The sequence below is a fragment of the Molossus molossus genome, unplaced genomic scaffold, assembly GCF_014108415.1.
Source record: "Molossus molossus isolate mMolMol1 unplaced genomic scaffold, mMolMol1.p scaffold_m16_p_21, whole genome shotgun sequence".
NCBI lineage: Eukaryota > Metazoa > Chordata > Mammalia > Chiroptera > Molossidae > Molossus > Molossus molossus.
This window is the reverse complement of record NW_023425357.1, coordinates 13,475,472-13,547,199: the sequence shown is the minus strand read 5'-3', so window position 1 is coordinate 13,547,199 and position 71,728 is coordinate 13,475,472. Positions and strand designations below refer to the sequence as shown.

The 71,728-nt window shown below is 43.9% G+C and overlaps 2 protein-coding genes and 2 pseudogenes across 2 annotated transcripts; 3 read left to right on the top strand and 1 right to left on the bottom strand.

The window, feature by feature from the left end:
* The first annotated feature begins 32,240 nt into the window (after nt 1-32,240).
* Nucleotides 32,241-33,095, top strand: LOC118638262 (vesicle transport protein USE1-like). Its single transcript, XM_036273948.1, has 2 exons — nt 32,241-32,726; nt 32,997-33,095. The coding sequence occupies exons 1-2, from the start codon at nt 32,241-32,243 to the stop codon at nt 33,093-33,095; spliced, it is 585 nt and encodes a 194-aa protein (XP_036129841.1).
* A 12,044-nt stretch (nt 33,096-45,139) lies between these two features.
* LOC118638923 (carcinoembryonic antigen-related cell adhesion molecule 21-like) lies at nt 45,140-50,631 on the top strand. The gene is made up of 3 exons (XM_036275067.1): nt 45,140-45,203; nt 46,077-46,430; nt 50,351-50,631. The coding sequence occupies exons 1-3, from the start codon at nt 45,140-45,142 to the stop codon at nt 50,629-50,631; spliced, it is 699 nt and encodes a 232-aa protein (XP_036130960.1).
* A 6,173-nt stretch (nt 50,632-56,804) lies between these two features.
* LOC118638922 lies at nt 56,805-58,736 on the bottom strand (annotated as a pseudogene).
* Nucleotides 58,737-62,003: 3,267 nt separating this feature from the next.
* LOC118638263 lies at nt 62,004-62,312 on the top strand (annotated as a pseudogene).
* The last annotated feature ends 9,416 nt before the right edge of the window (nt 62,313-71,728 follow it).

The following is a 71,728-nucleotide window of genomic DNA, read 5'->3' as shown; positions in this document are numbered from 1 at the left end:
GACTCTCTCCCTCTAAGCTCGGAGGGGAGGCAGCTCCAGGGGCACCAGAGACATACAGGGAAGAACTGAGCTGTTTGGCACTGGAGCGAGGGCTGGAGAGGGGGCTTCCTCGGGGACAAACGTGCTGTAAGAGGCCTTTGTTCCTTTGGTGAGCCCTTCCCTGGGGCAGCAGACAGTCGCCATATCTGGGACTCCAGCAACCTGGCTCACACTGGTAGCCCCACCCTGCTGACTCCCTGAGGCCCTGCCCTGCCCCACACAACTTTCAAGCCCACCCAAGCTGTTGCCACTTGCTTAACCATAGGATTGGCCGGTCTTGGATCCTGCTTCAGGTTTTTCCTAAATTCTTTCAAACGAGCAGCATCGGGTCTCAGCGAGCCCCATACCTCTCATTAAGTAATACACAGAAACAAACACAGGGAGGCAGCCAAAATGAGGAGACAAAGAAACAGGTCCCAAATGAAAGAACAGAACAAAACCCCAAGAAAAGAACTAAGCGAAATGGAGATAAGCAACCTAACAGATACTGAGTTCAAAATACTGCTTATAAGGATGCTCAATGAACTTAGTGAGAACCTCAGTGAACTTAGGGAGGGCCTCAAGAGCATAAAAAAGGACCAGTTAGAAATCATGGATACACAGTTAGAATTGAAGGAGGCATTAACTGAAATAAAGAATAATTTACACAGCTTCAATAATAGAGTATGTAAATCCAAGGAGCAAACCATCGATTTGGAATATAAGGAAGCAAAAAATGCCCAATCAGAACAGCAAAAAGAAAAAAGAATCCAAAAAAATGAGGATAGTGTAAGGAGCCTCTGGGACAACTTCAAGCGTGCCAACATTCGCATCTTGGGGGTGCCGGAAGGAGAAGAGAGAGAACAAGAAATCAAAAACCTGTTTGAAACAATAATGGCAGAAAACTTTCCTAACTTGGTGAAGGAAACAGACATACAAGTCCAGGAAGCACCGAGAGTCCCAAACAAGATGAACCCCAAGAGGCCCACACCAAGACACATCATCATCAAAATGCAAAAGGTTCAAGACAAAGAGAGAATCTTAAAAGCAGCAAGAGAAAGGCAGCTAGTTACCTACAAGGGAGTTCCCATTAGGCTGTCAGCTGATTTCTCAAAAGAAACTTTGCAGGCCAGAAGGGAGTGGCAAGAAATATTCAGAGTGATGAAAACCAAGAACCTACAACCAAAATTACTCTATCCTGCAAAGCTGTCATTTAGAATCGATGGACATATAAAAACTTTCCCAGACAAGAAAAAGTTAAAGGAGTTCATCACTACCAAACCGTTATTATATGAAATGATGAAGGGTCTTTTTGAAGAAAAAGATAAAATGTATGAACAAACAAAATGGCAATGACTACATATCTATCAACAATGGAATCTACAAACAAAATGAACAGAAAGAACCTCAAAGGGAAAGGGGTTGGGGGGTGGGAAGAAATAAACCAAAGAACTTATATGCATAACCAATGGACACAGACAATAGTGTGGGAAAAGGTGGGAGGGGGGTGGGGGGGAGGAGGAGGTCAATGGGGGAAAATGTGGAACATCTGTAATGCATTTTACATCCAACAATAAAGATTAAAAAAAAAGAAAGAAATTGAAAACCTATTTGAAAAATGACAGAAAACTTCCCTAACTTGTTTAAGGAAACAGATATACAGGTCCAGGAAGCATAGAGAGTCCCAAACAAGTTGAACCCAAAGAGGTCTACAGCAAGACACATCATCTTCAAAATGCAAAGGTTAACAACAAAGAGAGAATCTTAAAAGCAGCAAGAGAAAAGCAGTTACTTACCTACAACAGAGCTCCCATAAGACTGCCAGCTGATTTCTCAAAAGAAACTTTGCAGGCCAGAGGGAGTGGCAAGAATTATTCAAAGGGATGAAAAGCAAGGACCTACAACCAAGATTACTCAATCCTGCAAAGCAGTCATTTAGAATCGACGGCCATATAGTTTCCCAGACAAGAAAAAGCTAAAGGAGTTCATCATCACCAAACCATTATTATATGAAATGTTGAAGGGTCTTCTTGAAGAAAAAGGTAAAAAAATATAAACAATAAAATGGCAATAAATACATATCTACCAACAGTTGAATCTACAAACAAAATGAACAAGCAGAACAGAAACCAACTCATGGCTACAGAGAACTTTTTGTTGGATGCCAGGGAGGGAGGTTGGGAGGATGGGTGAAAAACGTGAAGGGACTAAGAAATACAAATTGGTTGTTAGACTGATGAACCTCAAAGGGAAGGGGGGAGGGGTGGCCAGAGGAGATAAACCAAAGAACTTATAGGCATATATACATAACCAATGGTCAATAGTGTGGGGAAGGCAGGAGGTGGGTGGGAGAGGGGAGGAGGGGGTCAATGGGGAAAAAAAAGGAGAGGACATCTGTAATACATTCAGCAATAAAGATACATTTTTTTTTAAGAAACACATAGCATAGTACTGGCATAAAAGCTGACATATAGATAAACGGAACAGAAGAGGGCCCAGAAATAAACCCATGCCTGTATACTCAACTAATATTTGAGAGAGAAAGCAAAAACATATAATATATGGTATATATGGTAAACATATAAAGATGGTATATTTAATAAATGGTATTGGGAATATTGTACAGATACATGCAAAAAATAAAACTGTACCACCTTCATATACTATATCCAAAAATAAACTGAACCTTAATTAAAGTCTTAAATGTTAGACTTGATACTATAAAAATCCTTGAAGAAAATGTAGGCAGTCCAATTTCAGACATTTCTTTCTTTTTTTTCTTCCAATTTTTATTAATTTATTTTTGTTATAAATGTTTCTCCTTACCCCCCAGAACCCCTTCTCCCCATCCTGCCCTTCCACCCCCCTAGCATTGTTGTCTATGTCTACTGGTTATGCATACATGCATTTAAATTCTTTGGTTCATCTCATCCATCTTCCCATACCCCCCTACTCTGAGGTTTATCATTCTGAACCATACTCCTTTCTATGTCTCTTGGTTTATTTTGTTCATCAGCCCACCTTGTTCATTATATTCTACAAATAAGTGAGATCATGTGGTATTTGTCTTTCTTTCATTGGCTTATTTCGCTTAGCATAATACTCTTGAGGTTCCCTCCATGTTGTCTCAAAGGATAAGAGATCTTCCTTTCTTACAGCTGCATAGTATTCTATGGTATATATGTACCACAAATATACCACTCATCTACTGATGGACACTGGAGCTGTTTCCAGATCTTGGCGATTGTAAATAGTGCTGCTATGAACATAGGGGTACATACATTCTTTCTGATTGGTGTTTCAGGCTTCCTAGGGTATATTCCTAGAAGTAGGATCACTGGGTCAAGTGGCAATTCAATTTTTAATTTTTTGAGGAAACACCATAGTGTTTTCCATAGTGGCTGCACTAGTCTGCATTCCCACCAGCAGTGTGTACTAGATCCCCGTTTCTCCACACCCTCGCCAGCACTTATTGTTTGATGATTTGTTGATGGCAGCCATTCTGGCTGGTGTGAGGTGATACGTCATAGTTGTTTTAATTTGCATCTCTCTGATGATTAGTGAAGTTGAGCATTTCTTCATATGTCTCTTGGCCGTTTGTATGTCCTGTTTGGAGAGGTGTCTATTCAGCTCCACTGCCCACTTTTTAATTGGGTTCTTTGTCTTCCTTTTGTTGAGTTGTATGAGTACTCTATATATTTTGGAAATTACTCCCTTATCTGATGTATCATTGGCAATGATGTTCTCCCATACAGTGGGTTGCCTTTCCATTTTGGTGGTTGTTTCTTTTGCTGTGCAGAAGCTTTTTAGTTTGATGTAGTCCCGTGTGTTCATTTTCTCCTTTGTTTCTGTTGCCTTAGGTGATGTATCAGTGAAAATTCTGCTGCGTATGATGTCTGAAATTTTGTTGCCTACATTTTCTTCAAGAATTTTTATGGATTCACGGGTCACATTTAAGTCTTTTATCCATTTTGAGTTTATTTTTGTGTATGATGTAAGTTGATGGTCTAGTTTCATTTTTTTGCACGTAGCTATCCAATTTTCCCAACACCATTTATTAAAGAGAATGTCTTTACTCCACTGTGCACTCTTGCCACCTTTGTCAAATATTAATTGAGCATATTGCCTTGGGTCCATTTCTGGATTCTCTATTCCGTTCCACTGGTCTATATGCCAGTTCTTGTGCCAGTACCAGGCTGTTTTGATTACAGTCACTTTGTAGTATAACCTGATATTGGTATGTGATCCCACCTACTTTGTCCTTCTTTTTCAAGATTGCGGTGGCTATTTGAGGTCTTTTTTGGCTCCATATGAACTTTTCAAGTATTTGTTCAAGTTCTGTGAAATATGTTTTTGGTATTTTTATGGGGATTGCATTGAATCTATAGATTGCTTTGGGTAATATGGACATTTTAATGATGTTAATTCTTCCAATTCATGACCAAGGTATGTGCTTCCACTTTTTTATATCTTCCTCTATTTCTTTTTTCCATGTCCTATAGTTTTCTGCAAATAAGTCCTTTACTTCTTTAGTTAAGTTTATTTCTAGGTATCTTAATTTTTTTTCCACGATGGTAAATGGGATTGTTTTTTCAGTTTCTCCTTCTGTGGGTTCATCATTGGTGTATAGAATGCCGTCAGTTTCTTGATGTTAATTTTGTATCCTGCTACTTTGCCAATTTCATTTATTAAGTTTAGTAGATTTTAAAAAATTTATTTATATTTTTTAATCCTCACCAGAGGACATTTTTCCATTTTCTGTTCAGGTAGAGTGGGAGGGGGAGAGAGGAACAGAGAGAGAGAGAGAAAAACATCGACGTGAAAGGGACATATTGAGTGGCTGCCACCTGCACGACCAACCGGGGCTGGGGACAAACTGCAATCAAGGTACGTGCCCTTAGTGGGAACTGAACCCTGGTCTCTCCAGACCACAGGCTGCTGCTGTAACTGCTGAGCCAAACCAGCCAGGGCAAGTCTAGTAGATTTTTGATGAATTCTTTAGGGTTTTCTATGTATAATATCATGTCATCTGCAAATAATGACAGTTTCACTTCCTCCTTTCCAATTTGGATCCCTTTTATTTTTTCTTTCTGTCTGATTGCTGTGGCTAAGACTTCCAGTACTATGTTAAATAAGAGTGGCGAAAGTGGGCATCTCTGTCTTGTTCCTGTTCTTAAGGGAAATGTTTTTAGTTTCTGCCCATTGAGTATTATGTTGGCTGTAGGTCTTTCATATATGGCCATTATTATGCTGAGATATGATCCCTCTATTCCCACATTGCTGAGGGTTTTTTTTGTTTTTTTGTTTTTTGTTTTTGTTTTTTTATCAGAAATGGGTGCTGGATTTTGTCAAATGCTTTTTCAGCATCTATTGATATGATCACGTGGTTTTTATTCTTCATTTTGTTTATGTGGTGTATCACATTTAGTGATTTGCAAATATTGTACCAGCCTTGCATCCCTGGGATGAATCCCACTTAGTCATGGTGAATAATTTTTTTTGATATATTGCTGAATCTGATTTGCTAGTATTTTGTTCAGGATTTTGGCATCTATGTTCATCAAGGATATTGGCCTGTAGTTTTCTTTCTTTGTACTGTCTTTTTCTGGTTTTGGAATTAGAATTATGCTGGCCTCATAAAACGAGTTTGGAAGCCTTCCTTCTTCTTGAATTTTTAAAAATAGTTTGAGGAGAATGGGTATTCTTTTTTGAATGTTCAGTAAAACTCCCCCGTGAAGCCATCTGGGCCTGGGCTTTTGTTTGCTGGGAGAGTCTTGATTACCTCTTCAATTTCCTTAGTTGTTATTGGTCTGTTCAAGTTTTCTGTCTCTTCCCAGTCCAGTTTTGGGAGACTGTGTGTTTCTAGAAATTTGTCTATTTCGCTTAGATAGTCGAATTTGTTGCCATATAATTGTTCATAGTAGCTGTTAACGATGTTTTGTATTTCTGTGGTGTCACTTATTACTTCTCCTCTTTCATTTCTGATTTTGTGTATTTGGGTTCTCTCTCTTTGTTTCTTGATGAGTCTAGCTAAGGGTTCATCAATCTTGTTTAGCTTTTTGAAAAACCAGCTCTTTGTTTCATTGATCTTTTGAATTGTTTTTTTGATCTCTATGTCATTTATTTCTGCTCTGATCTTTACTATTTCCTTCCTTCTACTTGCTCTGGGGTTTTCTTTTTGTTTGCTTTCTAATTCTTTAAGTTGTGAGGTTAAACAGTCAATTAGAAATTTTTCTTGTTTCTTGAGATAGGCCTGTAGTGCTATGAACTTTCCTCTCAGGACTGCTTTTGCTGCATCACATAGATTTTGTGTTGTTGTGTGTTCATTTTCATTGGTTTCCAGGAAGTTTTTAATTTTTTCCTTGATCTCCTCGGTAACCCATTCATTGTTTAATAACATGCTATTTAGCCTCCATGTGTTCAAATGTCTTTGCATGTTTTTGTTGAAATTGATTTCTAGTTTCATGCCATTGTGATCTGAGAAGATGCTTGATGTGATTTCAATCTTCTTGAACCTGTAGAGATTTAGTTTGTGTCCTATCATGTGGTCTATCTTTGAGAATGTCCCATGTGCACTTGAGAAGAATTTGAATTCTGTAGTTTTGGGGTGTGATTTTTGTAGATATCTCTTAAATCCATTTGGTCTAGTGCTTCATTTAGAGTCTCTGTTTCCTTGCTAATATTTTGTCTAGAGGATCTATTCAGTGGTGTCAACGGGGTGTTGAAGTCCCCTGCTATGATTGTATTGCTGTCGATTTCTCCTTGGAAGTCCTCCAGAAGATTTTTAATATAGTTTGGTGCTCCTATATTGGGTGCATATGTTTATCAAAGTTATATCTTCCTGTTGAATAGATCCTTTCAATATTATGTAGTGGCCTTCTTTGTCTCTAGTTATGGCCTTCATTTTGAAGTCTACTTTATGAGATATGAGTATTGCTACCCCAGTTTTTTTTTCTTTCTGTTTGCTTGAAAGATTTTTTCCATCCCTTCACTTTCAACCTATTATGAGTCTTTTGTTGTAAGGTGGGTCTCTTGTAAACAACACATAGATGAGTCATGCTTTCTTATCCAATCAGCTACTCTGTGTCTTTTTATCGGAGCATTCAGTTCACTTACATTTAAGGTGATTATTGATAGGTACTTATTTATTGCCATTTTGGTTTAGTTTGGTTCTATTTTTCTTCCTATTTCTTCTACCAATTATAGCAGTCCTTTTAACATTTCTTGCAGTGCTGGTTTGGTGCTAATGTATTCCCTTAGCCTTTTTTTTTTGTCTGGAAAGCTCTTTATTTGACCTTCTATTTTGAATGATAGCCTTGCTGGATAGAGTAGTCTTGGATTCAGATCCTTGATTTTCATGATCTTGATTACTTCATGCCATTCCCTTCTGGCCTGTAGTGTTTCTTGTGAGAAGTCAGCTGAGAGCCTTATGGGGTTTCCTTTGTAGGTAACCTGTTGCTTATCTCTTGCTGCCTTTAGGATTCTTTGTCTTTAATTTTTGGCATTTTAATTACTATGTGTCTTGATGTGGGCCTGTTTGGGTTCTTCTTACTTGGGTCTCTCTGTGCTTCTTGAACTTGAATGCCTTCTTCCTTTACCAAGTTAGGAAAGTTCTCTGTCACTATTTCTTCAAATATGTTCTTTAACCCTTGCCCATTTTTTCTCTCTTCGGGGACTCCTATGATGCGAATGTTACTACATTTCCAGTTGTCCCACAGTTCTCTTAAGCTGTCTTCCTGTTTTTTAATTTTTTTTTTTTTCTTTTGGTTTTCTGATTGGTTGACTTTTTTTCTACCCTGTCTTCTAATTCACTGATCCGGTCCTCAGCTTCCTCTACTCTGCTGGTTAGTCCTTCCAATATGTTCTTTATTTCTGCTATGTCATTCTTTATTTCTACTTGGTTGGTTTTTAGTGTTTCTATATCTTTACTCCTGGTGCTGATGTCCTAACTCATGCTGTTGAGCTTCCTCAAGATAATGGCTCTGAACTCTACCTCTGATAAATTGCTTAACTGCATTTTATTTATCTCATCTTTGGTAGAGGTCTCTTGTTGTTTCATTTGATTTGTTTCTTTGTTTCATCATTTTGGCTATCTCAGTGAGTTTTGGAGCCTGCCAAATTTTCCCTGTGGGTGTTGATATACTGCTGTTTGTGGATCCCTCTACTGAGTTTGGATGAGCATGGGAGGACCCATGTTAAACAGTCTGTCAAGTCTTACTTTCCTGGGTAGATTTGAAAGTCCAGGAAAGGTTCAGTTATCCTCTAGCTTTTGCCTGGAGTCTATTAGTCTTCGTTACTTTAAGAGCCTTGGGTTCTCAGTTGAATGAAAAACTCTCTCAGGTGTTCAGTGTAAGAGAATTTCTTAAGGGTGGGGCTGATGCTGGTTGTTATTGAGCCTCAATTTGCATTTTTTGGGCCCAGCTGGGTGGAGTTGAATTTTCAAGGGAGGGGCTGCTGTTTTTCCCCACAGCTCTGAGAAGGAGCAAGATGGCCACTGTCCTGTGTGGCCACAACTCAGCCAAAACTCTGAGTGCCCTTTAAATCCCAAGTCTCTCCACACAGTTCCAGTCCAGTCCACCCTCCCTTTGCTGGAGCCCAAGGTGAGTGGCTGTAGCTAATTTAGTGCTCTGTCCTTGCCCTCTGTGCTGTAGAGCCAGCTTGGGATTTTAACTCCTAGGGTGCTGCTCACAGCTAAGACCGCTGCTGTCCGTGGACTTCCAGCCTCATTCTCAAGCCTCTGCAGACCTACCAGGCTCAATTCAACGTCCCTGGCTATATGGTCCTCTTAAGCTGCTTTTCTGTTTCTTTTTCCTGATGATTTATCTTTGTTTTAGTTGTAATTCCAGTTTGGTCCTGGGAGCTTCCATTCACTCCACCACCATTTTGGAATTCTTTTTCTTATTTCTTGAAGTAGGCCTGTAATATTATGAACTTTCTTCTCAGGACTGGTTTCACCATGTACCATAACAACCTGGCTATTGTATGTTAATTTTCATTTGTTTCTAGGAAGTTTTTGATTTCTTCCTTGATCTCATTGGTATCCTAGATATTGTTTAATAACATGCTATTTAGCCTCCGTGTGTCCGATTTTTTTTTTTTTTTGAGTGTTTTTATTGTAGTTGATTTCTAGTTTCATGCCATTGTGACCTGAGAAGGTGCTTGATATGATTCCAACTCTTTCTTTCTTTCTTTCTTTCTTTCTTTCTTTCTTTCTTTCTTTCTTTCTTTCTTTCTTTCTTTCTTTCTTTTTTCTTTCTTTCTTTCTTTCTCTCTCTCTCTCTCTCTCTCTCTCTCACGTGCTCCTAGCGGGAACTAAACCCGGGACTCTCTGGTCCACAGGCCAATGCTCCAACCAGTGAGTCAAACCAGCCAGGGCTGATTCCAATTTTCTTTAACTTTATTTTTTAAATTTATTTTTATCCTCACCCGAGGACATTTTTTTTTCATTTTTTGTTCAGATAGAGTGGGAGGGGGAGAGAGAGAGAGAAACATCGACATGAAAGGGACACATCGAGTGGCTGCCACCCACATGACCCAACCAGGGCTGGGGACAAACTGCAACCAAGGTATGCGCCCTTAGCGGGAACCAAACCCAGGTATCTCTGGACCGCAGGCTGACGCTCTAACCACTGAGCAAAATCGGCCACAGCTGGCCTTTGTTTTAAAGTCTATTTTGTCAGATATAAGTTTTGCTATGCCAGCTTGATTTAATTTGCATGGAAAAAAATTTTCCATCCCTTCTTTTTCATCCCATGTAAGTTTTTTGTCCTTAGGTGGGTCTGTTTTAGGCAGTATATATCTGGGTTATGTTTTCTTATCCATTCAATTACTCTATGTCTTTAGATTGGAGCATTTAATTCATTTATACATAGGTTATTATTAATAGGTACTCATTTAATATGATTTTTATTATTTATTATTATGTCCCCCCACTGCCCCTCTTTCTCTTTCTTCTTCTTACAGGTGTCCCTTTAATATTTCTTGCAATGCTGGTTTGGTGGTAATAAACTTCTTTTCTTTTTTGGTCTGGTAAACTCTTTATCTCACCTTCAATTCTGAATGATAGCCTTGCTGGATAGAATAGTCTTGGTTTCAGATTCTTCTTTTCATTTCTTTGAATACTTCATGCCTTTGCTTCTTGACTGTAATGTGTCTTTTGACAAAACGGCTGACAGCTGTATAGAAGTTCCCTTGAAGAAAACTGGCTGTCTCTCTCTTACTGCTCTTAGGATACTCTCTTTGTTTTTAACGTTTTCCATCTTAATTATGATGTGCCTTGCTGTGGGCTCTTTGAGTTTCTCTTGATTGGGACTCTGTGCTTCCTGAACTTGTGTGACTTTTTTCTTCATTAGGTTAGGGAAGTTGTCTGTCATTATTTCTTCAAACTGGTTCTCTATCCCTTGCTTACTTCCTTCTCTCAGGCACCCCTATGATGTGGATGTTGTTACATTTTATATCCCAAAGTTACCTTAAACTATCGTCACTGTTTTTAATTGTTTTTTTTTTTCTTTTTGTTGCTCCGGCTGAGTAATTTTTTTCTACCTTGTCTTCTAACTTGCTTATTTAATTATCCACTTTCTCTAATGTACCCTTTATTTCTTCCAGTGTTTTCTTTATTTCAGCTATGTTATTCTTCATTTCTGACTGGTTGTTTTTCATGGGTTCTATGCCCTTTTTCATGCTGTTGAACATCCTTATAACCATTGTTTTGAACTCTGTATCTGGTCATTTGCTTGCCTCCATTTTATTCAGTTTCTTTTTTGGAGATTCCTACTGTTTTTTGATTTGGGGACTATGTCTTTGGTTCTTCATTTTTTCTGTTTGCAGATGTTTCTGTGTATTGGATGAGACTGCTATGACTCCTAGTCTTGGTAGGGTGGTCTTCTGTAGTGGGTGTCTCATGGGACCCTTGTGTGAATTATGTAGACTCTCCTCTTTATCTGCATCTTGATTGCTGTAGACCACTTCATGGGTATGCTCCGTTCTCCAGCTAGCTGACTGTGAGGCTCAAACCTGACCATGTCATGCCAACTATTATATGTGACAGAACAAAAATAGACAAAACAAGACTTAACTAAAAACAACATATAAAAACAACAAATCAACAACTACAAAAAACCAACAACTAAAAAAACAACAACCACAAAGAAGAATAAAAAAAGAATACCAAAAGGAAAGTAACCAAAATAATTAGAAAAAAAAAAAGAATATGAAAGAGAAAAAAGAATAATAAAAAAAAGGAAATAAAATAATATAGTAATTTTAAAATGTATTAATGATGAATAAAATAAAATATAGAATGGGAAAAGAAAAACTGAAAAAATACATTAAAAATAAAAGTAGCCCTGGCCAGTTTGGCTCAGCGGTTGGAGTGTCGGCCCACGGACCAGAGAATCCGGGTTTGGCTCCTGCTAAGGGCACGTACCTGGGTTGTGGTTTGTTCCTGGCCCTCGTTGGGGTCGTGTGAGTGGCAACCACTTGTTGTATCTCTCTCATATCAATGTTTCTCTCTCTCTTCCTCCTTCTCTCCCTCCCACTCTATCTGAAGATAAATGCAAAAATGTCCTCAAGTGAGGATAAAAAAGAAAAATTAAAAAGAGAAAGAGAAATATAGAATAAAAAGAAAGAGAGAAGAGATATGAAAGAAAATAGAGAAGAAATGAAAATAACTGAAAAATAAAATCTGTTTTCCAAGCTGAATGCTCTGCAGTTTAGCCCCAAGTCTATTCTGGTGTTGGGAGCAAGTGGACAGAGCCTCCAGCTATGCTGCTAGCATCTCGGAATGCTCTAAATCAAGGTATTTTGAGCTGAGGTCACTCACCCATACTCACACAGCATACAAATGGACTCAGATTTGCCGTGTATTGTCTATTGGCACTTGGCATTTATGCTCCCCTCCTTTCGATGTTCCCTTCTATACCAGAAGAACTGAAAGTTTAAATACAACATTTCCTCACTCCTAGTGATTGGGAATAAGATGTGAATACAATTCAGTTTTTGAGATGTACTTGTGTGTAGTTTGGAAGCTGGAAGGGAGATGGAGTCATTATTTCTGCTACTGTGTTGACTGATGAGTGGGCTCTGGCAGACACAGATTTATGTGCAGAAGCAGGTGTTTCTTTACCTCTGGGTCAGGGCTGTGGCAGTAACACCTTGAAACCAGACTTTCAGTGGCAACTCCCTAACTTCCATTTCTCTTGCCCTTCAATGGTTTTACAAACACCTAATTCTTTATGTCAAAAACTGTTCCGCACAAATGTTAATGGTAGATTTACTATTTTTTAATCCTCACCTGAGGACATTTAAAAAAATTATCTTCAGATAGAGTGAGAGGGAGAGAGGGGGGAAGAGAGAGAGAGAGAGAGAGAGAGAGAGAAACATCGATGTGAGAGAGGCACATCGACTGGTTGCCACTCACAGGACCCCAACCCGGGCAGGGTACAAACTGCAACCAAGGTACGTGCCCTTAGCGGGAACTGAACGCAGCTCTCTTTGATCTGTGGGCTGACATTCTAACTGCTGAGCCAAACTGACCAGGGCTAAGTTTACTTGTAATAGCCCCAAATTGGAAACAATACAAATGTACGTGAACATATGAATGAATAAATAAATTTGGTGCATTTCAACAATAGACTAGAGCTAAGGAATAAAAAAGAAAGAACTATTTCAGGATAATCTGTTGTTAAGAAGCCAAACTTTGCCACAAATTACATATTGTATGATTCTAATTGTGAAAATTGTAGAAAATACAAACTAATATATATTGACAGAAAGAAGATGAGAATTTTCTTACCACTTGGAGAGGGTGGTGACAGGCAGAATGAAGAGATACAAGAGGGCCTGGGGAGACTTTAAGAGTGAGTGACAGGTTCATTATCTTCCTCTCTGGTGCATGTATCTGGAAAAAATAAATTGTACACTTTCAATATGTTAAGTTTATTATATGTCAATTCTAACTCAATATATATGTTAAAATTTATATATACACATATGCCATATTGCTTAAAGTATAAGTTGAATAGAAAATACAAAACTCAAAAAAAAAGACCAAACTGTAATATGACTTATTCTTGCACATTTTATGATTGTCCACCAGAGGGCAGAAGAGCTACTCCGCAGCCTGAAGCCTCACCAGGTGGCAGCTGACCCCATCTCAGCAGCATCTACCGCCCTACCTCACCAGCAGCACTGAGTCCACAGTCCTCCTCACTGTCCACGCTGCCCACACTGGACTTTGCCAGCTCCTCCATCTAGCCAGGTGTCTGCCCATCAAAGGCCAGCCCTCTGCAGGCAGCTCCTCCCCGCACCCTCTGTCCCTCAAGGGGCAAATGGTCACTCACGCTTCAGGTCTCAGCCAAGAGGTCACTTACTCAGAAGTTTTTCCTGTGATTTCCAGACCAGCTGGGACTCAACTACATGCTCTGGTCGCACCAGAACTTTCCCTTCATATCCCTTGTCTGGATTATAATTAACTCCTTAGTGCTGTAATTTATCTGAGAGTCTATTTGTCTGTTACAGGGTAAACTCCATGAGGGCAGGACTGACATATGTCCTTTCTTTGTGGAATTCCCAGGGCTTGCTGTGTCACAGATGCTCAGTAAACATTCATTAAATGGATGAGGGTAACCACACAATGGAAGCCTGTCACCCTGTGTGACACTTCCATCAGAATCTATTCCTTGAAGGATTGGTGTCAGCATGGGCGGAGGCCACCAAGTGCCCGGAGATGTCCTCTCATGAAATCAGGAGGGAGGACAATGTGCTCCACAGGCCAGTAAGATCAGCCTCCTCTGAGAGTTCGTTAGAGGCAGAGTCTCACCACATGGTTCTCGAGTTAGAATCTGCATTTTAACAAAACCTGGAGACCTCCCTGTGCACAGGAGAGGGGGAGGGGTGTCTCACCCCCCACATCATGGGATCTCATTACCTTAGCTAAGCAGCTGCTGAAGCAGCATTTTTTTTTTTATCCTCACCTGAGGACATTTTTCCATTTTTTGTTCAGGTAGAGGGGGGGGGGAGAGGAACAGAGAGAGAGAAACATCGATGTGAAAGGGACACATCGAGTGGCTGCCACCCGCACAACCGACCAGGGCCGGGGACAAACTGCAACCGAGGTACATGCCCTTAGCCGGAACTGAACCCGGGTCTCTCAGGACCGCAGGCCCACGCTCTGAGCCAAACCGGCCAGGGCTGAAGCAGCATTTTTAAGGTGTCACCTGGGCATCGCAATCTTCACAGAGTTTCACAGGTGGTCCAATATACAGCGGGGGTGACATTCCTGTGACGTTTTCCTGAGGTACCCCAGGACTCCTGCTCTGAAGGAAAAAGTCAAATGGAAAGAGAGAGGGCTGTGGGGGAACCTACTGTACACTTGACAGGGAGCTGTGGGGTATGCCAGGACTTGAATGCCTCAGACTTGTGCTCTGCCAAACACACCATGTGAGTGTGTGCCTGTGTGTGTGTGTTTCAGATGCCTCAGCTGTTCCCAGGGAGCCAAAACATAGAGGGACAGTGAACTGGAAGGAGGCGACAGGGGTTGCAGGAATGAGGGTGGGACAGGGAGGGTCCCGGGCACAAACCCCGCCCCAGACAATGTGGCCAGGAAGGAGATCTTGCCCCAGGGGGAGGCTCAGAGCACAGGCAAAAGGGACAGCAGATCCCACCTGTTTACACAGAGGTGCCTTTGAGTCGTACTGGACCTCAAGCTCTCTCGCAGAGGGAGGGACAGAGCAGGCAGCAGACACCATGGAGGTCCCCTCAGCTCCTACCCACAGAAGATGTGTCCCCTGGCAGGGGCTCCTGCTGGCTGGTAAGGAGGGGACAATCCCTGGGGTTGGATTGGAGGAAGAAAGATAAAAGGTTTGCTGGGATTTCCTAGAGAGCGCAGTGCTCTGAGAGGCGGGTAGGGCTTCCGAGTGGACTTGAAGGGAGAGACGGGAGCAGGAGAGGATGGGAAAAGGAGCTCGGCAACAACAAAAATCTCACGATCTGGAAGTGGAGAGGGGCAGGAAAACCTCGATTGCTGTTCATTTTCTAAGTTATTCATACCTTAGTCTTGAATTTTGAAAACTGATGATGATAATAACAATGTTTGTCAGGAGACACCAGAAAAAACTTAACGAGCCCTGGCCGGTTTGTTTTTATTTATTTATTTATTTTATTTTATTTTTTTACCCTCACCCGAGGATATTTTTCCATTTTTTTTGTACAGATAGAGTGGGAGGGAGAGAGAGGAAGGGAGAGAGAGAAACATCGACGTGAAGGGACACATCGAGTGGCTGCCACCCGCACAACCAACCAGGGCCGGGGACAAACTGCAACCGAAGTACGTGCCCCTAGCGGGAACCGAACCCGGGTCTCTCTGGACCGCAGGCTGACGCTCTAACCGCTGAGCCAAACTGGGAGCCCTGGCCGGTTTGGCTCAGCGGTTGGAGCGTCAGCCTGCGGACCGGGTTCAGTTCCCGCTAAGGGCACGTACCAAAAACAATTAAAAAACTTAACCTGCAGTGCAAAATATGGTCGTTACCACCAACCTCAGAAACCGGATATACACCCAGGAGGTGCAGGACTGGGAACATCATTCATTCACCCACAGCGGTTTGCAGCTGTTGCAGGCCCTGGGGGACAGGATCTGACTAGGCCCTGCCCACATGGAGCTCACGTTCTATGGGGAGGAGACAGACAAGTAAAGATTTAGATGTGATGTCAGGTACCCACAGGTGTCATGAAGGGAACAGAGCAGGGGCAGGTGAGAAAGTGACAACAAGAGGTCTTTAGAGGAGGTGGTCAGGAAAGGTGGCTCCCAAGGGTGCCCTGAATGTCAGCAGGGGTCTGAGGGCTGTGAGGGGTTGAGCCAGGTGGACACCTGGCAAAGAGTATTCAAAACAGAAAATAACAGGTTCAGAGGTGCTGAAGTCATGGTCGCCATGCTGCTGACCTTGACCATGGGAGACACACACAGAGAGGAAAGCTGAGAGAGGAAAAGCCTGCTCAGGGTCCAGGACTTCATCTTCCCATCCCAGTGTAAAGATCCAAATATTGATCAAGTTCTCTATTTTCTCCTAGGCTCGCTCCTAATTTTCTGGAGCCCGCACATCACTCAGCAACTCATTGTTGTGTCGATCAATGCTACTGAAGGGATGAATGTGTTTTTTCCTGTCCTCATGAAGCCTCGTAATCCTACAGCCTTTACATGGTACAGAGGGAAAGGGATGAACTTCAATTGCGTTATTGCATTTACTGCAATGGACCTAAGAATATGTGCGACAGGGCCTGCGTACAGTGGTCGAGAGAAAATAAACTGCGATGGATCATTGATGTTAAAGAATATCACTACAGAGGACACAGGAATCTACACCGTTGTAGTCCACTCTCAAAATTTTACAAAAGAAGTAGGATATGGACGGCTCACTGTACACTGTGAGTGATTGGTCTTTGACCTCTGGGTGTTGGGTGGGGTAAATTCTGCTTCACACACAGGACTGATAACTCTGGATTCTGCCTCCATCCCACCCTCCATAAATCTCAGGCTCAGTTTGGGCATTTAATTCAGGACACACACAGTGTCCTAAGATCAGAGTTGCCTTCCGGGATTCCAGCCCTGCAGACATTCGTCACAGAGAAAGGACCAGTGTGATGGGAGTAACTCAGCAGAGAGAGACCAGTCTTAGTTCAGTCCTTCAGGCCCCTCCCCATGACCATGACCCTACACGGTTCTGTCAGGACTTGACCCGAGGAGCCCGTAGGAATCCTCACATAGAAGCTCAACTGGAGCAGCCCCTCCCCCAACACCTGTCTTAGGGCTTCTGACTCCAGGCACTTAGGAGAACCTGTGTCAGGTTGGGATTGGTCTCCTGGAAAGGTCTGACTGGGAGCAATGGTTGCTCTGTTGCTTGAGTCACAAGGCTTTGGAGCTGATCACCAGTCGGGGGGCATGCCCAAGAGTCCTATCTGGGCAGGGGTGGAGCCTGGTCTTTCATCTGAGAATGTGTGTGGAGATCACAGATGGACAAGGTTTCTGGACCATTAGCCAACTGTTCTGGGGGATTTAGGAGAATCCAGAGATAGTCCCCAGGGAGGAACAGAGGAGAAAAGATTCTCTTGGAAGCTCTTTGTCCACATGGAATCAGCCCAGGGTATTCTTAGAGTCAGTCAATAACAGATGCCCCTTATTTGAGCAGCTCCCCTATCCTAAGATTTAGTTAGATACTGTGAATATTGTATGGTTAATACTCTGACAACTTTGCAGTGAAATATATTCATCCTGTTTCACTGAGAGGAAACTGAGGCACAGGAAGATACAGTCACTAAAGCAGAGTCGCTCAGACCATTACTAGCTGATCAGAGTCACTCGAGGTCCATCTGCAGCCACAGCCCCATCTTCTCTTCCACCCCGGGGACCTCATTAGGTGTCTGTAGATCCCTAGGCCAACCATTGGTTCAGATCCTTTCTTATTAATCATCCTCAGTTCAGAGGGGTGGATTCTGGTCTGGGATGAGATAACAAATAAAGAATAAATCAATTTCTACCCTAGAACCGAATTGCCTGCAGTCACAGGGAGTCAGTGCTGGAGCACCCAGGCCTCCCCTCAGGTGGCCGAGCCCCAGCTCCCTGCCCGGGACCTGAAATCATTGGTTTGTTTCCTGAGGTGTTGGCGTCACTCCCACTGGGTATGAAGGGAAGGGCTTGGCCTGCTCACTGCCCACTCTACACCTGCAGCCGCTCAGGGACCAGCATGGAACATACACCCAGTTGCTTTTGATGAATTAGGAAGAAATGAATGGCGATTGAATGAGTGAATGAATAAATGAATGAATGATCCAAAATCTCTTCAGTGACTGAAACCTGGATGCCAAGTTCTTGGAATTCTGGGGCTCCTTGTCCATCCGGGGTCTGAGGGCCATGTCTCAGAGAAGCCCTTTGTTGCTCTCTAGAGAAATAGTCCTTCCTTCAATTAGTCTTGGGTCCTGGGCTATTAATACTTTTCACATATTTTTATATATAAATATAAAATTTTTAAATATATATTTATATATATAAATAATTTTAAGTTCTCTCCAAATTTCTATCTCAGAAGCACCAAACACGAGTGGTCCACAAGGTCCCGATTTCGGCAAGTCCATGCTCCCTCTTGCCGTCCCTCACCCCTTCCTCCGCACCAGTCCTCCCCCACCCTCAGCAGAGAGAATGGCTTTAATGACCACGGGCAGAGCACACGGTTCTGCTGCCAGCCCCTGCCTGTCCCCTTCACTCCTTCCTAGCTCATTCCTTGGCCTCTGCTCTATCACTTATTGTCTCACCGGCTCATGTCGGTCACACTCACCTGGGAAGAACTGACCCACCTCTTGGCCCAGGGACCTGAGTAGTTAACTGACCACTGACTTACTCCTGGTCCCCGTGTGTTATTTCTGCTCCAATTCCACTCCCTAGATGTTCTGGGAAATGGTGCCTCATAGAAACACACTTTAGCTGGGCATTGGAGGTCTGTGCAGCTGGAAGGAATGGCCTCTAGTCCGCCAGGCAGTCAGCTGGTCAGTGAAGAATGAGAAGAAGTACAGGGTAATTGCTGACTCCCAGTCCTATGTTTTCTCATGTTCAAACCCTGACACTTAACCTGATACCTGCGAAGTCTGTACTTTCTCGTAGATACAGAGCTGGAGGCCTTTTTCTCTGAGTGCTGAGATCCCCATGCATTTGTCTTATTCTTTTAAAAACTCAATTTGGCTGAGAGGTGAGAGGTCCATCTCTGATTGAAGATGCATTTTGAGGACTCACAGGTACCACACAGGGCAGTGTTCTCTCTGTTACCTGCACAGTGAAGTTACCCACACCCAACATCACAAGCAACAACTTCGACCCCAAGAGTTTCGATTTGTATTTTTTAATGATAGTGATGTTGAGCAACTTGTGTTGACCTTATTGGCCATTTGTGTATCTTTTCTAGAGAAATGTCTATTCAAGTGTTTTGCCCATTTTTTAATCAGATTATTTTGTTTTGTTGTTGATGAGTTGTTGGAGATCTTTGTGTATTTTAAATCATCATCCTATATATGATTTGCAAATTCTTTTCTCTCATTCCATAGGTCACCTTTCACTCTGTTGTGTTCTTTGATGAATAGAAGTTTTTCATTATGACAAAATCCAAATTATCTAATATTTTTTTGCCTGTTTTCTTAGTGCCATATTCAAGAAATCATTACCAAATCCAATGTCTTAATGCTTTCTCCTATATTTTCTTCTGTGAGTTTTATAGTTCTAGGTCTTACCTTTTCGGTTTCGATCCATTTTGACTTAATTGTTGTGTATGGTATAAACAATGGTCCACTTTGTTTGCATGTGAATATTGCTGTTCAACACCATTTGTTTGAAAAGACTGTCATTTCTCCATTGAACAATTTTGGCTCCTTTGTCCAAACCATTTTTTTTGGTACGTGCCCCTAGCTGCTAGGACCTAGTGGGAACTGAACCTGGGACTCTCTAGTCCACAGGCCAACGCTCCAACTGCTGAGCCAAACCAGCCAGGGCTGTCCAAACCATTTGATTGTACTTTTGATAAATAGAAGTTTTAATGCCAGTGTTGTACCATTTTGGTTACTTTAGCTCTGTAGTAAGCTATAAAATTAGGAAGTGTGAGACCTCTAATTTCATTCTTTTTAAAAATCATTTAAGCCACTTGGAATTAATTAAAATTCTATATGATTTTCAGAATGGATTTTTCCAATATCTGCAAAAGGTCATTGGGATTTTGATAGAAACTGAATCAAATATGTAGACAGTTGGTGGTATTCCAATCAATGAACATAGATGTCTTTCCATTTATTTGTTTCTTCTTTACTTTCTTTCAGAAATGTTTGGTAATTTTCAGTGTATACACCTTCCATTTCCTTGGTTAAGTTTATTCCTAAGTATTCTATTATTTGTGATGCTATTGTAAATGGATCTGTTTTCTATATTATTATTATTTTTTTTTATTTATTAATTTATTTTTGTTACAGATGTTTCTCATTTTCCCCCCATTAACACCCTCCTCCCCTTCCCCCCTGCCCCATCCCCAGCTTTGTTGTCTATTGGTCATGCATACATGCATGTAAGTTCTGTGGTTTATCTCTTTCCCCCTCAATCCCCCTCCTCTGAGGCTTATCAGTCTGTACCCCACCTCTATGTCTCTGGGTTAATTTTGTTCATCAGTTTGTTTAGTTCATTATATTACACAAATAAGTGAGATCATGTGATATTTGTCTTTCTCTGCTTGGCTTGTTTCACTTAGCATAATACTGTCCAGGTCCTTCCATGCCATCTCTAAGGATAAGAGATCTTTCTTTCTTACAGCTGCATAGTATTCTGTTGTGTACGTGTACCACAGCTTTTTTTATCCACCCATCTACTGATGGACACTTGGGTTGTTTCCAGATTTTAGCTATTGTAAATAGTGCTGCTATGAACATAGGGGTACATATATTCTTTCTGATTGGTGTTTCAGGCTTCTTAGGGTATATTCCTAGAAGTGGGATCACTAGGTCAAATGGCAGTTCAATTTTTAACTTTTTGAGGAAACACTATAGTGTTTTCCACAGTGGCTACACCAGTTTGCATCCCCACCAGCAGTGTACTAGAGTCCCCTTTTCTCTACACCCTTGCCAATTCTTGTTGTTTGGTGGCCATTCTGACAAGTGTGAGGTGATACCTCATAGTTGTTTTAATTTGCATCTTTCTGATGATTAGTGACATTGAGCATTTCTTCATATGTCTCTTGGCCATTTGTATGTCCTTTTTGGAGAGTTGTCTATTTAGGTCCTCTGCCCATTTTTTAATTGAGTTCTTTGTCTTCTTTTTGTTGAGTTGTACGAGCATGCTATATATTTTGGAAATTAATCCCTTATCTGATGCATCAATGGCAATTATGGTCTCCCATATAGTGGAATCACTTTCCGTTTTGATGGTTGTTTCTTTTGCTGTGCAGAAACTTTTTAGTTTGATGTAGTCCGATGTGTTCATTTTTTCCTTTGTTTCTCTTGCCGTAGGTGGTGTATCAGTGAAAATTCTGCTGCATATGATGTCTGAGGTTTTGTTGCCTGCTTTTTCTTCTAGAATTTTTATGGATTCATGAGTTACATTTAAGTCTTTTATCCATTTTGAGTTTATTCTTGTGTATGGTGTAAGTTGGTGTTCTAGCTTCATTTTTTTGCAAGTAGTTGTCTAATTTTTCCAACACCATTTATTGAAGAGACTGTCTTGACTCCACTGTATGCTTTTGCAACCTTTGTCAAATATTAATTGAACATATTGTCTTGGGTCAATTTCTGGGTTCTCTATTCTGTTTCGTTGATCTATCTGCCTGTTCTTGTGCCAGTACCAGGCTGTTTTGATTACCATGGCTTTGTAGTACACCCTGAAATCTGGCAATGTGATCCCTCTTACTTTGTTCTTCTTTTTCAAGATTGCTGTGGCTATTTGGGGTCTTTTTGTGGACCCATTTTCTTAATTCCATTTTGGGATTGTTCATTGTTGTTGCAAAGAAATGGAAATGACGCTGAGTATGGATTTCGTCTCCTGTAACTTCACCTTATTTATTTGTTCTAATAGGTGTGTGTGTGTGTAATAATCTTTAGTGTTTTCTACATGTAAGATTATGTTGTCTGTTAACAGAGATCATTTTTCTTCTTCCTTTCCAATTTGGATACCTCTTATTTCATGATCTTGACTAATTTTGTCAGCCAGAACTTTTAATTCTATGTTGAATAAGTGGGGAAGGCTGTGACTTTGTGTTATTCATGATCTTAGTAACGTTTTTGGTGTTTCTCCCTTGAGTATTGTATTAGCTATAAGCTTTTATGTAAGCCATACTATATCAAGTAGTTTTCTTCTATTCCTACAGTCCCATTCTTTTGTTAAAACCCTAACCACTTTTCTCTAGGGATTTATATTATTATGATAGTCTATCCACAGACCAGGAAATGAAGTCCTGTTCAGATTGAAAAATCCTTTAGATGGAAATTCTCCAGGTCCAAGGTCATAAATACTGGGTTAGGCTATCTTTATTGCCTAATAAATTATTTAACAAGAAGTACATGTCTGTTCTCTTTCTGTAATGTTCCCTTGGACTCAGAGATGGGCAGAGGTGGCAAACCTGCCTTCTCCAATATACATGAAAGTTTATGTGATGAGTGGGACTTAATCTATTTTGAAGTCACTAAAAGACCTAAAGAAAGGATCAATAAAAGCTCATGGGAGAAAAATTCCACCTGATGATAAGGTTATAGTACATGTGGGCTTAAAGTGGTTCCCTATGCTGATACTCCAGAGATGTCCATGGAAGCAGGCCTGGGGTGACCTTGCAGTGACCTTGGGTCAGAGAGGAGGTGCAACCCTCTTTTCTCCTTGCACTTTGTCACCTGAACAAAGACAACCTCCTTCTGCAAAGGTCAGGACCATCCTCTAGTGATATTCACAGAGCTCATCATAGACTGTGAGTGGCTGAGATCTTTGAGTAAGTAGCATGGCCCCAGGTGCGAAGCCCTCACTTAATCATTCATGTTCTCTGTTTCTCCACACAGCCCGTGAGAATGCCCAGTCTCCAGGCCAGTAAAACCATAGTCAACAGAGCGTAAGGATGCTGTGGTGCTGAATTGCTACTCAAATTCATATGTCAACATGTGGTTCTTCAATGGCAAGAGTCTGTGGCTCAGGAAGAGGGTGGAATTGTCCTTAAGCCATAAGACCCTTACCATAGATCCAGTCATGGTGGAGAATGCTGGGAATTATAATGTGAAATCTTCGACCCTTACAGTTTCCATCAAAGTGGGCTCCTCAAGCTGGATGTGAAATATGAGTGGCCCTCCTCTCTTCTTCTATGTTATTAAACTCTGAATAAAAATTTTTGCACCTTTTTAATAGATTTGTTGTGAAAGTGGAAAGTCCTTATAAGACTTGCATTGAGTCAATAAAGGCTCAAAAAATGTGAGCTGGCATTGTCATTATTGTTGACTTGAAATCACATTCCACACCAGATCCCACCTCTGGTTAGTCTAAATTGCACCATCTCCACAGTGGAAATGACACTGAGTCACCCTGAAGATAGGCAATGGTCCTATGATGACCAGAGGGAGCACATGATGATCTTGCAAGAATCTAACCTCTGTTGCTCCTACAGGAGTTGTGTGGAAGGTGCCTGGACACTGTTGTGGACAACAGAAATAGACAGGATGACACCAATGTGGGTAGCAACACTTATCTTTTTCTTCATGTGTGACTTGTTCCAGAAAGTTTCTAAAGTCTTCTTGAGTATTTTTTTTTTCATGGCAATAGACTTATTTGATCAGTTCAATGTGATTCTCTCCTCCTTGTTAGTAAGATATAATAGGAAACATTGGTAATACAATCAAAACTTTGGGAAGTGTCCTAGTTTAGACTGATGCCCCAAGTGTTAGAAATGACCTCACACTTTATGGAGCTAAGTTTGACCTGATGAGTATTTTGGCATCTCTTGAAGATGAGGACATCAACCAAAGCCAGAGAGACTGCAGGTGAAGTGTGAGGTGGAGGCTTCCTAATCTCATGAGGCTGATAAAACTCCCATCTTAGGTTTCATAGAAAAAACGGCATCAGAGCAAACAATGTGGTAAATGTCAGTTCCTTTGCACTTAGGTCACTAATCAGGCCACATCGAGGGACACCAGCCATGTTGTAGGATCAAGACTACTCTTCTTTTTTGGAGGTGATGTTTGAGCAAAGGGAAGGTGACTATAGAAAGAAATGTAATGTCTCTATGAAAAACGCCATAAGCACCGCCTTCTGGGAGATCAGATACTGACCCTGTTCAGGGACTCTCTGCGACTTTACCCCTTTTCATAAATGGCTGGGAACTTGCACCTGTTTATAAATTGCTGGAACGAATGGAGATGAAACTGGGTCTTGGCAGAAAGGATTCAGCTGTGTTTCCCTTCAGTGTGCAGAAAGCAGTTTTGTGGTTAGCTGGGGGCCTTCATGTTCCCTCAGAGTCACTACCTCTACACAGGTTCTTCCTGACTACAGGCCTCTAGCCGCCTTTTTTTTTTTTTTTTCTTTACAGCATTTCCTTTAGAAATGTAATTACAATTTGTAATTGCAGATTTTTTTCATGCCCTTTTGAAATACATGTAAGTTTCCTGAAAAGTTTCTTGCCAGTGTTATAAACCAGAGAATATCTGTCTCAAGGGCCTGGGCCCATCCCTTTGAAATGGAATCTCCCTGGTGTCCCAGGCTGTGAGGGAGGGTAGGAGCCTAACTTGCGTGAGGACATTTACAACCAAGAGGTAACTTCCTGTCAGAATTTCATGAGACGTTTGTCTTTTCTTTTAGCAAACACAGATCCTATGAATTTTTTTTGTGTGTGCTGTTTTAAAAATCTTCCTAGCCTCTTGTTTCAGGGGTATTGAGTTCAGTCTCAGCCCTATTGTATGGTCTTGAATACACTCTTTCTTTCCTTTTTAAATTTGTCCAACTCCTGATCCTGTCATCTGCTCACAGTGTCAATCTTCAACATATTTTCCAATTTCTTTCCTTATCTGGCTACGATCCTCCAAAAGAACGTTTCCAACTTTCCTCCCTCACTTCCGACATGGCGTCCACAGCAGGACACGACCTGACTGCCCAGCTCCTTCTGGGGCCCCAGGTTGCTTGGGAGTAGCCTTTGTCCCAGAATCTGAGAAGATTCTGGGGAAAGGTGGCCACCAAATGGGGCTTTGAATTATTATACTATATTACAATTAGAACCATTTTGAAAAAGGTCAGGGAAATGGAGAGAAATATAGTATGTACGGGCTTTTATGTCATTGCATAATTCTGATTCTGATGAAAATAAGGAAGAAACTCAGCTGATGGTTCAGAGAAAAGATGAAGTACAGGTGGTACCGAAAAGTAGAGAGAACAGGAAGAAAAGGAGAGGGACGAGTAAGAAACGAAGAAGGCTGCTTCACAGTCCGTTGTTAAGACCATTCTCTGGTTTCAGGAACTGGCAGGGGCACCAGGTCCAATCACTCCAATAGTGGAGGAGCTCCCTCCATATCCTGGGACCTCCGATGCTGTAGAATCTACAGTGTAGATACCGTGAGAAACCCTGAGAGCGTTGCCTCCCCCCCACCCCTACCCCAGGAAATACTATTAAAATCCTCAAGCCCGACTGGTGTGGCTCAGTGGTTGAGCATCGACCCATGCACCAAGGGGTTGCTGGTTCAATTTCCTAGTCACAGCACATGCCCAGGTTGTGGGCCTGATCCCCATTGGGGGGCATGCAGGAAGCAGCCAATCCATGTTCTCTCTCATCGATGCTTCTCTCTTTCTCCCTCTCCCTTCCTCTCTCTCTCTCATATCAATATAAGAAAAACAATAGTTTACAAAATGTAATGTTAAAAATAAATAAATAAAACCCTCAATCAACTGGCAGATTGTGGCTATGAGGTCTTGGCCTCAAGAACCCGGATTTGCACGCAGGCTGTTAGGTTCCTAGGATTCCTCCTGGAGCCTGGGAAAAAGAAATCTAATAGGGGGTCGCTGGGAGACAACCATTCAGATACAATCTCCCAAAACAAGGACACGGTTAAGAGAGTTTCGGGGGATGGCTGGATATTGTCCTATTTGGATCCCGAACTTAAAACTTATAGAAAAAACCCTGCATGAGGCCCTGAAGTGATCAGAGGACAGTGGGACAAGGAGTGTGAATGGGCCTTGAAGACTTTGAAAGCCCTACTGGCCGCAGCACCAGCTCTGGGACTTTGAATCCACTGAAGCCATTCCAGTTATGTGTACACAAGAGAAAAGGAACTGGACTCGGGGTCCTCACTCAGACCCGGGGGTGGGGGGTAGGAGGAGCATGCACAGCCAATTGCTTACCTGTCTGTGAAGTGAGCTCACACTGGTCATGGCTGGCCAGCCTGCCTACGGTTGGTAACAGCCACCTGTGAGCTTTTACAGGAGGCAGAAAAATCCTCGCTTGGTCAGCCAATAACTATTTTTGCTCCTCATCAAGCTCTTAGTCTGTTGGAGCAATGAGGAAACCACTGGCTGGCTGCAGGATGGATAGGAAGATACCAAGTGGTACTCGAGACAATCCCAATGTCTCCCTCAGAACTGTAAGTGCTCTCAACCCTGCTACACTAGTCCCTGAACCTGGCAGTACTTCTTCATCTCACGACTGTGTCGAGATCATAGATGAGGTATATTCCAGCTGGTCAGAACTCCAGGACTACCCACCAGAAGGGCCAGTTGGACCCCATTTGTGGACGGGAGTAGCTACCTAGCACAAGGAAGAGAAACGCAGGGTATGCCGTAGTCATGCTGGACGAGATTACTGAGGCCCAGGCTTTGGCTCCAGAAACTTTGGCACAGAAAGCTGAGGTGATTGCTCTCACCAGAGTACTGGAATTATCAAAAAGAAAGCATGTAAATATTTACACAGACTGTAAATACGCCTTTTTAATCTTACATGCGCATGGTGCCCCATGGAAAGAGAGAGGGCTACGAAAAGGACATTAAACATGCTCTATGACACTGGATTGACTGCAGGCCATTCTCGGTCCCAGCCAAGTGGCTGTAATCCACTGCCCAGGGCATCAGGAGGAGAAAACAAAGGTGGCTCAAAGCAACGGGCTTGCTGACAAAGTGGCGAAGGAGGCAACGAAAGTGGAATACTCGCTACCACTGATGCCTACATTAGATTTGTTTGTTTCAGCCAGAGTATATGCCCTCCGATCAGGAGAGAGCTGTAAAATAGGGGTGCAAAGAAGTTAAGAATGGCTGGGAAATAAATAAACGAGGAATTATTCTTCTCCCTGAGGTATTAATAGGGCTTGACTTAAAGCACATTGATGAGGCAACTCACTTTGGGAGAGAGACTCTGCATACGTTAAGCCTTGGATCGCGGGTCATCGGCAGGTTATAGCTAAGTGCTTTACATGCCAGAAGAATAATCCTAAAATAGACCCCCATCAGAGGAAAGAGGGGAGACAGTACCAAGGACAATCCCCTTTTGAGGACTGGCAAATAGACTTTACCCAAATGCCAAAATCTGGAGGCTGAAGGCATTTGCTTGTTTTTGTTGATACGTTTTCAGGGATGGTGGAAGCGTACCCCACCCAACAGAAAAAAACCTCTGAACCAGTCAAGGCTCTTTTGAAAGACACAGTCCCTCAATTTGGACTCCCTAATAGTTTATAGATTTTTTTTTTTTTTTAATGGTACGTGCCCTTAGCAGGAACCAAACCCGGGACTCTGTGGCCCGCAGGCCGACGCTCAACCGCTGAGCCAAACTGGCCAGGGTAGACTCCCTAATAGTTTAAAGAGTGATAATGGACCTGATTTTGTTTTTGAAGTTACTCAGAGTCAGTAGATTCCTGGGAGCTATATACAGCCTGGAGATCACAGGCCTCAGGGAAAGCCAAGAAAATGAACCACACTTTAAAGAAGAACGTAGCCAACCTGTGTCAGGAGGCAAATCTGCATTGCAATTAGGTGCTGCCAATTGCCCTGCTCAGGATCAGAGTAACTCCCTGAAGTGGGGTTGGTTTAAGTCCCTGTGAAATAACACAGGGGTGACCCTTTCAGGCTGCTATAGGAACAGGAGAGGTATATGTAGATCATGATGTTAAGAGTAAGAATCATTTGCAACATCTTTTTTTAATTTTTTTTATTATTTTTTATTTATTTTTATTAAACCCGGGTCTCTCTGGACTGCAGGCCGACGCTCTAACCGCTGAGCCAAACTGGCCAGGGCTCAAATGATAAGAGAAAGCTTATTTAGAAAGTCACAGAGGTAGATGCAGTGAGCCATAGAAGAAATGGACTCAGGAAACAAGTTATAGAGGCCAAAGAAGGGACCTTAGAGCTTAGGGGAAGAGCGAGACAAAGAAAATGCCTTGAAGGAAGGGTGTGGGGAAAGGCAGACTTTGCCTGTCAGGTGGAATTTATATAGAACAGACTTTCACCTCCTTCCCAATTGGAGTTGGGCTGCCTATTGCTAATATAGAAAGCTATACATATTTTATTCACATCAGGAAGGAGGTTACTTATAGGAACCTTTATGCCTGGGGACCCAGTGCCAAATGAAAAGATAAAGAGAGGTTTTCTCTAAAGGTTACTGCAGTGGCCCCTAGTGGGGAGTGTCTGAATTTTACCGGGTGTACTAGTTACTGCCTTTCATTGTCCAATAACTACAATATGAATTGTCCTGATTACTCATCAATCTCTTATGGAAATGGACATACCAAGCTGCCAGCCAATTGCTTTCTTATATGTGATTTAACTGTTTATTCATATATCCCTGCTAACAGTACAGGAGAGCCTTGTTCCCTAGGAAGGCTGTCTGTCTTCATACCTTAGAACAGTGGTTCTCAACCTTCCTAATGCCGCGACCCTTTAATACAGTTCCTCATATTGTGGTGACCCTCAACCATAAAATTATTTTTGTTGCTACTTCACAACTGTAATTTTGGTACTGTTATGAGTCGCCATTGGAAATATGTGTTTTCCGATGGTCTTAGGCGACTCCTGTGAAAGGGTCGTTTGACCCCCAAAGGGGTTGTGACCCACAGGTTGAGAACCGCTGCCTTAGAAGGCTCTGGACCCAAAGGGACCTTTCCACAGTCCTGGCTCCAGATGGCAATGGCAACCTTCATTTGTGGAGTACTGCAGAATATACTTCTTTGACTATTTTTGCTATGCTGGTAATGGTAAGTTTTCTTAATGTAGAAATAAACTGACTAGCTTGCAGAACGGTAAAGGCTCTTAATGCCACTTCCGGGGCTATCAGTGCTATAAACCAAGAACTACACCAAGTGAGGAAAGCAGTGCCGGAGAGTCGAGCTGCAATCGACCATTTACTGTTACGGCACAATCGTGGATGTGAAGAATTTAAAGGTGTTGCCCGGCCAGTGTGTCTCAGTGGTTGAGCGTCGACCCATGCACCAAGAGGTCACCAGTTCGATTCCCACTCAGGGCACATGCCCAGGTGGTGGGCAAAATCCCCAGTGTGGGGTACACAGGAGGCGGCCAATCAATGTTCTCTCTCATTGATGTTTCTATCTGTCTCTCCCTTCTTCTCTCTCTAAAATCAATAAAGAAAAAAAAGTAAAATAAAGGTATCACAAGCACTCTGGCTGCAAGTATAGACTTTCCTAAAAATGACTCAATGTCCTGACCCCCAGATAGTATCAGGGGTGCCTGATGGAGGCCAGGACCTTAGGTGGTCACTTTACCCTCTAGGTTCCTAACACCAAGTAACAACAGTGAGCCAACACAGGTGACCATGCTGTCAACTTAGCTTTTATTACTTGCAGGTTTAATCTAAATTACAAATACACCAGAACACATACATATAAGCATTGGGGGTTAACAGACTAAAAGTCCAAGAGATCTCAAATGTCCTCTGGTCTGGGCTATTTACAGAGCGATGGTCACTGGTCACTCAGAGTCATGGAAGCCTCTGCATCCAGGGGAGGAGGGTCCACATCTTGGAAGGGAGACTGTTTAACCAGCTCGAGACAGCAAAGTCTCAGAATAATCAACAGCCACCAAGCCAGACACATGAGCTGTCAGCATGACTCATTCACAGGAGGGTGAATAGCAAGTGTCACTGTTCTTAGTTTTACTTTTGTCATTCTTGTGGAAGTGTCTCCCTTCATCTGCACTTATTAGATATGCTTGTGGTCTCCAAGATTAGTCCTCAAAGTCTTAAATCAGAATATTTGGCAATGTCCTTATCACTTGCACCTGTGGGTTGCCTTCCTTGGCTGTAGCCCAGAACTTGGCTGGGGGCCCAAACAATAAGGCTCAAACTTAAGATGGAGTTAGTAATACTGACTCTGCTCTCCTTAAAAGGATTATTTATTTTAATCTTTCTGGTAATTCCCAATTACTAGAGAACAACATTCAACAGGTTAAAGAGACTAATTTCAGGATAAAACAATGAGAATTTTTTCGGATTCTACTTGTCCAAGCTGAACTCCTAGTTACCTAACCTAACTGAACTTTGGGAATTCTTTTTGCTTTTTCTGATTGCTTGTTGCTGTATTCAATGCTCTTCTCTTTTTAGGTCCTGTGCTCATGGCATTCTCTCACTGTGAGAAGTTCTCAAGGCTAAAGAAAATGCTCTTCAGCAGAGTGATAGCTTTCATTTGAAACTAATCTCACAGATATAAGATGATAATACTAACAGTGGGGAATGAAAAGGAGGAGAGAGCACATAATAAGAATAGGACCACAGTTGTTTAATGATTATTCACCTTACTAACTATAGATAAGAGGTTTTCTTACAGACCCTGGGAAACTGGAGGATGTGCTGCAAGAGGAAAACTGGGCTGTAAAAAAAGATAAGATACCTCAGAGTCTGGATGGGTCCAAATCTCAGAAAAGAACATACATTTTGAGAACAAACAAAGGTCAGGACTTTGTTGCTGTGTCTGGACCCTGATGCCCTCCAGGAGTTTGTTTCAGGAATGCTGACCATTCTCCAGTCCCAGGAGTGGGCAAAGCTGTTTCAAAATCATAGAAAATTATTTACCTTGTTATCAGACTTCAAGATTCTGGAAAGAGACACACGAACTATGGACCCTGTATCCCTTACCCTCCCCCCACCCCCCTTGCATGCAGCATCTTTCTTCCGTATCCATACATAATCAACTAACTAATAGGGGATGTTAGAACAGAATTTACAGGATGACCTGCTGCTCTCTCCATACTGCTGGCATTATTGGAATAAACACTCATATAAGATTCAATCCTGTCTATGCTTAATTTGTCTCATGTAGTGACAGGCAGTCTCTGGCTTGTTTTGTGTCCAGTTTCACAATTTCTTTGCTTAATTATCACAAACACCAACCAAGTGCTCAATACCTGCCTGATACTGTTCTAAGCGCTGGAGATACGGCTGTGAGACCAAACAGACAAAATCCCAGGTCTCGTAGACCTGACATGCTGGTGGGGACTCGCCCAATAAACCGCACAGCAAGAACAGTAACAATGTGTTATAATATGTTAGAATGAAATAAGGCATATTTGAAGTGGCTTTTATTTCTTTCCATTTAAAAATTTTGAAGCACTGGAAAGGAGGCAAACTGGTTGGAGCAGACAGAGCAGGAGATGAGAGGAGATGGGGTGGCAGAAGGAGAGGCCAGAGACCAGAACTCTGGCTTTATTCTGAGTGAACTGAGGAGCCTCTGGAGTGATCTGTGTTTCGTGAAGAGAGTCCATTACAAGTTTCCAAAACCAACAATAGAACAACAATAAACAATCAGAATGTCTCCTGGACACCCATACACAACATTTCTGGTTTTTTTTTTTTAAATCCTCACCCGAGACCGTTTTTCCATTTTTTGTTCAGATAAGAGTGGGAGGGAGAGAGAGAGAGAGAAACATCGACGTGCAAGAGACACATCCGAGTGGCTGCCACCCGCACGACCAATGGGACAAATGGCAACCGAGGTACGTGCCCTTAGCGGGAACCAAACCTGGGTCTCTCTGGACCGCGGGCTGACGATCTAACCGCTGAGCCAAACCGGCCAGGGCAACAGTTCTAGTTGACTAAGAAAATACAGAGTTGCCACAGTTACCACGACTGCAGGGGCTCTTACAACCCACTTGTTTTTGTAAGTCACATCAGGACCTCCCTCCAGCATGCATGAACTACACATTTCTGGAACTAAATTAAGTTAAGCATGAAGGTGCTAGGATGATATGGAAATCTAGCAGGCACCCCTCTGTGAGACTACCCTTACCCAATTCCTCAACAACAGAGAAGTAACTGGAGTCCCTCAGGCAGGCCACAAGTCCACAGGCACTAATTAAATTTAGGGACATGTGAAAACACAATAAAAGAACCAATTAAGCAGTAAGTAGTGATGGCTGTAAACCCTAATCTGAGACATGAGCCAGGCTCACAGGGCTCCTCGTTCTTGCTGAACAGCGATGGATGATATCACAACACACATGCTAACTGCTCTTCAGGAACTAAGATGCCCACTAGAAGAGGGAAGTTGTGGACAACGAAGCAGAAAACATTTTTATTAGCAGATTCAAGTGTATCTTTTCATTTTCCTCTAAGAAGAAGTCAAGAAGACGGCGCGGAGGGCCGCTAGTTTGGGATGGTGGCGTCGAGGCTGGAGCTGAACCTGGTCCGGCTGCTGTGCCGCTGCGAGGCGGTGGCAGCAGAGAAGAGGGACCCGGAGGAGTGGTGGACTTGGGAGCCCTCGAGGACATGCTGCAGGCCCTGAAAGCCCAGACGGGCAAACCGGTTTGTGAGGTGATCAGTGAATATTCCCGCAAGGTTGACTTTCTGAAGGGGATGCTGCAGGCGGAGAAGCTGACCTCCTCCTCAGAGAAAGCGCTAGCCAACCAGTTCCTGGCCCCGGGCCCAGTGCCAACCGCAGCCAGGGAGCGGGTGCCTGCCACCAAGACAGTACACCTGCAGTCCCGGGCACGGCACACCTGCGAGATGCGGAGTGAGCTGCTAGGCATAGATTCTGCTGCAGAGCCCGAGCTGGACGTGAGGAAGAGGACTGGTGTGGCAGGTCCCAGGCCAGGGGATGAGAAGCAGTGGGCTGCTGAGCTAGACCTCCTCCTGCAACACCACCAGAACCTCCATGAGAAGCTGGCAGAAGAAATGCTAGGCCTGGCCCGGAGTCTTAAGATCAACACACTAGCTGCTCAGAATGTCACCAAGAAGGACAACCAGACCTGGCCGGTTTGGCTCAGTGGTTAGAGCATTGGCCTGAGGACCAGAGAGTCCAGGGTTCGGTTCCCGCTAAGGGCATGTACCTTGGTTGCAGTTTGTCCCTGGCCCTGGTTGGGGTTGTGTGGGTGGCAACCAATTGATGTGTCTCTCTCACATTGATGTTTCTCTCTCTCTCTTCCCCCCTCTCTCCCTCCTGCTCTATCTGAAGATAAATGAAAAAAAAAAAAATGTCCTTAGGTAAGGATAAAAAAAATAAAAATAAAAAAGAAGGACAACCAGACCCTGTCGCACTCACTCAAGATGGCTGACCAAAACCTGGAGAAGCTGAAAACGGAATCAGGACGGCTGGAGCAGCAGGCCCAGGAATCTGTCAACTAACTGGCTGCTTTGGGCAATGTTTATCATTGTCTGCTTCATTTTCATCAGCATGATCCTCTTTATCCGTATCGTGCCCAAACTCAAATAAAAGACTGGGCCCCACCCTGGCCGGTTTGGATCAGCAGTCAGAGCATCGGCCCAAGGACTGAAGAGGCATGGGTTCAATTCTGGTCAGTGGCATGTACCTTGGTTGCAGTTCAGTCCCTGGCCCTGGTTGGGGTTGTGCAGGAGGCAGCCAGTTAATGTGTCTCTCTCATATTGATGTTTTTCTCCTTCTCCCCCACTCTGTCTGAAAATAAATGGAGAGAAAGGGTATTCAGGTGAGGATTTTAAATAAATAAATAAAGACTAGGCCCAGTTAAAAAAAAAAAAGTCAAAAGTCGATACACTTAGATTGATAGAATGATGCTTCAGTTTTTTATGGGGAGTTTCAGGTACTCAATGAGTTTACTTAAATGACTAAGTACATTCTAACTGAGCTTTTAGTTAGACTTGTTAAACCAGCCAGTAGTGACTCTGCAGTGAAGGGAAACAGAGTTTTCACCCAGATATGCCTTTTAGGATATTGATTTTTATCTCTTTATTGGGAAACAAAAGGCTCAGAAATAACCCTTGGACATCCCCACCCCACCCCCGCTGAACTGCCTAGAATGTATTTAGATGGAGGACCAGCTCCAGGAGTGGCCTTCACATGGAGAAGCCAAGGGAACATCCACTTACCAAACATTTCCTTGGGCATCTCCACGTGAATGGCTTTCCTGCCATTTGAAGTCTCCAACCACAACCCTCTTTCCCCCTTAGCTTCAGGATGGCGTATAAGCCTCAGTTACCCAATATTTCCTTGGGTCTCTATTCTTATAGCCCCCGAATATTCATTTGTATAATAGACTTTATATAATCTCCTGTGAATCTGTCTCTGTTACTTTGATTCTTAGCCCTGCTAAAATAATCTAAAAGATGACGGGGGAAAAAATACTTTGCTCCCACTGCTGGCTGTCAGGATTTCTTATCGGTTAAAGAATGAATGGAAAATAATGACTTCGCTTGTGTCATAGGAAAGAATGCAGATGTGGCCTGGAGCAGGTGATAAGAGAAATATGTAGTCTGCTAAGCACAAGATGGATCGATCTGTTTTCTGCTCTTAAGGTAACATCACTGACATAATCCTAAAATGGGTTGAGCTTTGGGTTGTCTGCAAGCAAGAAGATCGCTGGGCCCAAATAACCCAAAACCCCAGAGCAAACGATGCCAGGGGAGACATATATCACATTAAGAAGATTATGAATACTTATAACTGACCAATCCTCAAAGCCCGTGACTGTGAACCCCAAATCATGACTTTTTTCCCTCTTAAAAGACCCTAAATGTAAACAGCTGGGGAGTTCTGGTCTTTGAGCATCAGCTCCCCATTCCCCTTCCATTGGGATCTGATAAGCTTTCTTTCTTTTCACTGCAACCTGGTGTCAGTGTACTGGCTGTCTGGGCATTGGGCAAACAGACCCCACGTTCTGATGGACAATATGTATAGATTCAGAGGTCTGTACCTCCACTGCTCCTGCAATGGGAAACACGGCCTTGGGACTTGCTCTGTGAGAATAAGGAGCGTGTGTGTGTGTGTGTGTGTGTGTGTGTGTGTGAATGTGGCTTTTCAAGGCGTGAGCGGTCTTGGGGACAGAGAGGAGGGAAAGTCTTCTCACACTCCCTGGGCACCTAAAAGAAGCAGATCACAGACATTATCATAACCCTTTCTAGCATCACACTGCCAGGTAGTTTTTCATATGAGATGAAGAGTTTTATTTTTCCATCAACAACCAATTTTCCAGTGGGGTGTCCTCCGATCAAATTCAGTTCTGACACTGACTACCTGAAGTGTGTGCAGACCCCACAGGTTCCAGGCTCAGTAGCACAAGACCGACCCCCTTCGGATTCCACTTGCAAATAGGGTACCCGGACTACTCATATTTCTGCCTGCTTGACTCCAAATTTGGGGGTTCTCGTGACTCAGGTTTTATAATTACCAAAAAAAAAAAAAAAAACCAACAAAACTCACAGAACTCAGGAAAGGGTTTTACTTACTGTTACTGGTTTATTTAAGGATGCAATTCAAGAATAGCTAAATTAAAAAAACTTATAGGGCAAGGCATGGGGAGAGGCATGAAGGTTCCATGTCTTCCCTGGGCTCTCACCCTCTCGGCACCAACACAAAAGCTCTCTGTACCCCGTGGTTAGGGTTTTTATGGAAGTATCCTTACGTTGGCATAATTGATTCAATAATTGGCCATTGGTAATGATCTCTAGCTCCTCTCTCCTCCCAAGAGGTTAAGAGGTTGGACTGTATGCATGAAAAAGGGGCCACATACTCAACATGGATGAGTGAAATGTATTTACAACCAAATGAATCAAATAATGAACCAAGCAGGAAAATAATGACTTTAATGGAACTTCCACAAGAAAAAAATAATTTTGAGACTGGACGTTTGTTGCAGGACGTTCCAATGCAACTTTGAGCCATTTCCAGGACAGATATTGACAAGGTCAAGTCAGCCACTCCTATCAAAATAACTATTGATAATACTTTGCCTCTACCTAATAGTCACCAATATCTTTTAAGACTTGATGTGCTAGCTGAATTTAAGCATGTTATATAAGATTATTTAAAAGGGGGACTTATAATTCCATATAATTCTTTTATCCTTCCAGTAAATTCAAAGGCAAAGAGATGGAGTTTTGTACAAAACTCTCAGATCTATAAAGAAGATAGTTATTCCCAGACATCTTGCGGTTCCAGATCCACACACCTTATTATCAGCCATTCCTTTGGACTGCTAATATTTTTCAGTAATAGATTTATGTAGTGCCTTTTTTAGCATTCCAGTAGAAAAAGAGATTCAATATCTCTTTGCCTTCGCCCAGAAAGATTGCCAATTTACTTGGACTGAAATGCCCCATGAATATACAGAATCCCACCTACAGCTCCCAGATATTAGAAGTTAATTATATAATGTTAAATTTCCCAGAAATTCCTCTCAAATCCAATATCTGGATGATTTACTTTTATGCTATAGGACACCCCTAAACGTCATAAAAGACACACTTTACCTCTTACAAGAGCTAGCTATAAAAGGACATGAGGTCTCAAGGTATAAGTTTTAATTTTACTTACCTCAAGTAAATTGTCTTGGCCATTCCATAAGGATGGGCTTCTGATTAACCCTGGAAGACTCAGGGGAATCCTGTCTTTTCCTCGTCCAAAACCGAGAAAGAAGGTTAGAGGATTCCTGGGTTTCTGACTGGATATTGTCTCAGTTGGGTTCCACATTTTTATTAATGGCCCAGCCTCTATATATCCTATCAAAGTCAAATCAACCTGATTCAAGTCAGTGAAACCTAGAAGGAAAACAAGCTATAAAGTCTCCAAAGAATAATTTGAAGGCCCTGCTCTGGGACACCTTAAGTATAAACTTTCTAACTTTTTATACATTAAAGTAAAGAAAATGTTTTGGAAGTTTTAACTCTAAAATGTAGAGATCATAATAAACCTTTTAGATGTTTTAGTCAGCAATTAGACCCAGTAGCCAGAGGGCTCCCTCCCTGCACGACAGCTATCTCTGCTGTAGATATATTATGCAAACAAACAGAAAAAATATTTATGGTCTCTCCTTTGTTTATGTTCCTCATTCTGTTGGATCTTCACTGAATAACCATCACCCTCAAGACTTCTGTCAAGTGACTAGCTCTTGCTTTCTGTGCCTATAATGTCTCTCTCTCTTTTTTTTATCCTCACTCGAGGACATTTTTTCCATTTTTTGCTCAGATAGAGTGGGAGGGAGAGAGAGGAAGAGAGAGAAACATGGACGTGAAAGGGACACATTGAGTGGCTGCCACCCACATGACCAACCAGGGCCGGGGACAAACTGCAACCAAGTTACGCGCCCTTAGCGGGAACCGAACCTGGGTCTCTCTGGACCGCAGGCCAACGCTCTAACCGCTGAACCAAACTGGCCAGGGTTCTTTAAAAAAAAAAACAAAAAAAAAACTGTGCCCAATAAGCCTTTAAATCGATGTAATGGTCTTCACCCAGCATCTTTTGCTACGCTTTTTGCAGGATGAAGACATCCACAATTGTATTTTTCCCACTGACCAGCTTCTTGATTCTAAGAATGGTTTACAGGAAGAGTCTTGACAATGCTAACTTAGTTTGGGTTACAGATAGATCTGTGATAGATGAACAGGAATGTCACCCAGCTGAATATGTGATAACTTTCATGGTGGACATAATTGAAAGTTCTTATTTACATGAATAAGATCCACCCAACAAGCTCAGTTCATTGTTCTGACTTGGGCTTGTCATTTGGCCAAAAGTCAAATAGCCAATAGTTGCACTAATAGTAGCTATGCTCTTGCTGTAGCTCATAGCTCTAGACTGGAAACAACAAGTCTTCTTAACTTTCTCAGGGCAGCACATAAAGAACAGAAAATAGGTTGCAGAATTATAGATGTCATACAGAAATGGAAACAATTGGCAATTATCAGAATTCCAGAACATTCTAAAGCTGTCATCTTAAGAGTAGAAAGAGCCCTGGCCGGTTTGGCTCAGCGGTTAGAGCGTCGGCCTGCGGTCCGGAGAGACCCGGGTTCGGTTCCTGCTAAGGGCACGTACTTCGGTTGCAGTTTGTCCCCGGCCCTGGTTGGTCGTGCGGTGGCAGCCACTCGATGTGTCCCTTTCACATCGATGTTTCTCTCTCTCTATCTCTTCCTCTCTCTCCCTCCCACTCTATCTGTACAAAAAAATGTCCTCGGGTGAGGATAAAAAAAAAAAAGAGTAGAAAGAAATCCTTTAGCTGATGCTGCAGCTAGACAGGCAGCATTGAACAGTCAAATTATCTAGACTTTAGAATGCTTCTTGCTTCCTAGTAAATCAATAAAAGACTCTCTTTTACAATTCCAACGGACAGCTGCAGAAGAAGAAACGAGAATATGGCAACAAAAAGGAGAAACTTTGACCCAGACAAGCCAATATGATCTTAATCAAAAACCAATCTTATCTATAGGGACTCAATTACCAATATTTTAACATGTACATGTGCTAACACATTGGGGTCCTAAAAAGATGATTTCATGAGGTAAAAAATATTACTGGAGACCTTATCCTACTGTAGCTCACAAACTGTGTAGCAGATGTTCTATCTGTCCAAATATAACCCTGGAAAATCATTCCACAAATCCCCAAGACATTTTCCAATTCATTCAGATCCATTTACAGTATAGCAATTGAATTTTATCCAAATGCCACCATCTCAGGAATACAAATATGTGTTAGTTATAGTTTGTAGGTTATTCTCACTGGGCTGAAGTTTTCCCTTGGAGGAAAGCAACAGACTCAACAAAGATAAATTATTATTGAGAAAAATTAATAACCAATTGGGGAATTCCCTTTGAGTTACCGTGGCTGATGGACTCGCTTCACTGCAAATAACACAATCCATTTCTAATATTCGGCCTATTCGACAGTATTTTTATTGTGCTTTTTATTTCAGTCCTCTGGATTGGTAGAACATATAAATGGTATAATTAAACCTCAACTAAGTACATTTTCAGAAGTTTTTAATCTCCCTTAGCCAAAATTCTTGGAATTGCTAGGAATATTCCTTGGCTAGTGGAATTAGAAAACTGAGACAGGCCCTGGCCGGTTTGGCTCAGCGGTTAGAGCATCGGCCTGCGGTCCCGAGAGACCCGGGTTCGGTTCCCGCTAAGGGCACGTACCTTGGTTGCAGTTTGTCCCCAGCCCTGGTTGGTCGTGCGGGTGGCAGCCACTCGATGTGTCCCTTTCACATCGATGTTTCCCTCTCTCTCTCTCTCTCTTCCTCTCCCTCCGTCTGTACAGAAAATGGAAAAATGTCCTCGGATGAGGATAAAAAAAAAAAGAAAAAAGAAAACTGAGACAGATAGCTGGTCAAACTGGCCAAATTACAGCCAGATACAGAAGATCACCAGGGTGGAAAGTCCCGGGTGCCTACTAATGGGCAAAACTAGTCCCAAACCTAGCCCCAGGGTGGCCTTTTCTTCCCTGGCATATCACTGATAATGTGGTCTAGACCCCCTTCTCTGGCATTGACCCATTATTAAAGACCACAACCGTTAAAAGGCACACCTGGAAAAGGTGACGAATATTCTATTGAGATCTCCTCTGTGACCTCCACTAAAATCCCCACCCTTGGAGAGCAGCTCAAGACAAAGAAGCCAGCCTGTGCCCTCCTTGGGACACACCCATTCAAATCTCCTTTTTGAATGAATTTTCTTTCTTTAAACTCTATGAGGTTTCCATAAAACTTGCAACCAGAAGAGCAATGGGCGGCAGCAGCTTGTCCTGGGCTAACCCCTGATTTAAAGGGGAGTCGTGGTAGGTAGCCATGTCCTAGGCCGGCATCTTCCCTAACAGAGGTCAGTCTTTACTTTAACTGAGCATGTCTATGTCTTTCTTCATCTACAATAGCATACCTGTGGAATGTCAGGGTAATTTCCTTATTTCCAGACTTCTCACCACACCAGAGCAGAGCCCACAAAACGCCTCATTGTCATCATCATTGTGTTGTTAACTGTTAAATATCCTGTATCAACCGATGTAAAATTAGGTTGTGTCTATTTGTTTTACTTTTTATCCAATTTCAGAGATTTCCCCGGCTTGCCTTCTCCTGCCTCCATGAACTATCACCAATGGATTTCATGTGACCCCTTATGCTTCCTGCCATTCTCCAAAGCATTTTCTCGGTCCATTAAGTTCTGGCCTTCCAGCAACTGTCACCAGTTTGGTTCAAATAAACTCATAGAAATTATCTACAGGTTTCAACACTTCTTATGTCGACAGCTGAAAGTTCTAGCCCCTAAGCAAGAGTTGGTCTTTCTGGTGACCTGCCCTCACCTGACAACTATCCAGACGCCTGCCAAGGATTTCCTCATTGGGACAAAAAAACACTCTTATCACCATTACAAGTCAGTACATTCTAAGAGTTTTTGGTTGCTCTGTTCTAAGAACCAGGAGAGTAGACCGTATGATATCACACGAGGAAACTAAGGCTTCTGGAGGTGGGGTCACTCGCCCGGACTCACACAACCTGCAGTTAAACTCAGACGTGCCACGAATTGTCTGTTGGCACTTGGCAGCAATGCTCCGTTCCTTCTTATGTTCCCTCCTACATCAGACGGACTGAAAGGTTAAACACCCCCCTTTTCCCACTCCTAGTGATTGAGAATCCAGATGTGAATAAAATTCAGCCTTGAGATGCACGTGTGTGTAGTTTGGATGCTGGAAGGAGAAGGGGCTGTTGTTTCTCCTCCTGTGTTGACTTGTGGGTGGGCTCTGGCAGACACAAATTTATGTAAAGAAGCAGGTGTTTCTTTTTTTTTTTTATCCTCACCCGAGGACATTTTTTGTTCAGGTAGAGTGGGAGGGAGAGAGAGGAAGAGAGAGAGAGAGAGAAACATCGATGTGAAAGGGACACATCGAGTGGCTGCCACCCGCACTACCGACCAGGGCCGGGGACAAACTGCAACCAAGGTACATGCCCTTAGCGGGAACTGAACCCAGGTCTCTCGGGACCGCAGGCTGATGCTCTAACGGCTGAGCCAAACCGGCCAGGGTGAAGCAAGTGTTTCTTTACCTCTGGATGGGGGCCGTGGCCTTGAAACCACCTTTGGTTTGGTGCTGGCCTTTGCAAGCACCTAATTCTTTATGTTAAAGACTTTTCTGCACAAATGTTTATGGAATGTTTACTTGTAATAGTCTAAAATTTAAAATAACACAAATGTATTTGACGAACAGGTGAATGGATCAACAAATTTGGTGCATCTCTACAATGGAATAGAACTACTTCAAAATACTCGAGTTGAGTCAAGAGGCCAAACTCTGCCCCAAATTACATATTATATGATTCAAATTTTGAAAATTCTAAAATGCAAACTAAAGTATAACAACAGAAATATAATAATAACACTTGGGGAGAGAGTGGTGACAGGCAGAATGAAGAGATACAAGAGGGCATGAGGAGACTTTAAGAGTGAGGGACATGTTCATTATCTTCATTGTAACTTCTCTGGTGCATGCATCTGGAAAAACTTAATAAACTATACACTTTCAATACGTTAAGTTTATTATATGTAAACTATAACTCAATAAATATGTTAAAATTATATATGCACAGATGAAATATTACTTAAAGTATAAGTTGAATAGAAAATACAAAACAAATACATAACTTGAACGTGACTTTTTCTTGCACATTTTTCTGCTTGTCCACCAGAGGGCAGCAGAGCTACTCCACAGCCTGGAGCCTCTCCAGATGGCTGCTGACTCCACCTCAGCAGCACCCACAGCCCAGCAGGGTCCAACCTCACCAGCATCACTGAGTCCACAGTCCTCCTCACTCTCCACGCTGCCCACACAGGACTTTGGCAGCTCCTCCACCCAGCGAGGCGTCTGCCCACCAAAGGCCAGCCCTCTGTCCCTCAGGGGACAAATGGCCACTCATGCTTTAGGTCTCAGCCAAGAGGTCACTTGATCAGTTCTCTGTGATCCCCACACCAGCTGAGACTCAAGTACATTTTCCGGATGCACCAGAACTTTCCCTCCATGGCCCTTTTCTGAATTATAATTATATTCTCGGTGCTGAGATTTCTCTGTGAGCCTGTCTCTCTGTTACAAGGTCAAGTCCATGAGTGCAGGGCCCACGTATGTCCTGTTCTCTGTGGAGTGTTCCCAGGGCCCAGCCCAGGGCCTGACACACCACAGATGCTCAGTAAACCCTCATAAATGGTTGAGGGAAACCACACAATGGCAGCCTGTCACCCTGTGTGATACTTGCAGTCAGAGCATGCTCCTTATAGACACGAAGGCGTTCATGTTCGCATGGGAGGAGGTCGCCAAGTCCCCAGGGGTGTTCCAGGGCCAGGTCTTTACTTTTCATACAGTCAAGAGGGAGAGACAGGGACCTCCTAACAGTGAGGGTCAGACCCCATTTTATTCTCAGAATATCACAGCGTTTCCCATCCCTCCCTTGGGAGTGACGTCTCATCCCTTCAGGGCCTGGGCAGCAGCCTATGTCCTTCCTCTTCTCACAGAGACCTGACCTGGCAGAAACTCTAGATTTTCCAACCCAGGTAGAGTTACTGCAGGGCAGGTAAAAGCCCACCTTTACCTTAACGAAATCAGGGCACGACTCCCCATCCCCAAGGTCCCTGGTCGGTGAAACACCTGCCTGTGGTCCCTGAAGACCCCCCACCAGTCCATGGTGTCCTGAGGGACAAGATGTACTTCCTGTGCAGGATGGGACAGAACTTACAATCTGTGGTTGCTTCCATCTCAGAGGTGCTGAGTGTCCCATGGGGGCCTCCCCTTTCCTGACAAAGAACCAACAGGGTCCCCTAGTTGAGTTTCCAGGAAAAGCTGCTCCAGATCCTGGGCCCTGTGGGGAGGCCTAGAGCAGGTGACAGACAAGCTCAGGGACCAATGACATGAATGCAACACCCCAGTGCTGTGATAGGAACACACAGGACATTTGGGGGAGCAACCATCCAGGCAGGCACCCTCTCCCAAAAGCCTCAGAAGAGATCTCACCAGGCCCTTCCTTTGAAACCTTGGGGACAGAGAGCTCCTCCTGGAACAGCACATATCCCTGTGGGGACAGTCCTCCTGACACTGGACTCATAATACTCTGGACAACACCTGTCTTCTCCCTGGGTTCACTCTGCCTTGAGGTGGAGTCAGAATGTCTGAGTCACACAGTGACAGGGCCCCAACTGACTGATCTGTCAGCCTGGAGGTCAGAGCCCACCGCGGTCCAGGGCTCAGGGTCAGCTGCCCTGGATGGTCTGATCACAAATGCCTAACTGGACAGCTGACAGCAGGTAGTCATACCCAAGGCCGATAACTTCCTTAGCAAAAGTCAGTCTTTTTGTTTTTTTTTATCCTCACCCGAGGACATCTTCCCATTTTTTGTTCCGATAAAGTGGGAGGAAGAGAGAAGAAGAGAGAGAGAGAGAGACATCAACATGAAAGGGACACATCGAGTGACCACCACCCGCACAACCAACCAGGGCCGGGGACAAACTGCAACCGAGTTACATGCCCTTAGAGGGAACTGAACCCGGTTAGGCCGACGCTCTAACCGCTGAGCCAGACTGGCCAGGGCAGCAAAGGTCAGTCTTTACCTTAAGGGAGCCCTGTTCCCTGTTCTGATGCACCTTGGATAACATAACTTAGACTCATCAGAGTAATTTTCTTTGCTAGACCTATTGAAGACGTAGCCTCTGGGACCAGCGCCGAGACCACAGAGCCCTCATGTTGTCTGGTTCCCAGCAGACACTCTGTGCTGTAAAGGTTCAGTATCCTGGACCCACCAACGTAAAAATAACATCTGTTTCTCTGTTCTGCCTTTTATCCAATTCTACAGAGTTCCCAGCTATGTTTTCTCTCACCTCCTAATGGATTCATGCAACATTTTTCACCTTTTCCTTTGTTGACAATGTATAAAATAAACTGCAAAACTGTAGTTCTTCTCAGGATTTGAGACGTTGCTTTCAGTCATCTGACATCAGTTTGGCTCAAATAAACTCATTAAAATCCTTCACAGGTTTGGACTTTGACAGGGTCCAGGAGCACCTGCTTTTTCAGGGGTCTCTCTGCTGCTCCCCACCCCTGCCTGACACCATCCATGGGCAAGGTGGGGTGACAACTGGAAAGTCCCCCAGGCAGAGGACAGAGGCTGCCCCAACGGTCAGGGAGCACATGGATGGGTTCAGCCAACAGACAGAGAGGAAGAGTCTCCCTGAAACTGTCCCCGAGGACCAGGGAGCCCCCAACCTCCTGACCACCAACCACAGGCCTCTCTTCCCAGTATACTCAGGGCACCTGTCCCTTCACGCCCGGGAACTGCAGGTCCTTCGGAGACCCCTGGTCCTGGGTCTCTGTCCCTGAACGCAAAGCACATGCTGGTGACAACCTGCGGTCATCACCCATCTTGACCCCTTTTCACCCCAGAGTCACCTCTGTGACCTTCCTGCTGGGAGGAAATCAACATTCCAGAACATTTGAGGACACGGGGAAGACCCGGTGCCCAGCTGGGTTTCTGTGTCACAAACAGAAGTAATCCCCAGGTTGGGGGACCCAGGGGCTCCCTGTGGGGTGCTGACAGACCAAGACCGAGGCCCAGCAGAGGCCAATGCTGGGGTGAGTGGCCCTCCCCTCGGGGGCAGGGTCCCCACCGGCCTCGCTGTCCCAAGTGTGCTCCACAGGCCAGCGACCAACCTCCCCTGGGAGCTCGTGAGGTGCAGGGTCCCTGGTGCACCGCACACCCGCCAAGTCAGATCCTGCAGTTTAACCGGATCTGCAGACCCGCCCTGTGCACAGCAGGGGGGAGGATCCCACCCCCACATCGTGGGACCTCATTCTGGTTGGGCACCCAGCTCAGCTGGGCAGCTGCTGGAGCAGCATTTTTAAGATGTCACCTGGACATCACAGTCTACAAAATTTCACAGGTGATCCGGTGTACAGCGGGGGTGACAAGGTTTTCTGAGGGATCCCCAAACTCCACCTCTGAAGGGAAACATCAAAGGTGAAAGAGAGAGGGCTGTGGGGGAGGCTACTGCGTACCTGACAGGGAGCCCCGGGCAATGCCGGGACCTGAAGGCCCCAGGCTAGTGCTTCTCTGAACACAGCATGTGAGTGTGTGTGTGTGTGTGTGTGTGTGTGTGTGTGAGTGTATGTATGTATATGTGTGTGTGTGTGTTCAGTTGCCTCACCAGTTTCCAGGAAAACATAGAGGCACAGTAACCTGGGAGGAGGGGATGGGTTGCAGTAATGAGGGTGGGAGAGGGAGGGTCCTGGGCACAGACCCCGCCCTGACCTACATGACCAAATATAACATCTTGCCCCAGGAGGAGGCTAAGTGCACAGGGAAGAGCGACAGCAGACCCCAAAGTCTGGACAGAGGTGCCTGTGAGCCTGGCTGGACCCCGAGCTCCTCTCCCACACAGAGCAGGCAGCGGACACCATGGCATCTCCCCCCATCCCTGCCCACAGAGGACGTGTCCCCTGGCAGGGGCTCCTGCTGGCCGGTAAGAAGGGGACGACCCTGGGGGTGGACGGGAGGAGGGGAGACAGAGACTGGCAGAGATCTCTTGGAGAAAACAGTGCTGTGAGCGGGGACTGGGGGCTTCTCTTTTGGACTTGAGGGAAAGAATAGGGGAGCACAGCAGGATGGGGGAGGGGCTCAGCAACAAAAACATCCCCAGATCTGGAAGTGGTGAGAGGCAGGAGAACATCAGTTGCCATCCATTCAATAAGTGATTCATCACTAAGTATTGCATTTTGAAAACTGACCATAACAGCAGCAATTTATGTTGGGAGACACCAGAAAGATTTTAACCAGGGGCACTAAACGTTGTTCTTAGCACCAACCCCAGAAATGGAAAACTACAGCCAGGATGTGGGGACATCATTCATCCATCCACAGGTGTTTGCAGGCCCTGGGGGACAAGGTCACAAAATCTCCTGCCTGCGTGGGGATCACATTCTATGCAGAGAAAAGAGACAAGAGAAGATCTAGAGGGGACATATGGTACCCACAGTGCCATGAAGGGGACAGAGCAGGGACAGGGGGAGAGTGGAGTCAGAGGGTCTGTAGAGGAGGTGGTCAGGGAAGGTGTCTCCCAAGGGCTCCCCTGAGTGTCAGCAGGGGTCTGAGGGCTGTGAGGGGTGAGCCTGGCAGACATATGGGGAATAGTATTCAAAACAAACAAGAACAACAGGTTCAGAGGTGCTAAAGTAATAATGGCCATGCTGATGACCTTGACCACAGGAGATGCACACACAAAGTCACACGCAGACCAAGCCTGAGATACAAAAAGAAATGCTTAGGGTCCAGGGCCTCATCTTTCCACCCCAATACATAGATCCAAATATTGACCAATTTCTCTCTTCCCTCCTAGTCTCGCTCTTAATCTTCTGGAGTCCGCCCGCCAGTGCCCAACTTAGTGTTCAGTCGATCAATACTGCTGAAGGGAAAACTGTGGTTCTACGTATGCTCAATAGACCTCCCAGAACTGCAGGCTTCGTTTGGTACAAAGGATTAAAGACCGACTACAGACATTTTATTGTATCTGTTGCGTGGCACATAAGACGATACAGAACAGGTCCTGAATACAACGGCCGGCAGGTAGCAAATCTTGAAGGATCCCTGATCATAAACAAGGTCGACCTGAGTGACTCAGGAATCTACACTGTAATAGCCTACCTTCACGATTCAAACAAAGAAATTGGATTTGGACATCTCAATGTATACCGTGAGTAATTTCTCTCCTACCTCTGGGTGTGGGGTGGGGTGAATTCCATTTCACATGCAGCACTGACAGCCCTGGACTCTGCCTCCATCTGTCTCTGCATCATATCCCAGGTTTGGTTTGGGCATTTAATGCAGGACACACACAGTGGAGATACTTCCTAAGCTCACAGTTCTCTTCCCAGATGCGACCCCTGCAGACGTTCACCACAGAGAGAAGGACCAGTCTGATGGGAGTAACTCATCAGAAAGAGACCAGTCTTGGTCCAGCCCCTGGGCCCCTCCCCATCACCATGACCCTGAGCAAGACCGTGCAGGGCTCTCTAAGGGCCTGGCATGAGGAGCCCTGTGGGATCCTCACAGAGAACTCAGCTCTGGCAACCCCTCCTCAGGCTCCTGTCCCAGGGCTCCTGGTTCCAGGGACCCCGGGGGACCTGTGTCCGGTTGGGTGTGGCCTCCAGGGAAGGGCAGAGTTAAATCAAGTTTCCTGAGTGCCCGAGTCGCAAGGCTCCTGAGCTGCTCACGAGCCAGGGCTCAGCCCCTAAAGCTACATGTGGATAGGGATGGAGCCTGGTCCTTCCCCTGAGACTGTGTGTGGAGACCACAGCCAGACAAGATCTCCAGATCACTGGCTGATTGTTCTGGGGGATTTAGGAGAGTCCAAAGAAAAGTCAGCGAACCTGAAGCAAACAGAGGACAGAAGATGGCCCTCGCAGCTCCTCAGCCTCCAGGGATCAGCCCTGGGGATTCTCTCTTGGAGTTGATAAAGAACAAATTTCTCTTATCTGAGCCTGAGCAGCTTCCCTGTTCGAGGACTTAGGTCAGATACTGTGACTAGTTTACAGTTAATGCAATGACAACCTGGCAGCCAAAGCAGAGTCACACAGACCATGAGCAGCTGACCAGAGTCACTCGAGGTTTGTCTGTAGCCACAGCCCCATCTTCTCTCCACCCCCAGGGGCCTCATTAGGTGTCAGTGCATCCCTAGACCACCCATGGGTTCAGATCCTTCTCCTTAGGCATCCTCAGCTCAGAGGGGTACATTCTGTTCTGGGAAGTAATAACAAATGGAGGACTAATTAATTCTTACCTAGAACCGAACTGCCTGCAGTCACAGGGAGTCAGTGCTGGAGCGCCCAGGCCTCCCCTCAGGTGGCCGAGCCCCAGCTCCCGGCCCTGGACCTGAAATCACTGGTTTGTTTCCTGAGGTGTTGGCGTCACTCCCACTGGGTATGAAGGGAAGGGCTTGGCCTGCTCACTGTCCACTCTACACCTGCAGCCGCTCAGGGACCAGTAACAAACACCCAGTTGCTTTTGATGAATTAAGATGAAATATATGGTGATTGAATAAGTGAATGATCGAAAGTCTCTTCGGAGCTTGGAACCTGGATGCAGAGTCTTTAAAATTCTGGCCACACAGGACAGGCTCCTTGTCTTTGCAGGGGCTGAGACCCCAATAGTTTTAATTTGCATTTTCCTAATGATAATGATATTGAGTCTCTTTTCATGTGCTTACTGGCTATTTTTAAATCTCTTCTTTTTTGGAGAAATATGTATTCAAATGCTTTGCCCATTTTAAATCAAATTATCTGGTTTTGTTGTTGTTGAGCTGTAGTCTTTTGCGTATTCAGGATGTTAACCCCTCATCTTATGTATGATTAGCAAAGTATTTTCTCTCATTCCATAAGTCATCTTTCACTCTGTCGATAATGTCCTTTGATGAACAGAAGTTTTTCATTTTCAGAAAATTTAATTTATCAAATTTTTATTTTCTTTTTGCTCATGTTCTTAGTGTCATATTTAAGAAATCATTGCCAGACCCAATGTCATAACATTTTCCCCTATATTTTCTTATAAGAGTTTTATAGTCTTTAGTATTATCTCAAAGATCCAATCAATTTTGAGTTGCATTTATTTATTGTATAAAGCAATGGTCCACTTCATTGTTTGCAGGTAGATGTTGCTGTTCAACACCATTTGTTATAAAGACTGTCCTTTCTCCAATGAACAATCTTGGCTCCTTTGTCTAAACCATTTGATTGTGTCTTTTGATGACCAGAAGTTTTTATGCCAATCTCATACTATTTTGGTTACTTTAGTTCTGTAGTAAGATTTGAAATTAGGAAGTGTGAGATTTGCCATGTCATTCTTCTTTTGTAAGTTCATTACAATTACTTGTGGGTTCATTGAAATTCCATATGAATTCTAGGATGGACTTTTCTATTTCTGAAAAAAAATTCTTTGGGATGTTAATAAGGATTATGTCAAATATGTAGATAGTTGAGTGTCTTCAAATCCATGCACATGAATGTCTTCCCATTTATTTATTTTTTTACTTTCTTTCAGTAACATTTGCTAGTTTTCAGTGCATACATCTTCCACCTCCCTGGTTAAGTTTATCCCTAAGTATTATATTCTTTCTGATGCTATTGTAAATGAAATAGTTTCCTTAATTTTGTGTTGGGATTGTTCCTTGTTGTTACAAAGAAATGGAAATGATTCTCAGTGTTGATTTTTTTTTCTCCTGCAAGTTTGCTGAATTTATTAGTTCTAACATTTTCATATGGGGGGTTGAGTTTTTAGAATTTTGTCTTTCAAAGAGAAAATTTTTCTTCTTCCTTTCCAAGTTAGACACTTCTTATTTCATTTCCTTGTCTGACTGTTCTGGCCAAACATCTGGTACTGTGTTAAATTAGTGGGGAAAACAGCATCGTTGTCTTGTTCATGATCTTAGTAATGTTTTTGGTGTGTCTCTATGGAGTATTGCGTTATCGAGAAGTTTTCTTTTGTTAAAACTATATCCACTTTTCTCTAACGATTTGCTTCATGGCAATGTTCAATCCATAGGCCAGGAAATAAAGTCTTATTTAAGCCTGGCCGGTGTGGCTCAGTGGTTGAGTGTCACCCCATGCACCAAGAGGTTGCTGGTTCAATTCCCAGTCTGGGCACATGCCCAGGTTGTGGGCCCAATCCCCAGTGAGGGGTATGCAGGAGGCGGCCAATCAATGTTCTTTTTCTTTGATGTTTCTATCTCTCTCCCTCTCCCTTCTATCTCTAAAAATCAATAAAGAAAAAAAAATTTTTTAAGTCTTGTTCAAACTGAGAAATCTTTTTTTTTTTTATCCTCACCCGAGGACATTTTTCCATTTTTTGTTCAGATAGAGTGGGAAGGGGAGAGAGAGAGAGAGAGAGAAACATTGATGTGAAAGGGACACATCGAGTGGCTGCCACCTCCACGACCAACCAGGGCCGGGGACAATCTGCAACCGAGGTACGTGCCCTTAGCAGGAACCAAACCCAGGTCCCTCTGGATTGCAGGCTAACGCTCTAACTGCTGAGCCAAACCGGCCAGGGCTCAAACTGAGACATCTTTTAGATGAAACTTCTCCAGATCCAAGGTCATGAAGACACGGTTGGGTAATCTTTATTGCCTAATAAAATATTTATTGAGAAATAAATGCCTTCTCACTTATTGTAAAGTTCTCTTGGCTTCAGAGAAGGACAGAGGTGATAAGTCTGCCTTACATAAAATTTCACATGATAAGTGGGACCTGCTCTTTTTTGAAGCAAAGAAAGTTTTAGGAAAAGATCAATAAAATCGCAAGAGAAAATAATTTTACCTGATAATAAGGTTATAAAACACGTTGGCTGAGAAGTGGTTCTCTGAGCTGAGAATACAAAGATGTCCATGGGAAGAGGTCAGGGGTCACTCTGGTGTGATCCGGGATCAGAGAACAGGAGCAGCTCTCTTTTTACACATTGTCACCTGAACAAAGACAATTGTCGTGCAGAGGTCAGAACCATCCTCTGGCACATTTTATAGAGCTTACTGTATACTGTAAGCGGGTGAGATCTTTGAGGAAGCGGCATGGTCTCAGGTCTGAAGCCCACTCTCAATTACTCGATTCCTCTGTTTTTCCACAGAGCCTGTGAGAATGCCCACCCTCCTAGCCACCAACACCGAAGTCACAGAACAGAAGGACTCCGTGGTCATGACCTGCTACACAGATGCGCTCTCCACCCACTGGTTGTTCAATGCTGAGCATCTGACGCTTCGACACGACAGGATGAAGCTCTCCGACGACCACAAAACCCTCACAATAGACCCTGTCAGGAGAGAGGATTCTGGGAACTACCAGTGTAAAGTCTCCAACCCCATAAGTTCCATTGAAAGTGCGCCCGTCGAGCTAGATGTGAATTACTAGCGACTTTCCTCCCTTCCTCCTTGGTCTTAAACCAAAAAAAAAACATTTTTCACCTGTTTCATAGCTTTGCTGTAGTGGTGGAAAGTACTTAGAAGACTTGCATTGAATCAATAAATACTAAAATCTGTGAGCTGACGTTGTCATTCTTTTTTACTTAAGATAACATTTCACATCAGATCCCATCTCTGGTTGGTCCCATTTGCACCATCTCCACAGTGGAGGTGACACCGAGTTCTCCACAGGAAGGGCAGTGGCCATGTGATGACAAGTGGGAGTATGTGATAAACTCACAGGAATCTGAGCCCTGTCCCTCTTCCAGGAAGACATGTGGAGGATACCTGGACACTGTCGTGGACAACAGAGATAGACAAGAGGACACCCATTTGAATAGCAAGACTGACCCTTGGTCTAACTGTTGGATTTCTCCAAAAAAATTACTAAAGCCCTCTCGAGTGTTCTTATTTAGCGGCAATAGACTTACTTGCATAAATTTAGTAGGACACTGTACTCTTTGTTAAAAGAACATAATTGGAAATGTTGCTAATACAACCAAGGTTTTGGCTCAAATGTCTTAGTTCAAACTGATGCCCTCTGAATTAGAAATGACCTCATCTTTTATGGCACTAAGTTCGACCTGATGGGTATTTTGGCATCTCTTGGAGATGAGGACATCGCCCAAAGCCAGGGAGACTGCAGGTGAAGTGTGAGGGGGAGGCTTCCTAATCTCAAGAGGCTGATAAAACTCCCATTGTAGGTTTCGTAGAAAAACTTGCATCAGAGCCAACGATGTGGTGAACGTCAGTTCTTCTGCACTTAGGTCACTAATCAGGCCAAATCGAGGGACACCAGCCATGTTGTAGGATCAAGAATACTCTTCTTCCTTGGACATGACATTTGATCAAAGGGAAGGTGACTGTAGAGAGAAAGGGAATGTCTCCATGGAAAACTCCAGAAAAATAGCCTTATTGGAGATCACAGCCTGTCCCCGTTCAGGGTCTCTCAGCTATTTAGCACCTGTTTATAAATCGCAGGAACGGATGGAGCTGAAACTGGGTCTTGGCAGAAAGGATTTAGCTGTGCTTCCCTCCACTGTGCAGAAAGCAGTTTGGTGATGACCTGGGGGCCTTCATGTTCCCTCAGTCACTAACCTCTACACAGGTTCTTCTTGACTGCAGGCCTCTGACTTCCACATTTTAAGGGCATTTCCTTTAGAAATGTAATTACAATTTGAAATTGCAGATGCTTTATCAACTGTTTTGAAATATACATCAGCCTTAAAAGCTTCTTACCAGTGTTGTGACCCAGAGAATATCTGTCTAGAGACTTTGGGCCCATCTCTTTAAAATTCAATCCTCCTGGTATTCTTGTGTCCGTCTGTAAGGGAGGTAGGAACATAACTTGGGTAGGGACCTTCACAACCAAGATGTAAAAAGCATCTGTGCCCCGGCCATTGTGGCTCAGTGGGTGAGAGCATTGTCCCGTACATCAAAATGTTGTGGATTTGATTTCGATCAGGGCACATACCAAGGTTGTGAATTCAATCCCCAGTTGGGGGCACATGTGGGAGGCAACCAATCGATGTTTCTATCCCTCTCTCTCTCTCTCCCTCTTCCTTTCTCTCTAAAATCAATAGAAATGTATCCTCAGGTGAGGATTAAAAATAATAATAATAATTTAAGAAATAATAGAAACCTCCTGTCACGATATCATGAGAGGTTTTCTTTTCTTTTGTGGAAAGCCAGTTAGCAAACGCAGATGCCTATGATTCCTTCCCCTGTTCTTAAAATCTCTCCAGCCTTTGGTGTCAGGGGTGTTGAGTTCAGTCTCACAGCTCTAGGGCAAGGTCTTGAATGAAGTCTTTCTTGCCTCCTTAAATTTCCCTGACACATGATTTACTCTGACGTCATCTACCGTCATCAGCTGATCCTGTCATCCTGTTCACACGGCCAATCCTTACCTTATTTTCTAATCTTCCAATTTCTTTCTGTATCTGGTTACAGTCCTCCCAATAAACGTTTCCAATTTTCATCCCTTGCTTCTAACATGGCGTCCACAGCAGGAGATGACCCGACAGCCCAGATCCTTCTGGGGCCTCAAGTTGCCTGGGAGTGGCCTTTGTCCCAGACTCTGAGAGATGTGCCCACATGCAAGGACCACCTCTGCTGCAACCTCACCATCAGCTGTGTTCTCGTCCCGCATTCATTTTCACTGCATGTTCAAGGAAAAAGATCACAGAGATTTTAAAAGATATCTTGTCCTTAAACTCAACAGCTCTGGTAAACATTCAGGTCCCTGTCACGTCAGCCACCCGCAGGCCATCCTGTTCCAGGCCCTCCATGACCTGGAGCTCAGGGCAGAGATGGATGTCCTCATTCTTTGTTTTCTTTTTGTTATGGCAAACTCCACGCGCTTGACCTTAGGGAGTCCACAGCCAGAAGCTGGGAAACGGGCAAGAAATCTCTTCTGTGATCCTGTATTGTTTGCTGCTCCTTGTGGCCTCTGGGGTCCTTGGCTAAAATTTTTGGAGACCTGGCCAAAGTTGAATTGTGGGTAAGAAGAAGGGGGCGTAGAAGGGGGCTGTGGAGGAATAGGATCCGGTCAGAGTCAGGATAAGAAAGTGTACAGCCTGGGAGGTTTGGGGGTGTTAGTCATTTTATGAGTTCAGTGGGACCGAGGGGTGAAATGTAGGCGGGCTCTCTTTGTGAAGGCTGATGCTGGGGCCGAAGAGCATGAGATAGGTGCTAACCTACCAGCTGAGGAAGGAGCCATTGGGGCTGGTGTGGTGATTTGGGGAGGGGGTGCCATTCTCCCAGAGTTAGGTGGACATGAGGAGTGAGACACGGGCTTGGGAGAAAGAATAAGGTCTTGAAGACTCAGGTTAGTGCCCTGACATTGGAACAAGTGGGCACTAGATATACAGGCTGGCAGGGAACATGGAACAGGGGACAAGAAAGAGAAGGAGACAGAATTCACATTGGTAGTTTCCAGGGGAGCAACCTCTCAATGGGTACAGGGTTTTATTTGAGGTGATGAAAATGTTTTTATACTAGGTAGTGGCAGTGGCCACACAACATTGTGACTACACTAACTGACATTGAATTGTTCACTTTAAAATGAGTAATTCCTGCCCTGGCCGGTTTGGCTCAGCGGTTAGAGCATTGGCCCTTGGACCAATGAGTCATGGGTTTGATTCTGGTCAAGGACACGTATCTCGGTTGCAGTTTGTCCCCAGCCTTGTTTGGGTCATGCGAGAGGCAACCAGTTGATGTGGCTCTATCACATCGATCTTTCTCTCAGTCTCTCTGTCTCTCCCTCCCTTCCTCCCTCCTCCCTCCCTCCCACTCTATCTGATGATAAACAGAAAAATATCCTCAGGTGAGGAATAAAAAGAAAAATGAGAAAAAAAAAAAAAAAGAGAACATACTATGCAATTCCATTTATATAAAATTCTAGAAAATGCAAACTAATCTATCCAGAAAGACAGAAGAAAACTTATAATTCCACCTATAACTCCTGTAATTCTCCTATCTTTTCAGTAAAAAAAAACAAATGGAAAAAAATGGAGATTTGCCCAGGATCTCAGAGCTGCAAATAAGATAGTTATCCCCAGCCATCCTGTTGTTCTAAATTCATATACCTTATTATTACCCATGCCTATATTTTTTCAGTAATATATTTATGTAGTATATTTTTTCAGCATTTCAGTAGAAACAAACAGTTCATTATCTTTTTGCCTTTACCTGGGAAGACCTCCAATTTCCTGGGACTGAAATGTCCCAGGAATATACAGAGTTCCACAGATTTCTTTGGGATACTAAAAGCTGATTTAAATGATGTCACATTTCCTAGACACTCCACTCTAATCCAATATGTAGATGCTTTACCTTTATGCTCTAGGATATTTTAGACTTTCAAAATGACACAGTTTACCTATTACAACATCTAGCTAAACAATGACATAAGTTCTCCACGGTAAGTTTCGATTTTGCTTACTTCAAGTAAAATACCTTTGCTATCTCATATCTCAAGATGGGCAACTGATGAATTCTGAAAGACTCAGAGGAATCCTATCTTTTCCTCTTCCCAAAACAAGAAATCAACTTAGAAGATTTCAGGGTTTGAGTGGATATTGTCACAATTGGGTTCCAAATTTTTCATTAATGGTGGAGCCTCTGTATGTTCTATTAAAGTCAAATTGACCTGATCCAACTAAGTGGAACTCAGAAGGGAAACAAGTTAAAATCTCTAAAGGATTATCTGAAGCCCTCCCTCTGGAACACTGTTATTACAAACTTTATAACTTTTTATGTATGAAGATAAAGGAAATATTTTGGAAGTTTTAACTAAAAACATAGGAATAATCATAGACCTATAGGATATTATAATCAACAATTAGATTCAGTAGCCAAAGGGCTCCCTCTCTGCATGACAGCCATTTCTGCTATAGATATATATGCAAACAGAAAGGTAGTTATGAGCTCTCTTTTGTTTATGTTCTTTATTCTGTTGAATCCCCACTGAATTCTCCTCACACTTAACGTTTCTGTCAGTCAACTGACTCTTGCTTTCTGAGCCTAATATTACATTAACTCAATGTAACAGTCTTAACCCAGAAACTTTGCTAACTTCCTTGCAGGATAAAGACATCCACAAGCCCTGGCCGGTTTGGCTCAGCGGTTAGAGCATTGGCCTGTGGTCCAGAGAGACCCGGGTTCGGTTCCTGCTAAGGGCATGTACCTTGGTTGCAGTTTGTCCCCAGCCCTGGTTGGTCATGCGGGTGGCAGCCACTCGATGTGTCCCTTCACGTCGATGTTTCTCTCTCTCTTTCCCCCCACCCCCCACTCTATCTGAACAAAAAATGGAAAAATGTCCTTGGGTGAGGATAAAAAAAAAAAAAAGACATCCACAATTGCATTTTGCCCACTGACCACCTTCTTTTTTCTAGGATTGGTTTGCAGGAAACTCCTTGATAATACTTAGTTTGATTTACAACTGGCTCTTTGAAAAATGAACAGGGATGTTACTGAGTTGGTTATGCGATAACTTCCATGTTGAACATAATTGAAAGTTCTTATTTACCTAAATAAGATTTGCCCAACAAACTGAATTAATTGATCTAACCCAGGCTTGTCAATTGACCAAAAACCAAACAGCCAATATTTACACAAACGGTAGCTATGCCCTTGGTGTAGCTCACAATTCAAGAATGTTGTAGAAGTAGTGAGTCTTCTGAACTTTCTAAGGGCAACTCATAGAGAATAGAAAATAGCCCGGCCAGTGTTGCTCAGTGGTTAGAGCTCACTGTCAACCCATGCACCAAGAGGTCACTGGTCCCATTCCTGGTTAGGGCACATGTCCAGGTTGTGAGCCCAATCCCCAGTGGAGGGCATGCAAGAGGTGACCAATCGATGTTCTCTCTCATCAATGCTTCTATCTCTCTCTCCCTCTCCCTTCCTCTCTCTCTAGAAATCAATTAAGAAAAAATTTTTTAAAGACTAGAAAATAGATTGCAGAATTATTTGCTATCATATAGAAATTGAAACAGTTGGCAATTATCAAAATTCCAGAACATTCCAAAGCTGTCACCATGAAAGCAAAGGGAAATCATTTAGTTAGATGCTTCAATTAGAGAGGCAGCATTAAACAGCTAAATTATTTAGAGCTGAGAATGCTCCTTATTTACTAGAAAAGCAATAAAAGACTCTCTTTTATAGTTCCAATGGACAGCGGCAGAAGAAGAAAAGAGGAAATGACAACAAAAAGGAAGAATTGTCCTGGCTGGTTTTGCTCAGTGGTTAGAGCATCGGCCTGCAGACCAGAGAGACCTGGGTTCGGTCCCCGCTAAGGGCACGTACCTCAGTTGCAGTTTGTCCCCTGCCCAGGTTGGGTTGTGCAGGAGGCAGCCACTTGATGTGTCCCTTTCACATCGATGTTTCTCTCTCTCTGTCTCTTCCTCTCTCTTCCTCCCACTCTACCTGAACAAAAAATGGAAAAAATGTCCTCGGGTGAGAATAAAAAAAAAAAGAAAGAATCTTTGATCCAACAAGCAGATCTGGTTCCAATCAGAAACCAATCTCGTCTATAGAGATTCATTTACCTATTCTTTTTTTCTTTTCTTTGAGGGATGTACATTTATTGGAAACCTTAAACACTCTTCAGACAGAACAATGTCTTCAATCAAGGCTCTCAGGTGGCTTACAAAGAAAACTGAGATTGGGGATTAGGGACAAGGAGAGGAACAGCTTGGAGGAAGAGTGCTGGGGTCCTCTGCTCATCGCTCTTACCACAGCTTCTTCAATAGGTCCCACCATATAGAAGGCCTGTTCTAGGACATGGTCCCAAAATCTGCTGGACTCCTTTGATGGTCTCCTCTAGGGGTACCACCTTCCCCATTATGACCTGTGAGGACCTCAGCAACCTGGAATGGCTGAGACAAGAAAGGCTGTATTTTCCATACACGGGACGCAGTCAACTTGTCCTCCTCGGAAAATTCATTCATACCCAGGACAGCATTGATGTCCTGGAGGGATTTGTAATCCTGTAGGATATTTTGCACCCCACGGGCAACATCATACTGCTCACTGCCACCAATGTTGGGATCCATGATGCGAGAGGTGGAGTCTAGAGGACCCACAGCTGGGTAGATGCCCAGTTCAGCAATGGTACGGGACAACACAGTGGTAGCATCCAAATGGGCAAAGGTAGTGGCAGGAGCAGGGTCAGTCAAGTCATCAGCAGGCACATAGATAGCCTGCACAGAAGTGATAGATCCCTTCTTGGTAGCAGTGATCCTTTCCTGCATGGTACCCATATCAGGAGCCAGGCTTGGCTGGTAGCCTACAGCAGAAGGGATTCTGACCAATAAAGCAGACACTTCTGAGCCAGCCTGGGTGAAGCGAAAGATGTCATCAATGAAGAGCAGTACATCTTGACCTTCTTGGTCTCTGAAGTATTTAGCCCCAGTCAGTCCAGTCAGAGCTACCTGGGCATGAGCACCACGTGGTTCATTCATCTGACCGTACACCAGTGCTATCTTGGAGGTAGCATCTTTTAAGTTGATAACACCAGACTCAATCATTTCGTGGTATAAGTCATTGCCCTCACGGGTTCTCTCGCCAACACCAGCAAACACAGAATAACCCCCATGGGCTTTGGCAACACTGTTGATTAACTCCATGATCACTACAGTCTTGCCAACTCCCGCACCACCAAAGAGCCCAGTTTCGCCACCTTTGGCATAGGGAGTCAGGAGATCCACAACCTTGATACCAGTAACCAAAAAATTTCCTGTTCAACACTCATCTCAATGAACTCGGGAGCCTCAGCATGAATAGGAGCAAACTGTTTGGTTTTGATGGGGCCTCTCTCATTAATAGGTTCTCCAATGACATTCATAATTCTGCCCAAGGTCTCAGGACCAACGGGTATTTTATATATTTATTTTTATTATTATTATTTTTTTATCCTCACCCGAGGATATTTTTCCATTTTTTGTACAGATAGAGTGGGAGGGAGAGAGAGGAAGGGGGAGAGAGAGACAGAAACATTGACGTGAAGGGACACATCGAGTGGCTGCCACCCACACGACCAACCAGGGCCGGGGACAAACTGCAACCGAGGTACGTGCCCTTAGCGGGAACTGAACCCGGGTCTCTCCGGACCGCAGGCCAACGCTCTAACCGCTGAGCCAAACCGGCCAGGGCCCAACGGGTATTTTAATTGGAGCACCAGAATCCAGGACTTTCTGGCCTCTTACCAAGCCTTCTGTATCATCCACGGCAATGGTCCTTACTGTGCTGTCACCCAAATGCTGGGCCACCTCCAAAACCAGCCTGGTCCCCCTGCCTTGCACTTCTAGGGCATTTAGGATGGTGGTAGTCCTTCATCAAACTGTACATCCACCACTGCACTGATGACGGCCACGATGTGCCCAGTGGCAGTGCCAGCGAAGGAGATGTTGGGGCAGCATAGTCCCTGGCAGGCTGGAGCACTGACGGGGCGGCCCCCAGTAAGAGCTGAGCTTGAGGTAACGGCACTGACGGGCTGAGTCCCCGCAAGGCCCTGGAGGACGAGACTGCAGCCACACGACCCACGAGACCCAACATGGCGGACTCCAGGTCATTTACCTATTCTTTAACATATATATGAGATAACACATTGGGGTCCCAAAATGATGATTTCATGAAGTAAACAATATTACTGGAAACGTTCTCCTACTGTAGCTTGTAAAGCATACAGCAGATGTTCTATGTGTCCAAACATAACCCTGAAATATTATTCCATGGGTCCCAAGGACACTCCCCACTTCCTTTAGATCCATTTGAGGTATGGTCATTGCATTTTACTGAAACGCCACCAGCTCAAAAATATAAATATGTGCTAGTTACAGTTTGAATGTTTTTCTCACTGTGTTTAGGCATTCCCCTGCAGGAGAGCAACAGCCTTAGTGGAAGCTAAATTATTATTTGGAAAAAATAATTTCAAATTGGGGAATTCCATCTGAGTTACAGGAACTGGGGAAGTCATTTCACTGGGCAAATAATGCAATCTGTTAGTAACATTCAGCCTAGTCTACATTATTGTCATTGTGCCTATCACCCCAGTGTTCTGGATTCGTGGACCATACAAATGATACAAGTAAAACTCAATATTCAGAAGGTTTTAATCTTCTTTGCCCATAAGCTCTTCTTATAGTGCTCCTCAATTTAAAATCAACTTCTTTTGATAAGCACATACCTTTTCTCCTCATTCAATAGTCACTGGTCACCCTATGCACCTAGATGAAGGGACATATACATCAACCTTACTAATAGGAGACATTCTGCATTATTATCAAGAACTTATTAAGCAGCTTATACAGACTGATAAATTAGTGACATTTATTTCACAGGTATGCTCCCAGGAGACAAATACTTCAGAGATGACAATCTATATTGTTCATTGGAAACATATCAGTTAAAGACTCTCTCCAACATTGTTTGAAGGGACCTTATCAGTTGACTAATCACGAATGGACATCTGCCTCTGTCCCTGACATTTGACTTCTACATCAATAGAAGACTTCTCAAGGATGAAAAACAACTGACATCAAAGATAGACAGCTATCCCAAGACAATGACAAGACCTGTATACCTACAAATTAATGTTGAAATTAATTAGTTTGATTGTCTTTACCTTTCTGCTAAAATTAGTCATAATAAAATTGTACTTGTTCTTTTCTCAAAACTTGTATATAGAGCCCAACTGTTAATAATTGCTAAAGGTGTATAAGATTACTTTTGTATTATCAATGATACTCTTTTTTTTCCCTACAAGAGAAAGTTTATAAAGTCACAGAGTTAGAAGAAGTGAGCTGTAGAAGGAATGGGCTCAGGAAACAAGTTACAGAAGCAAAAGAAGGGTCTTTGGAGCTTAGAGGCGGGGAAAGGTAAAGGTAGTGCCCCTGGGAGGAAGAAGTTGGGTGGCGGAGGCAAAGATGTGTCCCTGGGAGAGAGAGCTGTGCTGGGTCCCCAGTCTTGAGGGTATTTATTTGGTGGTCTCAGGTGATGATCCCAATAAAATATTTATCAGCTTTCTAAGTGTGTCCTTTCAGGGTAGTGGCCTCCACTGATTGGTTGGCACCAGGGCAGGGGTCATAGTCAATGACGCTGGTCCTGATGTCAGCCTTGGGATCGCTTGTCTGATTTTGCTGCTTTTCCCCATCTGTGGTTGAAATGCAGCTGAAGCCTAGAGGTTATCCCTGGGGGGTTAATGCTTACGGGAGTGGTTGTGCAAGGGCCCACATGAGAGCCACGTGAGGCCATTCCTCATCCCCTGTTCCTTCTCCAAGGAGAGCTACCACATGACTAGCAATATGCCAGGGAAGGAAAGGTCAGTGAGGGTCTGAGCTGCATGATGGGTGATATGAAATGTCAGACTCCCTGGCTGGAAGGAGGCCCCAGCCTCAGGGGCCAGCAGCATTGAAAGAGTAGAGTGCCAAGAGGTATTGATTTAGTGTTAGTTTGAGTTTTTTATTCTCTTCTGCTTGAGGTGGCAGCATCAGGGTGCCAGCAAGCCAGGCAGAGCTAAGGCACTGGAAGGAGAGGAAATACCCTCCCCGCTCCTGCAAACTATGGGAGGCACCCCAAACCAAGTCTGTTCCTGCAACCCTGGCCAAGAACAGGAGCCGCTCCACAGAGCCAAGCTTATGGGGAAAGAGAGACCAGCTCAGGATAGGGGCATTCAAGGAGAGAGACCCAAAGCAGACCCGTCTCTGGTTTATGGAGACCCCACCCACCAGGCTACTTGAGGCTCTGCCATGTCAGGCTTCAGTCAAGTTGTCCAAGGCCAGGCAGGGAAAGTGACTCACATTGACTTGCACCAGAGAACCACCCAGGAGACCCAAGACCAACACAACAGGGGGCCAGATTCAACAACATCAGAGCAAAATCCAGTGAGATCCACAAATAGCAGATCCAAAGTTTGTGTTTTGTGTGTACGTTTCCTTTTTTCTACCTTCTGTTTTTTCTTTCCTGTTCCTGATTTCTCTGTCTCCTTTCATTCTATTCTTTTTTGCCTCATGCTCTTTTTGTTTTCTTTTTGTTTTCTTTGTCCCCTCGAATCCTTTTGGTCTCATGTTTTCAGTATATTCTTCTTTTCCTTTTGCAGTCTTTCTTGTTGTTTTTGTTGTGGTTTCATTTTGTTTTTGTGTTGTTTTCAGGTCAGTTTTGCTTTCTCTGGCTTTGTCCTGTCAGCGCCTGTGTAACAGCTGGCACAATGTGGTTGGTGCTGAGCCGAAGAGTCAGCAAGATGGAGGGCCGAGCCCACCCAATAATGGGCAAAAGCAATCAAAATTCCAATACAACAAAAGGGCCCACATGACCCACGAAAGGGACATTCTTTTTTTAAATATATTTTTTCTTTATTGATTTTAGAGAGGAAGGGAGAGAGAGAGAGAGAAACATCAATGAGAGAGAACATAGATAGGCCACCTCCTGCATGCCCCCCACTGGGAATCAGGCCCACAACCTGGGCATGTGCCCTGGCCAGGAATCAAACCAGTGACCTCTTGGTTCAACCACTGAGCCACATCGGCTGGGCAAAAGGGACATTGTTAGAGTACCCAGCTCAGAAGGTCAAGGAGACTGTGCCACTGGGTCCTACAGTAAGGTCACTTCCTCAAGACTGGGAGGCATAACAGACTTAATGAATACAAAGAAACAAACACAAAGAAACAGTAAAAGTAGGGAAACAAAGAAATAGTGTCGGGGCTGAGTAGAGGGGGCCAAGAGGGAGAGGGAAATGGGAGACCTCTGTGATACTATCTACAATTTAACAAAGAAGAAGAGGACATTCAGCCGGCCGTTGGGGTGCGGAGTGTCCGTCCTGGAGCCATGGCACAGTTCATGCGGAACCTCGTGGAGAAGGCCCCCTGTGCTGTTCAACACTGCTGTCACTTACTCGAAACCTCGACTGGCCACGTTTTGGCACCCTGCCAAGGTGGAGTTGATTCCACCCACCCCAGCTGAGATCCCTGCAGCTATTCAGGGCTTGAAAAAGACAGTGAGTAGTGCTCAGACTGGTAGCTTCAAACAACTCACAGTGAAGCAAGCTCTACTGGTTTGGTGGCCACAGAAGTCTGGATGTGGTTTCATATCGGCGAGATCATAGGCAAACATGGCATTATTGGCTATAATGTCTGAAGACCAGTCTTTAACATCTGTTTCTGTTTGGTTTATTATTTGAATGTTCTTGGACCATGAAAGATCAGAGGGTATTTGAATAAAAAAAAAATATGTCAAAATCAATGTTTTCTGTATCAAACACTACATGGGAAGGTATATACTAGGTTGGATTGTCTTTTGCTTTAATAACATTAATAAAACTCTAAATGCATGTCTTTGCTTAGCTTGAAAATGGAAAGCATATATATGAATATACCAACCTGATACATATATCTATGAGGATAACATTTTAATTTGAAGGTTGGAAATATATTTCATTTCCAGAAAAGTTGGGGAAAGGTCTTGAGAAAACTAGAGGTTGCTGCAGTAGGAGAACTAGTAATACCATGTACTAGAGTTAAATCATGTCTGTTGTTAAAGAAAAAATTTTGGATGGTTTCTCTTTGCTGAAGTCAGAGAAAGACCTTTTGACAACACCTGTGTCTGTAAATGTTGGGATATTTGGTGGTATTTTTTTTTTCTTTATAACATGTTTAATGCCAAGACAGTTAGTGAAAACCATGATCTACGTTTTTAATCTGATTTTCATATGTGTATCATCATTAATCTATCTGGTTTTATGATTTGTAGAACCTATGTTTGCTCAAATAAAATACCCTATGGATTTTTAAAAATAAATAAATAAAAATAAAAGAAGAAGAAGAAGGAGAAGAAGAAGGAGAAGGAGAAGGAGAAGGAGAAGGAGAAGGAGAAGGAGAAGGAGAAGGAGGAGGAGAAGGAGGAGAAGGAGGAGAAGGAGAAGAAGAGGGAGAGGGAGGAGGAGGAGGAGGAGGAGGAGGAGGAGGAGGAGGAGGAAAGTTTTAGAAGGTTAGTGGAAAAGGAATGTTGAGAAAAATTTTATATATAAATACTAGAACCTAATTATGGGAATATTCTTATACCCTAACCCAGCAAGTACTACTGTGTTCATTGAAATGGAAACTGAAGTGGCTATAAAAACATGAACCTCTATAACTGCTGCTGAGTCACAGGAAATTTACTTATGAGACTCTTACTGTCCTCCTAGTCTATGAAATTTTAGATGGTAATTGTATAATACAGCATTGTGTTCTTACAGCTTTGTTTCCATACAAACCTTAAGGTTACCATTTCCAACTGCACAACTAGTGAATATCAGATTAACCACAAATGGCACTTGAGTGCAGATGGGCCATTGTGAATGGGAACCCATCTCATGGTCAGATTGTGAAAACTGAAGATGTGTATATCGTTCTCTCAAACTCTAAGTAAATGTTATACTGCATTCAAAACACAAAAAAATGAAACAGACGGCAAAACTTGTATCAAAGTAGGTTATAGATTAAAAATGATCCAGAGTGGGTTTTTTTTTTCAATTTATTTTTTTTATCCTCACCCGAGGACATTTTTCCATTTTTTGTACAGATAGAGTGGGAGGGAGAGAGAGAGAGAAACATCGACGTGAAGGGACACATCGAGTGGCTGCCACCCGCACGACCAACCAGGGCCGGGGACAAACTGCAAATGAAGTACGTGCCCTTGGCGGGAACCAAACCCGGGTCTCTCCGGACCGCAGGCCGACGCTCTAACCGCTGAGCCAAACTGGCCAGGGCTGTTTTGTTTTTTTAATGAAGACCAGTGGAACGTGACTACTTCCCTTTTACCTGCTTTTCACTTTTGAGAAGATTCGGCCTTGAATTCCATCCAGGGTTACAGTCTTGCCCCATCCTCAATGATCCATTGTTCAGCAAGATGAACGCTGACACTAAGACATCCTAGGAATGAGCACATTGTCCAACTGAAAGGTTGGCCATCTGTGAATCTTTTCAATTCATTTATGACCAAAAGAGGAAAGTGTGGATGAAAAAGGGGCCACATACTAAAGCTGACAAGCTCAGGTGAGATTTACAAACGCAGGGACCTAAAATAACCACCTAGGATGGTCTGAAATGAAAATTTTCTACCTAAAAGTGAGTCATGGCTGGTAGTCCTGTCCTAGGCTGGTAGCTTCCCTGACAAAGGTCCATCTTTACCTTAACGAAGGCTGTCTATTGTCTTTGTGCATTGACAGTAACATACCTTTGGAATGTCAGGGTAATGTGCTTTTTTCCGGACCTCTCACTGCCCCGGAAGAGAGATCACAGGACTTCTCACTGTTGTTGTTATAATGTCAACTGTTAACGCCAACTATCCGGTACCAACCGATGTAAAAGAAGCATATGCCTATTTGTTTTACTTTTTACCCAATCTCAGAGATTTTTCTGCTTTGTTTTCTCTCCCCTCTTAATCTATCACCAATGGATTTCATGTAACCCTTTGCACCTCCTCCTCCTTTGATTGTAGTGAATACGATAAGGCGCACATCTGCTGTTCTGGAGCATTTGCTCTATCAGTTGAGATTTTGCTTCCTGGCAGTTGCCATCAGTTGGGTTCAAACAAACACATATGAATTCTCCACAGGTTGAAACATTTCTTACTTTGACAGCTGAAAATGCCAAGCTTCTTATATCAGAACTTTGTGTGTCTTTTTTGGTGACCTTCCCTCACCCTGCAATTATCTAGCAGCCTACCAGCAGTTGCTTCATCAGGACAAAAGAATTTTAGTTGCTCTGTTCTAGGAACCAGGAAAGAACACCAATATCTTTGTACAGTATCACATGAGGAATCTGAGCCTGTTTGAGGCAGAGTCAATAGCCCAGAGTCACACAGCCTACAAGTGGACTCAGAATGTGCCACATTCTGTCTGTTGGCACTTGGCAGCAATACTCCACCTTTTTCTGTTTTCTCCTGTATCAGAGGCACTGAAAGGTTAAACACTAACTCTTTTCCTAGCTCCTAGGAATTGAGAATTCAGATGTGAATTAAATTCAGCCTCTTGGTGCACTTGTGTGTAGTTTGGACGCTGGAAGAGAGATGGGGCCATTATTTCTGCTACTGTGTTGACTGATGGGTGGGCTCTGTCAGTTCTATGTGCAGAAGCAGGTGTGTCTTTACCTCTGGTTCAGGGCTGTGGCAACTCCCTAACTTCCATTTTTCTATCCCTTTAGTGGTTTTACAAGCACCTACTTCTTTGTGTTAAAGACTTTTCTGCACAAATGCTGATGGCAGGATTACTTGCAATAGTCTAATATTGGAAACAAGGCAAATGTCCATGAATGGGAGAATGGATAAACAAAGTTGGTGCATCTCTACAATGGAATCAACCCAAGAGATAAAAAGAAAGAACTATTTCAAGATATTCATGGTAAGAAGCCAACCTCCACCCAAAATTACACATTGTATGATTCAAGTTTTGAAAATTCTAGAGAATGCAAACTAAACTATAATGACAGAAAGCAGATGAGAGTTTCCTTAACACTTGGGGAGGGGGTGGGAGAGAAGCAGAATAAAGAGATACAAGAGGGCAAGAGGAGCCTTTAAGAGTGAGAGCCACGTTCATTATCTTCATTGTAACAACTTGTCTGGTGTATGCATCTGAAAAAGTTTAATAAATGTACACTTATAACATGTTAAGTTTATTACATGTCAACTATAACTCAATAAATGTGTTACAAATTATCTATATACATATAAAATATGGCTTAAAGTATAAGTTCCATAGAAAATACTAAACTCAAAAGAAATTCCTAACTGTAACATGACTTTTTCTTGCACATTTTTCTACTTGTCCACCTGATGGTGGCAGAGCTACTTTTTAGCCTGGAGCCTCCTCAGGAAGCTGCTGACTCCACCTCAGCAGCACCCACAGCCCAGCAGGGCCCAACTTCACCAGCATCAATCAGTCCACAGTCCTTCTCGCTGTCCACCCTGCTCACGCAGGACTTTGGCAGCTCCTCCATCCAGCCAGGCGTCTGCCCACCAAAGGCCAGCCCTCTGCAGGCAGCTCCTCCCCTCACCCTCTGTCCCTCAAGGGGCAAATGGTCACTCACACTTCCGGTCTCAGCCAAGAGGTCACTTTCTCAGAAGTTCTCTCTGTGATCTCCAGACAGGCTGAGACTCAACTACATGCTCTGGAAGCACCAAAACTTTTTCTTCACGCCCCTTCTCTGGATTCGAATGAACTCCTTAGTGCTGTGATTTCTCTGAGAGCCTGTCTCTGTTACAAGGTAAACTCCATGAGCACAGGGCCCGCATATGTCCAGGGAAACAGCCAGAGCCTGACACATGACAGGTGCTCAGTAAACCCTCATGAATGGATGAGGGAAACCACACAATGGCAGCCTGTCACCCTGTGTGACCCTTGAGGTCAGAGCATGTTCCTTATAGGCACGAAGGCGTTCATGTTCTCATGGGAGGAGGTCACCAAGTCCCCAGGGATGTTCCAGGGCTGGGTCTTTACTCTTCATACAGTCAGGAAGGAGGACAGGGATCTCCTAACAGTGAGGGTCAGACACCACTTTATTCTCAGAAAATCAGAGCCCTCCCCATTCCCACCGTGTGAGTGATGGCTCATCTCTTCAGGGCCCGGCCTCAGCCTGTGTCCTTCCTCTTCTCATAGAGACTTGACCTGGCAGAAATTCTGGATTCTCAACCCTTAGTAGAGTTACTACCAAGGGAGGAGAAAGCCCACTCTGACCTCAAAGGAATTAGGGGAAGACTCCCAGTCCCCAAAGTCCCTGGTCTGTGGGGCACCTACTTGTAGTCCCCGAAGACATCTCACCAGCCCATGGTGTCCTGAGCACCAAGGGGACCTTCCCATGCAGAATGGGACAGGAGAACTCAGGATCTGTGGGGGGCTAAGGATCCCATGGGGGCTTCCTCCCCTAACAGAAGAACCCACAGTGTCCCTTGGTTGAGTCTCCATGTGGAGATGCTCCAGCTTCTGGTCCCAGTGGAGACACATAGAGCCGATGACAAAGCTGACTTGGATACAACACAAAATGCCGTGATGGGAAACACATAGGGCATTTTGGGGATCAGCACTCCAGGCCAGCACCCTCTCACAAAAGCCTCAGAAGAGACCTCGCCAGGCCCTTCCTTTGAAACCTTGGGGACAGAGAGCTCCTCTGGAACAGCACCTCCTCCTGGAGGGAGAGTTCTCCTGACATTGGACTCATAATACTCTGGACAATGTCTGTCTTCTCCCTGGGCTCACCCTGCCCTGGGGTGGAGTAGGAAAGCCCCGGACTCACAGTGACAGGGCCCCTACCGACTGGTCTCTCAGCCTGGAAGTCATAACCCACCGCTGTCCAGGGCTCCCACTCTCTGGAGCCTGGTCAGTGTTCTAGGTGCAGCACCTGACATTGGCTGCAGGTCTCCTCCTGCCCTGCAAACACACAGGAAATGTACATTTAAACCAGGCTTTGGAATCTACTAGATTTAATCAATGAATTTGACAAAGTAGCAGGATACAAAATTAACGTTAAGAAATTGATGGCACTCTTATACACCAAGATGAACTCACAGAAAGAGAAACTGACAAAACAATCCTATATACCATCGCGGCAAAAAAGTTAAGATACCTAGGAATAAACTTAACCAAAGAAGTAAAGTACCTCTTCACAGAAAATTACAGGTCATTCATCCCTCAGAAGAGGGGATGGGGGGTGGGGGGGTGGGAAGAGATAAACCACCGAACTTATATGCATGTATGCATGACCAATGGACATGGACAACTAAGCCGGGGACAGGGTGGAGGGGTGGGGGTGGGGGGTGCCAATGGGGTAAAAAGGTAAAATATCTGTAACAAAAAAATAAATAAAAATTCATAAAAAAAAAAAAAAAAAAAGAAAATTACAGGTCATTGAAATAAGAAATAGAGGAAGATATAAAAAACTGGAAGCATATACCGTGTTCATGGACTGGAAGAATTAACATCATTAAAATGTACATACTACCCAAAGCAATCTAGATTCAATGCAATTCCCATCAAAATACCAATGACATATTTCACAGAACCAGAACAAATACTCCAAAAGATTATATGGAACCCAAAAGACCCCAAATAGCCTCAGCAATCTTGAAAAAGAAGAACAAAGTAAGAGGGATCACTTTGTTTAGTGGAACAGAACAGAGAATCCAGAAATTGACCCAAGACAATATGCTCAATTAATATTTGACAAAGGTGGCAAGAGCATACAATGGAGTCAAGACAACCTCTTCAATAAATGGTGTTGGGAAAATTGGACAACTACATGCAAAAAAATGAAGCTAGTCCACCAACTTACACCATTCATGAGAATAAACTCAAAATGGATAAAACACTTAAATGTGGCTTGTGAAACCATTAAAAATCCTAGAAGAAAATGTAGGCAACAAAATTTCAGACATCTTATGCAGCAAAATTTTCACTGATACATCACCTAAGGCAACAGAAACAAAGGAAAAAATGAACACATGGGACTACATCAAACTAAAAAGCTTCTGCACAGCAAAACAAATAACCACCAAAATGGAAAGGCAACCCACTGTATGGGAGAGCATAATTGCCAATGATACATCAGATAAGGGGTTAAATTTCAAAGTATATAGAGTGCTCATACAACTCAACAAAAGGAAGACAACCCAATTTGAGAATGGACAGAGGACCTAAATAGACATCTCTCTAAAAAGGACATACAAATGGCTAAGAGACATATGAAGAAATGCTCATCATCACTAATCATCAGAGAGATGCAAATTAAAACAACAATGAGGTATCACCTCACACCTGTCATAAAGGCCTCCATCAGCAACTCATCAAACAACAAGTGTTGGTGAGGATGTGGAGAAAAGGGGACTCTAGTACACTGCTGGTGGGAATGCAGATTGGTGCAGCCACTGTGGAAAACAATATGGTGTTACCTCAAAAAGTTAAAGATTGAACTTCCATTTGACCCAGTGATCCCACTTCTAGGAATATATCCTAAAAAGCCTGAACCACCAATCAGAAAGAATAAATGTACCCCTATGTTCATAGCAGCACTATTTACAATTGCTAAGATCTGCAAACAGCCCGAGTGTCCATCAGTAAATGAATGGATAAAAAACCTGTGATACATATGCACAACGGAGTACTATGCATCTGTAAGAAAGAAAGATCTCTTATCCTTTGAGACAACATGGAGGGACCTGGAGAGTATTATCCTAAGCGAAACAAGCCAATCAGAGAAAGACAAAGATCACATGATCTCACTTATTTGTGGTATATAATAAACAAAACAAACTGATGAACAAAGTAGACTCAGAGACATAGTAGTAGGGTACAGACTGACAAACCTGAGAAGGGGGGTCAGGGAGAGGGGAGGGATAAACAGCAGAACTTATATGCATGTATGCATTGACGTAGACAACAATGCTGGGGACGGGTGCGGCAGCGGCGGGATCAGGAGGAGGGGGTCAATGGGGGAAAAAGGAGAAACATTTGTAACAAAAATAATTTTTCAAAAAAACCTGCCTTTGGCTAAGGAGACAGAGAAGGAGCCTGATTTCCACCCCCTGCTCCAACAGGCCCTGCTGGGCCCCTCCCTGTGCCTGCTCTCTCCCACCTTCTTCTTCCAGGGACTGCATATGAAAGGGGCCGTGCAATGAACCAGACAAGCTCATGGGGCCACATGGTGGGCCTGACAAGCTCAGGGACCAAAAGCAATTGCCCAGGATGGTCTGATCACAAATTCCTAACTGGGAAGGTGATGGCAGGTAGTCACAAGCAAAGCCAATAGCTTTCTTCGCAAAGGTCAGTCTTTACCTTAAGGGAGCCCTGTTCCCTGTTCTGATGCACCTTGGATAACATCACTTAGACTCATCGGAGTAATTTTCTTTGCTGGACCTATTGAAGGCGTAGCCTCTGGGACCAGCGCCGAGACCACAGAGCCCTCATGTTGTCTGGTTCCCAGCAGACACTCTGTGCTGTAAAGGTTCAGTATCCTGGACCCACCAACGTAAAAATAACATCTGTTTCTCTGTTCTGCCTTTTATCCAATTCTACAGATTTCCCAGCTATGCTATCTCTCGCCTCCTAATGGATTCATGCAACATTTTTCACCTTTTCCTTTGATGACAATGTATAAAATAAACTGCACTTCTTCTCAGGATTTGAGAACTTGTTTCAGGCCTATGTTGTCAGTTTGGCTCAAATAAACTCATAAAAATACTACATAGGTAGCCCTGGCCGGTTTGGCTCAGCGGTTAGAGTGTCGACCTGCGGTCCAGAGAGACCTGGGTTCAGTTCTCACTAAAGGCATGTACTTCGGTTGCAGTTTGTCCCTGGTCCTAGTTGGGTTGTGCGGGTGGCAGCCACTCGATGTGTCCCTTTCACGTCGATGTTTCTCTCTCTCCCTCCCGCTCTGTCTGAATAAAGAATGAAAAAATATCCTCGGGTGAAGATAAAAAAATAAAATAATATAAATAAAATTCTACACAAGTATAAAACTGTCTTATTTTGACAGGATCTAGGAGCATCATTTCTCTCGGGGGTCTCTGTGCTGCTCCCCACCCATACTTGGCACCATCCATGGGCAAGGTGGGGTGACCACAGGAAAGCCCCCAGGCAGAGGACAGAGGCTGCCCCAGCGGTCAGGGAGCACATGGATGGGTTCAGCCAACAGACACAGAGAGGAAGAGTCTCCCTGAAACTGTCCCCGAGGACCAGGGAGCCCCCAACCTCCTGACCACCAACCACAGTCCTCTCTTCCCAGTATACTCAGGACACCTTCCTCTTCACGCCCGGGAACTGCAGGTCCTTCGGAGACCCCTGGTCCTGGGTCTCTGTCCCTGAAAGCAAAGCACATGCTGGTGACAACCTGAGATTGAAGAAGGGTCCCCTCTGTGGTCATCACCCATCTTGACCCCTTTTCACCCCAGAGTCATCTCTGTGACCTTCCTGCTGGGAGGAAATCCAACCGTCCAGAACATTTGAGGACACGGGGAAGACCCAGTGCCCAGCTGGGTTTCTGTGTCACAAACAGAAGTAATCCCCAGGTTGGGGGACCCAGGGGCACCCTGTGGGGTGCTGACAGGCCAAGACCGAGGCCCAGCAGAGGCCAATGCTGGGGTGAGCGGCCCTCCCCTCGGGGGCAGGGTCCCCACCGGCCTCGCTGTCCCAAGTGTGCTCCACAGGCCAGCGACCAACCTCCCCTGGGAGCTCGTGAGGTGCAGGGTCCCTGGTGCACCGCACACCCGCCAAGGCAGATCCTGCAGTTTAACCGGACCTGCAGACCCGCCCTGTGCACAGCAGGGGGGAGGATCCCACCCCCACATCGCGGGACCTCATTCTGGTTGGGCACCCAGCTCAGCTGGGCAGCTCCTGGAGCAGCATTTTAAAGATGTCACCTGGACATCACAGTCTTTACAAAATTTCACAGGTGATCCAGTGCATAGTGGGGGTGACATCCCTGTGACAAAGTTTTCTGGGGGATCCCCAAAACTCTAACTCTGAAGGGAAACATCAAATGTGAAAGAGAGAGGGCTGCGGGGGAGGCTACTGCGTACCTGACAGG

Excerpts from the sequence above, each read along its gene's own strand:
- LOC118638923 (XM_036275067.1), top strand. The coding sequence starts at position 45,140 with ATGGCATCTCCCCCCATCCCTGCCCACAGAGGACGTGTCCCCTGGCAG. Across the intron at positions 45,204-46,076 it reads GCAGGGGCTCCTGCTGGCCG|TCTCGCTCTTAATCTTCTGG; the intron begins GTAAGAAGGGGA and ends CTTCCCTCCTAG. Across the intron at positions 46,431-50,350 it reads TGGACATCTCAATGTATACC|AGCCTGTGAGAATGCCCACC; the intron begins GTGAGTAATTTC and ends GTTTTTCCACAG.
- LOC118638262 (XM_036273948.1), top strand. The coding sequence starts at position 32,241 with ATGCTGCAGGCCCTGAAAGCCCAGACGGGCAAACCGGTTTGTGAGGTG. Across the intron at positions 32,727-32,996 it reads AGGACAACCAGACCTGGCCG|ACCCTGTCGCACTCACTCAA; the intron begins GTTTGGCTCAGT and ends AAGGACAACCAG.